Source organism: Grampus griseus (genome assembly GCF_964374135.1).
Source record: "Grampus griseus genome assembly, chromosome: 20".
NCBI lineage: Eukaryota > Metazoa > Chordata > Mammalia > Artiodactyla > Delphinidae > Grampus > Grampus griseus.
Window position 1 is genome coordinate 3,635,817 of NC_139014.1, and position 72,089 is coordinate 3,707,905.

The window sequence follows — 72,089 nt, forward strand, 5'->3', positions numbered from 1 at the left end:
AAGTGTAGGTTATGTTATGCAGAGAAATCGTTATTGCCACTGACGGATGATCCAGTGTGGTAGTTTGTCTTATTAAAATTTTGCTGTCTATATAAGTATGCATTTTAATTATAATTAAAAAAAAAAAAAGAGTGTGTCCAGTGTTTAACCAAGCAGATGTCTTTCTATATACCCAGACCTGTGAAGAAGCATGGGTGCACTGTGGCTTTTCTGATGCTGTGTGTGGTGGGTAAATTGATATTTTATGACTCTGCTCTCTGTTTTCTAAGCCAGATTCCTGAGGAACATGAAGATGAAGGCTGTCTGAGCTGAGAGGAGGGTCATTGTGATAAGATGTGAATCTTGGGGATCAAGGGGTGGGTTTCTCAATCTTGTTTCTTCGGATCTGAGTGGTTGTCAGAGAAAGTCTGTTAGTAAAGAGCAGAGGCACGATGAACTAACTACTTGACTAAGAAGAGATCCACCACGAGGGGAGAGGACGTCTACTTTTTAGTGAGGATTGATGTTTCTGTACATCCTCTATAGGAAGATGGTTTCCTAAAGCCTTTGCTACTTAAAGTGTGATCCATGGACCAGCAGAACCAGCATCTCCTGGGAGCTTTTAAAAAAATGCAAAAATCTCAGGGCTCTTCTTACTAAAGAAGAACCTGCAATCTAACAAGATTTTCCAGTGGTCCATCTGTATCTTACAATTTGAGAAGCACTGTTCTAAAAGAAAGCTCCACATGAAGATAAATGTTTTTCTTCCTCGAGGGTCTGAGGACTTTTGTGACAGCCCAAGGGTCCGTGGTCAAATCCATCTCCTGGGAGTGAAACGAATTATACTGTAATTTAAATTTTGCAAACCAGTTTTCATATGCATGAGACACCCATTGTGATTTTAAATGATTCAGATAAATTGAGGCTTTTTCTTTCTCTGTCTCCCTCTGTCTGTCCCTCCCCTTCCCTCCTTCCTTCTACAAACCTCTCCCTATCTCTTTCTCTTCCCTCCCCTTTCCTCCCCTCCCCTCCTAACCCCTCCCTTTCTCTGTCTCTCTCTCTCTGATATGGAAAATCAAATCTATTAGTCCATAAAACTTCAGTATTTCAGTGTGAAGACATAACTATTTTCTTTTACTGATTTAAGAACCTCTGTGGAGGCTGGGGGTTGAGAATCTGTATTCTCAGGCACGAATGTAGGATTTTGCTGGCAGAATGAGTGCCAAAGTGCTGTCTCTGATCCTTACCTGGACAGTGTCCTCAAATATCAGTTACCCAAAACTAAAGCAATAGGGTCTGTTATAGAAATAAAAATACTTTTTCACAATTAAAAATTTAACATTTTAATTTAGGTTGCACTAAGTTTTCCCTAAATGGGTGGACTTGCAAAAGCAAAACTGATTTTTCATCTTTTTTGGGGAATGTACTTAAGTAGGTACAAAGAACTTTGTGGCCAGATGGGAGTTTGTTTAACAAACCAAAAACTTGCTCTAAAAACCAGGTTCCTTTTTTCAGTGGATTTAAAATAAATTACTGAATAAACAAATATTTACCTTTAGCCAACTGCTATCCTAGGTGAGAGATATGATAGGTTTTTCTAGTAATAATTTTTGCATTTTCAGGTATACACTTAGATCTGCACTGTTTTCATTTCAAACTCAGGGAAAACATCTGTGATTATAGATATAAAGTGGTTTCCCTGTAGCTTTAAAAATATTTTCTTCCAAATTATTTTTCACATCCAAATTTAGAGTAAATGATCCAGTCTTTCCTTTTGATGGCAAAGGGGAAACAGTCAGTATAAAGGAATGCAAATTAGATATACTCAGAGTCAAATTGGATTTCCAAATAATAGTAAACAGTGATCATTACTAATGATAACAATGTTTAGATAAAGGAAATATTGTAACTTTGATGTGTTACTAATGTTGTGTTCTTTTGGGTTAGAATAACAACAGTATTCTTAGATGTAAAATAATCCTATAGATCCTAGAGATGATTGAATTAAAAAAAACTAGAAGGAATAAGCAGCCCATCTTTCAGTTTCTGATTTATATATGGCTCCATCTTATTTCATTTATGATTTCTCTATGACCAGTGTCACAGGAACAGATCTAGAATGAGACATCCCCATTTGTAGTGAAATGGCAATTCACATTATTCTTGTTTATGTCATGTCTCTAGGATGACTAGCTGGGTAGAAGGTAGGATTCATCTATCTATCTATCTATCTATCTATCTATCTATCTATCTATCTATCTATCTACTATCTATCTATCATCTGTTTATTTTTAGGAGCCACAATAGGTATTTTCTTGGTCTCCAGGAAACAAAATTGACTGTATTTGTGTGTGTGTGTGTGTACAAGTATATTGCCACAAAGGAAACTTGCTTCTTGATTGGTATTATGTTTTTAATAAACTAAGCTAGAAGAAAATAGTTCAATGAAGATACATTTATGATTATTAGGCTGCTCCTTCTACATAGAGTATTAATTTTGAAATCATTATGTATGTTAAATTGCACAGTCAACAAAGTTCATTAGAAAACATTCTATAACATGGTGTTGTATTCTCTAGGTTTAAAAGTATGGCTATAGGGATTTCCCTGGTGGCACAGTGGTTAAGAATCCGCCTGCCAATGCAGGGGACATGGGTTCGAGCCCTGGTCTGGGAAGATCCCACATGCCGCGGAGCAATGAAGCCCGTGTGCCACAACTACTGAACCTGTGTTCTAGAGCCCGTGAGCCATAACTACTGAAGCCTGTGTGCCTAGAGCCCGTGCTCCACAACAAGAGAAGCCACCGCAATGAGAAGCCCGGGCACTGCAACAAAGAGTAGCCCCCGCTCACCACAACTAGAGAAAGCCCGCACACAGCAACGAAGACCCAACGCAGCCAAAAATAAATAAATAAAAGTATAGTTATATAAATTATTGACTTTAGAAAGGGAGATAGAAAGAGAGAGAGGGAAGGAAGAGGCATGCATTTTTAGTGGAACAGATACCCATGGATCCAGTATTCCTGAATATCATCTAAGAGTTCACTTCTCCTCTTGATCCCCAAAGTTCTCTGTTGCTCCAAAATCTCACCAAGCCTTATCTTTAAATTTCTAACCAACAGTGTGCTTAAGGCGTTTTTCCCCAAGAAATTTTAATATGAAAACAGATATTAATACCTAAAAGTGACAAAAGTCCTTTCACAACTTAAAGGTATATGGTAGCAATCCCTCAGCAGAGGAAAAGCTTTGAGAATAAACAGAAATGGAATATTTAGATTTAAGATACTGGAACGAGGAGCGAGGACTTTGGAAAAGTCCAGAGCTTTGAATGTTACCAGGCAGCATGAATTCAGCTAGTAACCCAGAATTAGGTACCTAGGGCTAAAGGGAAGGCTTATAAGCTTCTCAGCATTGGGAAGCAGGGCACACCAGAGGCGAGCTTTGCCGTGTTCAGGACCGTGCCGTTGCTAACTCTGTCAGAAACACACAGGAAGAAAAGTGAAGTTGATGAAATGGTTTTGGAGCTTTTGAAATAGAGGATTCATGTGTCACCTTTTAGTCATTTCTGGCTGTTAAGTTCCTGGGCAAATCTGAATAATCCCACAGAGATTACACAGAGTACCAAATGTCATGAAGCACTATAGCTATAATCGTGGTTGGTCTAGCGATGTTTGCAACCCAGTGACCCCACCTGAAAGTGGTTCTAGAGCAGCTGCCCCTCCCTCTGCTGCATCCCCCCTGGGGCTGTGCCTGCTGCCCATGGCGCAGATGTTACAAGGACCAAGTCTTGCTCCAGAGGCCCTCTTGGCTGGTCTGGCAACTTCAGGAGGGTCAGCTCAAGACACAGTGGTCTTCTTAGTACCTTGACCTTCAGAGTCTCTTCTTCATGACAGGGTGTCTAACTTGCTTAAGAAAGTATATCCCAGAGGCAAGAGATATAACAGGAGTAAACTGTATGGTTTTTTGTTTCTTATTCTTTTATTTTGTTTCAATGCGATATCTGCAGTATGAAGTTGAACCCTGCAATGGAGAGTTCCATACCAGGTCTTGGGTTAAAAGGTTTCATGAGGAACACAGATCCACAGCTGGTCTTGAGTCCTATGTATGCCCACGTTTTCCTGAAAACCTACTTGTATAAAGCTGGGTACTCGTGCTCCTCGAGACCTATATAGGATTGCGCACGGGCTTCCTTGGTGGCGCAGTGGTTGAGGGTCCGCCTGCCGATGTAGGGGACGTGGGTTCGTGCCCCGGTCCGGGAAGATCCCACATGCCGCGGAGCGGCTGGGCCCGTGAGCCATGGCCACTGAGCCTGCACATCCGGAGCCTGTGTTCCGCAACGGGAGAGGCCACAACAGTGAGAGGCCCACGTACCGCAAGAAAAAAAAAAAAAAAAAAAAAAAAAAAGATTGGGCAGGAACTCAACTTCAAGCCCAGGGAAAGCAAAGACCTGCCCCAGTATTTTGTAACTTTTGAGCTCATAACCTCATTTTCCTTTCCAGGCCCACCGTTTCATATCTAAACTCATGAAAGGCACTCAGCAAAAATCTTTCCATTCAACAGCTTTCAATCTGGCAAGAAGATGGTGTTGCTGTAACCACTGCCCTTCTTTAAACTCATAGAAGCAAAAGTCCTGTCACTTCACAATATTCACACTTCTTAGATGAGAGTCGTTGCTTAAATAATTTTACTATTAAGTGTATAATTTTTCCCAAGATCATTAACATGTCTGAAGGGATGAAAAATATGTCTTTGCTTCCTCTGGCCTTTTACACCCCAGGTTTGCTCAGTCTTAAGATGGGAGGTGCTATATGGTCTGAATGGTTGTGTCCCCCACCCCAAAATTCATATATTGAAATCTTAACCCCCAAGGTGATGCTATTAGGAGGTAGGGAACTTAGGTAAACGATTAGGTCATATGGGGTGTAGCCCTCGTGATTGGGGTTAGTGTTTGCTCTTTCCTTCTTCCATATGAAGACACAGGGAAAAGACCACTATGAACCAGAAAGAGGCTCTCACCAAAACCTGAACATGCTGGCATCTTGATCTTGGACTTCCGGCCTTCAGACCGCGAGAAATACATCTCTGTTTATGATAAGCCCCCCAACTTATGGCATTTTATGATAGCAGCCCGAACGGACTAAGACAGCAGGGTAGGTAAGTACTTACTTAGTTTGAAGGAATTTTTAATTTGTTTATGATCTCATCAGAAATTTCTGCTCTGGAGACAATTTTTTAAAAGTTACAATTCTTATGGTGCCAAAAGCATCTCACAGTGCCTTAGAGATTTATCTGTTTAAAAAAAAATGAATAGGGGACTTCCCTGGTGGCACAGTGGTTAAGAATCCGCCTGCCAATGCAGCCGACATGGGTTCGAGCCCTGGTCCGGGAAGATCCCATATGCCGCAGAGCAACTAAGCCCCTGCAGCACAACTATTGAGACTGCACTCTAGAGCCCATGAGCCACAACTACTGAGCCCAAGTGCTGCAACTACTGAAGCCCGTGCGCCTAGAGCCTGTGCTCCGCAATGAGAGACCAACGCAATGAGAAGCCCGCGCACCACAAGGAAGAGTAGCCCCCGCTCGACGCAACTAGAGAAAGCCCGTGTGCAGCAACAAAGACCCAATGCAGCCAAAAATAAATAAATAGGTAGGTGGGTACACTAAAAGAAGACCACCATGGTGCCTTAAATTCATATAGACATGACAAACAAGTAAATGCTGGCTCTTAAGCCCATTGCCATAGAATGATGCAGGTGATTACATGTACTAGTTCTCCAAATTCCTTCTTTCATCATCTGTTGAGTGTATTATAGTTTGTGGGGTTCTTTTAGTATGACTTTTCCCCCTAGATTTATTTTTACAATTGTATCTTCCTTAGGCACTTACTCATTTTAAATTAGAATCAGAGGAAAGCCTTGCTTGGTATTTAGAATAAATGCACTGTTTAACAAACTGACCCAGAGATAATTGGACGATTGGAGTTGCAAAGACATAGATGAAGTAACACCATGGAAAATACCTGGACTCTTGGTAAGCTCTCTTCTCGTTGAACATGTGGTATCAAATCTCTGGTCCATGGCTTTGCCCAAAAACCCTGGGCAGCATCCGAAAAGAATGTACTGAAGTGACTTGTCTCTTCCTAATTATATCTTAAAAAAACAACCCTGGTTCAGATATTCTATTTAAATTTGAGAACAGTTTTGTCCAGAAATGTATAGCCCATGTTACACTTAACAAGAAAGTGTTTATCCAAAGAGTTAATACAGATGAGTCATCTCGCACTCAAATGCCAGTTCTCTGGAGGTGGGATTCCCGTAAACAGCCAGACACTTTGAACTTATGGTTTTCACTTTATGTCATCCTCCAGCCACTAAAACAACACAGCACCGTGGAGTTCTTCCCTGCTAAACCCAAACACACCCACCTCATGGAAACTTACTCTGGAAAACTGAGAAAGCAAAGTGTCTTCCTAGAGAAAACTCATGTTCATCTCCTGGGTATTGACTGATCTTTGCCTGTGAAATGGGAGTTGCCAGCATACTGGTTTTAGGTCAGGGTAACTGGTTCTGGAGAATAGTGAGCTGCTCTTCAAATGTCATCTGTCCCTGCAAGCTGGGGATACTCTTCCAAGAGTGACCTGCTTTCGAGATCTGAAAACCTTTCAGCTCGGCTTCAGGAACTGATTATTTTAAAGAAAAGACCACACAACTACTGAGCCTGCGCTCCGCAACAAGAGAGGCCGCGGCAGTGAGAGGCCCGCGCACCGCGATGAAGAGCGGCCCCCGCTCGCCGCAACTAGAGAAAGCCCTCGCACAGAAACGAAGACCCAACGCGGCCAAAAATAGGTAAATAAATGGATAAATAAATTTTAAAAAAGAAAAGACTTCAAAGCTCCCACTCAGATTTCTCACCTCACCTCGTCTAGACCTTCTGTTGCAATACATTAATTCTTCTTTCATCAGCGTCCCCTACATGACCATATGCTGCTTGAAGACAAGGGTCTTATTAGTTTTGAAGTCCCAATTCCTAACACAGTACTCCTAACACATAGTAAGCACTCAACGAGTGTTTTGTTGAATAAATGAATGAACGAATGAATATCATTTCAACTTATGAATTTAACATATAAGAATGGCAATGGTTTTATATTTGAGGACAGCTGATAAATTTAAGACTCCCCCTTAGCACTTGTGTAACTTAGAGCAATTTATACAAACTCTGGTCTCAGAGTTTGGTGTTTGTTGTTTGCTTTGGGTGCGTGTTTGTTTTTTCCTCTAGGGCACTGATAGTAACACTTTGTAAGAAATACTGGAAGAATTAAATTATGATGATGTCTTTACTCAGAACACAGTACATTGGAAGCATTCACTAAAATGTGGCTATTAAGGGGACTTTCCTGGTGGTCCAGTGGTTAAGGCTCCACCTTCCAATGCAGGGGGTGCGGGTTCGATCCCTGGTCAGGGAGCTAAGATCCCACATGCCTCACAGCCAAAAAACCAAAACATAATACAAAGCAATATTGTAACAAATTCAGTAAAGAATTTAAAAGTGGTCCACATCAAAAAAATAAAAAAACAGAACTTAAAAAAATGTGGCTATTCCTTTAAAATTGTTTTATTGTTATGAGTATTTGGGTATAAGTTATTCAGAGTGCTATCTCTACTCATCAAATATGCAAGGCAAATCTCCATGAAAATAGTTTGGTAAATGTGGAAATTTTTCATATCCTGAGGAGACAGTGTTAAAGTCTGAAGTAATTTTTGGCCTAAGATGAGTGATTGAGAACATCAGAATACAGTGTAGAATTTAATCCCTGCCGCAAGCATGGGACAACCCTGTGCACAGCTGAGATTGCATTTTATTTGTGTGCAATGATTTTATCTGTACGTTCCAAGTGATGAGTTAAAGCAGTTAATTGGATTTTTCAGACCTTCAGTCAAACTAAGGGAGGAGAGAGAAAAAGAAGAGAGACAGAGAAGGATTTTAAAGCTTGAATAATTGAGATTTATGGCTTCTCAACTGCCATGTCCTTGATGTGTTTTAATCACTTGTAGGATGTGTTGAAGGTAAACTGTTATGAAAAATAAAGAGTAGAAGTTTGTGAAGGATTTATCATGGAAATATATGAAGTAAGTAATCTTAAAAAGTTCTACTGAAGCATGTCTAAGAAGTGATTGTTCCCCTGCATTATTTTTTACAGATACAGAAAATTAAACCACTTTTTAAATTCAATTTCACTAGTCCTTCTCTGTATGTTGCATTCCAAAGCCCTGATTCTAGACAATAAGACAAATGTTTGGTTTTGGTAATACACTTTTTCTGCCTTGTTCTAACTTTGGATTTAGTTTAAGGAACTCTAAGATTCCATACTTACTAACTTGGGTGAGATTCAGTTCTACCGTATGTCAGACAGGCGTAATTATCCCTCTTCATGAGATTGTTAGGAGAATAAATTATTTACACACAACACTCATTCAATTGCTTCTAACTAAATTGCAGTTGGTATTTATAAAAGTGAATGGCTTGCAATACAGATCTTCCAAGGAAATGAACTCTAATCTATTCATGACCAGGTCTGTCATTATGGCCCCAGAACATTTCATAGCCATCCATCAATGGATGAATGGATAAACAAGATGCAGAACATGTAATGGAATATTACTCAGCCCTGCAAAAGAAGGAAATCCCGCCATTTGCAACAACATGAATGGACCTTGAGGGTACTACGCTAAGTGAGATAAGTCATACAAAGACAAATACAAGTGTTAATATCACTTATAGTAGAACTAAATAAGCTGAACTTATTAAAACAGAGAGTGGGTTGTTACCAGTGACTGGGGGGTGGGGGGAAGAATTTGGGAGTGTTGGCCAAAGGGAACAACATTGCAGTTAGAAGATGAATAAGTTCTGGAGAACTACTGTACAGCATTATGACTGTAGTCAACAATACTGTAGTATATATTTTAAATTTGCTAAGAGACTAGATCTTACATACTCTCACCATAAAAAAGAAATAAAAATTATTTGACCAGATAGAAGTGTTAGCTAATGCTATGGTGGTAATCATATTGCAATATATAAACGTGTCAAATAAACCTATTGTACACCTTAAGCTAACACAGTGTTATATGTCAATTATGTCTCAATTTATAAAAATGTTTATATTGGAAATGAATTCTCTCTAGATTTAAAAGTTCAAGTTGAAAGATTTTTTTCTTCTAGACTGTTTTCCATCACTCATTTTTAAAGACACTTAAAATAACCTGCATATCTCTCCTTTCTAGCAACAACTGCATTCTCTAAGAACAACCATTCTTTGAACCTTTTCTTCCCCACTTCCATTGGTGTGTTCATAGACTGAAAGTCTATTGAGGACTAAATTACAGTAAAGAAGGGGCTGACAGCAAGAGTTATTTGCATTATGTTGGCAAACAAAGATACCTGTCTTTTTGGCTCCTTTTTAATTACCTTGTTTATTTATTCAAAAAGGTAACTAAAGAGTATTTCATTTCCAAGTGTTCAATAAACACCTGACAACGTTACCAAGGATTAAGTTATAGTGCAAAAAAGAGACTAATGCTACACTGCACAGGTAACATAGCTGGTTAATGTAGACGTGGGTGGACGTTTATTGACATATCCCTCTCCTAGATTGAGAAGGGACTTGAGATGTCTGTGCGTACTCTTTTAATAAGTAGGCTGGTAGGCTGTACTACTTAAACCAACACATATTTTTCTAGCTGAAAATAATTTAATATCTCTCTTTAAATCTATATTGTTAATTATATAATATATATTGTTAACTGTCATTTTTAATCAAATGTTGCTACATATGCCTGATCAAAGAGCATTAGCAATAATTTAATCTTAAATACAGTTATCATAGAGTTTATGATTTCCGACGCTTCCGGTCCGATTTACAAACTCTAGGTAACTTAGATGAAATGGATAATTTCTTAGACAACACAAACTATTTTATTGACTCAAGAAGAAAATCTGAATATACCTACAAAAGTAAAGAGATTGAATTACTAATCAAAAATCTTCCCACAGAGAAATGCCCAGGTCCAGATAGCATCATAGGTGAATTCTACCAAATATGGAAAGAAGAATTAACACCAATACTGCACAAACTCTTCTAAAAACAGAATGAACAGAACACTTCTAAACTCATTCCAGCAGGCTGATTTTACCCTTACACCAAAACCAGACAAAGCATCATAAGAAAAGAAAACTACTGACCAATATATTTTATAAATTTAAACGTGAAATTCCTCAACAAAATTCTAGCAAACTGAATCTAGTACTGTATTAAAAAAACTATACACCATGAACCTGTCAGATTTACCCAGGAATGTGAGGTTGGGTCAACATAAGACTTTCAACCAATTAAATACAGCATACTAATAGAATAAAGAAAAAAGAACACATGATCATCTCAATAAACACAGAAAGAATATTTGACCAAATCCATCATCATTTTATGCAAAAAGCACTCAACAAATGCTGAATAAAAGGTAACTTCCTCAAACTGATAATCTATAAAAAGACCACAGCTAGCATCATGTTAATGGTGAAAGCATGAAAGCCTTCCTCCTAACTCTGGGATTATGATGAGGCTGTTTGCTCTCACCGCTTCTATTCAACATTATACTGGAAATTCAAGCCAGGGTAGTTAGGCAAGTAATTGAAATAAAGACCATTCAGATTGGAAAGGAAGAAGCAAAACTACCTCTATTTGCAGATGACATGAGCTTGGGTGTAGAAAATCCTAAGGAATCCATGAAAATACTATTGAAACTAATAAAGGAGCTCAGCAATTTGCAAGACATAAGATCAATATACAAGAATCTATTTTATTTTTATACACTAGCAATAAAAGTCTGAAATTAAATGAAGAAAATTCCATTTACAAAAGCACCCAAAAGAATAAAATATATAGGGATAAATTTAACAAAAGTACAAACTTATTCTGTGAAAACTAAAAAATATTGCTGAAAGAAATTAAAGAAAATCTAAATAAATGGGAAAACATCCCAAATTCATGAATCAAAAACCTTATTATTTTTATTTTGTTAAAATGACAATATGCTCCAAAGTGGTCTATAGATTCAATACAATTCTTATCAAAATCCCAAAAAGTTTTTTTTTTTTTTTGCAGAAAATGATAAGCTGATCCTAAAATTCATGTGGAAATTCAATGACCCAGGATAGCCAAAAATAACTAGGAAAAGAACAAAGTTGGAGGACTCATGGTTCCCAATGTCTAAACAATACAGAGCTAGAGTAATGAAAACTGTGTGGTGCCTATACCAGGACAGACACAGATCAATGGAAGAGAATCGAGGGTCCAGTGATACACTCTCACATTTATGGTCACTTGATTTTTAACAAGGGTGCCAAGACAATTCAATACAGAAAGAATAGTCTTCTCAGCAAATAGTGCTGGGACAATCGGGTAGTCACGTGCAAAAAACTGAAACTGAACACTTTCCTCGCATGATACACAAAAACTAACTCTACATGTAAGAGCTTAAATGTAAGAGCTAAGACCATAAAACTCCTAGAAGAAAGTACAGGAGTAAATCTTCATGACTCGGGTTTAATAAAGCTTTCTTAGATATGACAGCAAAACCACTGTATTGAAAGGAAATAAAGGATAAACTGCACTTCGTCAAAAGTGAATGTATGGGGGAGACCTTCAAGGTGGCAGAGGAGTAAGACCTGGAGATCACCTTCCTCCCCACAAATGCATCAGAAATACGTCTACATGTGGAACAGCTCCTACAGAACACCTACCGAACGCTGGCAGAAGACCTCAGACCTCCCAAAAGGCAAGAAACTCCCCACGTACCTGGGTAGGGCAAAATAAAAAGGAAAAAACAGAGACAAAAGAATAGGGACGGGACCTGCACCAGTGGGGGGGAGCCGTGAAGGAGAAAAACTTTCCACTCACTAAGGAGCCCCTTCACTGGCAGAGATGGGGTTGGCCAGGCGGGAAGCTATGGAGCCGCGGAGGAGAGCGCAGCAATAGGGATGCGGAGGACAAAGCGGACAGATTCCCACACAGAGGATCGGTGCTGACTGGCACTCACCAGCCCAAGCGGCTTGTCTGCTCCCCCACTGGGGCGGGCGGGGCTGGGAGCTGAGGCTCTGGCTTCGGTCGGAGCGCAGGGAGAGGACTGGGGTTGGCGGCGTGAACACAGCCTGCAGGGGGTTAGTGCGCCACGGCTGGCCGGGAGGGAGTCCGGGGAAAAGTCTGGAGCTGCCGAAGAGGCAAGAGGCTATTGTTTCCAGTGCACGAGGAGAGGGGAGTCAGAGCACCGCCTCAACGAGCTCCAGAGACGGGCGCGAGCCGTGGCTATGAGCGCGGACCCCAGAGACGAGCATGGGACACTAAGGCTGCTGCTGCAGCCACCAAGAAGCCTGTGTGCGAGCACAGGTCACTCTCTACACACCCCCTTCTGGGGAGCCTGTGCAGCCCGCCAACGCTAGGGTCCCGTGATCCAGGGACAACTTCCCCGGGAGAACGCAACTAGCAAGACAGGAACACAACCCCACCCATTAGCAGAGACGCTGCCTAAAATCAAAATAAGGTCACAGACACCCCAAAACACACCACCAGACGCAGTCCTGCCCACCAGAAAGACAAGATCCAGCCTCATCCACCAGAACACAGGCACTAGGTCCCCTCCACCAGGAAGCCTACATAACCCAATGAACCAACCTTACCCAATGGGGACAGACACCAAAAACAACGGGAACTACAAACCTGCAGCCTACGAAAAAGAGACCCCAAACACAGTAAGTTAAGAAAAATGAGAAGACAGAGAAACATGCAGCAGATGAAGGAGCAAGATAAAACCCACCAGACCAAACAAATGAAGAGGAAATAGGCAGTCTACCTGAAAAAGAATTCAGAATAATGAAAGTAAAGATGATCCAAAATCTTGGAAATAGAATGGAGAAAATGCAAGAAACATTTAACAATGACCTAGAAGAACTAAAGAGCAAACAAACAGTGATAAACAACACAATAAATGAAATTAAAAATTCCCTAGAAGGGATCAATAGCAGAATAACTGAGGCAGAAGAACGGATAAGTGACCTGGAAGATAAAATAGTGGAAATAACTACTGCAGAGCAGAATAAAGAAAAAAGAATGAAAAGAATTGAGGACAGTCTCAGAGACCGCTGGGACAACATTAAATGCACCAACATTCAAATTATAGGGGTCCCAGAAGATGAAGAGAAAAAGAAAGGGACTGAGAAAATATTCGAAGAGATTATACTTGAAAACTTCCCTAATATGGGAAAGGAAATAGTTAATCAGGTCCAGGAAGCACAGAGAGTCCCATACAGGATAAATCCAAAGAGAAACATGCCAAGACACATATTAATCAAACTATCAAAAATTAAATACAAAGAACAAATATTAAAAGCAGCAAGGGAAAAATAACACATAAGGGAATCCCCACAAGGTTAACAGCTGATCTTTCATCAGAAACTCTGCAAGCCAGAAGGGAGTGGCAGGACATATTTAAAGTGACTAAGGAGAAAAACCTACAAACAAGATTACTCTACCCAGCAAGGACCTCATTCAGATTTGACAGAGAAATTACAAGCTTTACAGACAAGCAAAAGCTAAGAGAATTCAGGACCACCAAACCAGCTTTACAACAAATGCTAAAGGAACTTCTCTAGGCAGGAAACACAACAGAAGGAAAAGACCTACAATAATAAACCCAAAACAATTAAGAAAATGGGAATAGGAACATACATATCGACAATTACCTTAAATGTAAATGGATTAAATGCTCCCACCAAAAGACACAGACTGGCTGAATGGATACAAAAACAAGACCCATATATATGCTGTCTACAAGAGACCCACTTCAGACCTAGGGACACATACAGACTGAAAGTGAGGGGATGGAAAAAGATATTCCATGCAAATGGAAATCAAAATAAAGCTGGAGTAGCAATTCTCATATCAGACAAAACAGACTTTAAAACAAAGACTATTACAAGAGACAAAGAAGGACACTACATAATGATCAAGGGATCAATCCAAGAAGAAGATATAACAATTGTAAATATTTATGCACCCAACATAGGAGCACCTCAATACACAAGGAAAATACTAACAGCCATAAAAGGGGAAATCGACAGTAACACAGTCATAGTAGGGGACTTTGACACCCCACTTTCGCCAATGGACAGACCATCCAAAATAAAAATAAATAAGGAAACACAAGCTTTAGATGATACATTAAACAAGATGGACTTAATTGATATTTATAGGACATTCCATCCAAAAGGAACAGAATACACTTTCTTCTCAAGTGCTCATGGAACATTCTCCAGGATAGATCATATCTTGGGTCACAAATCAAGCCTTGGTAAATTTAAGAAAACTAAAATCGTATCAAGTATCTTTTCTGACCATAATGTTATGAGAATAGATATCTATTAAAGGAAAAAACTGTAAAAAATACAAACACATGGAGGCTAAACAATACACTACTTAATAACCAAGAGATCACTGAAGAAATCGAAATTAAAAAATACCTAGAAACAAATGGCAATGAAAACATGATGACCCAAAACCTATGGGATGCAGCATAAGCAGTTCTAAGAGGGAAGTTTATAGCTATACAAGCCTAACTCAAGAAACAAGAAAAATCTCAAATAAACAACCTAACCTTACACCTAAAGTGATTAGAGAAAGAAGAACAAAAAAACCCCCAAAGTTAGCAGAAGGAAAGAAATCATAAAGACCAGATCAGAAATATATGAAAAAGAAATGAAGGAAACAATAGCAAAGATCAATAAAACTGAAAGATGGTTCTTTGAGAATATAAAAAAATTGATAAACCATTAGCCAGACTTATCAAGAAAAAAAGGGAGAAGACTCAAATCAATAGATGTAGAAATGAAAAAGGATAAGTAACAACTGACACTGCAGAAATACAAAGGATTATGAGAGATTACTACAAGCAACTATATGCCAATAAAATGGACAACCTGGAAGAAAGGGACAAATTCTTAGAAGAGCTCAACCTTCCAAGACTGAACCAGGAAGAAATAGAAAATATAAGCAGACCAATCACAAGCACTGAAATGGAGACTGTGATTAAAAATCTTCCAACAAACAAAAGCCCAGGACCAGATGGCTTCACAGGAGAATTCTATCAAACATTTAGAGAAGAGCTAACACCTATCCTTCTCAAACTATTCCAAAATATAGCAGAGGGAGGAACACTCTCAAACTCATTCTTCGAGGCCACCATCACCCTGATACCAAAACCAGACAAAGATGTCACAAAGAAAGAAAACTACAGGCCAATATCACTGATGAACATAGATGCAAAAATCCTCAACACAATACTAACAAACAGAATCCAACAGCACTTTCAAAGGATCATACACCATGATCAAGTGGGATTTATCCCAGGAATGCAAGGATTCTTCAATATATGCAAATCAATCAATGTGATACACCATATTAAGAAATTGAAGGAGAAAAACCATATGATCATCTCAATAGATGCAGAAAAAGCTTTTGATAAAATTCAACATATATTTATGATAAAAACCCTCCAGAAAGTAGGCATAGAGGGAACTTACCTCAACATAATAAAGGCCGTATATGACAAACCCACAGTCAACATCGTCCTCAATGGTGAAAAACTAAAACCACTTTCTCTAAGATCAGGAACAAGACAAGGTTGCCCACTCTCACCAGTATTATTCAACATTGTTTTGGAACATTTAGCCACAGCAATCAGAGAAGAAAAAGAAATAAAAGGAATACAAACTGGAAGAGAAGAAGCCAAGCTGTCACTGTTTGCAGATGACATGATACTATACATAGAGAATCCTAAAGATGCTATCAGAAAACTACTAGAGCTAATCAATGAATTTGATAAAGTAGCAGAATACAAAATTAATGCACAGAAATCTCTTGCATTCCTATACACTAATGATGAAAAAGCTGAAAGAGAAATTAAGGAAACACTCCCATTTACTACTGCAACAAAAAGAATAAAATACCTAGGAATAAACCTACCTAAGGAGACAAAAAACCTGTATGCAGCAAACTATGACACTGAGGAAAGAAATTAAAGATGATACAAACGGAGAGATATATCATGTTCTCGGATTGGAAGAATCAACATTTTGAAAATGACTCTACTACCCAAAGCAATCTACAGATTCAGTGCAATCCCTATCAAACTACCAATGGCATTTTTCACAGAACTAGAAAAAAAATTCACAATTTGTATGGAAACACAAAAGACCTCGAATAGACAAAGCAATCTTGAGAAAGAAAACTGGGGCTGGAGGAATCAGGCTCCCAGACTTCAGACTATACTACAAAGATACAGTAATCAAGACAGTATGGTACTGGCACAAAAACAGAAATATAGATCAATGGAACAGGATAGAAAGCCCAGAGATAAACCCACGCACATATGGTCACCTTATCTTTGATAAAGGAGACAAGAATATACAATGGGGAAAAGACAGCCTCAACAAGTGGTGCTGGGAAAACTGGACAGCTACATGCAAAAGAATGAAATTAGAACACTCCTTAACACCATACATAAAAATAAACTCAAAATAGATTAAAGACCTAAATGTAAGGCCAGACACTATAAAACTCTTAGAGAAAAACATAGGCAGACCACTCTATGACATAAATCAAAGCAAGATCCTTTTTGACTCACCTCCTAGAGAAATGGAAATAAAAACAAAAATAAACAAATGGGACCTCATGAAACTTAAAAGCTTTTGCACAACAAAGAAAAACATAAACAAGACGGAAAGACAACCCTCAGAATGGGAGAAAATATTTGCAAATGAAGCAACTGACAAAGGATTAATCTCCAAAATTTACAAGCATCTCATGCAGCTCAATATCAAAAAACAAACATCCCAATCCAAAAATGGGCAGAAGACCTAAATAGACATTTCTCCAAAGAAGATATACAGATTGCCAACAAACACATGAAAGGATACTCGACATCACTAATCATTAGAGAAATGCAAATCAAAACTACAATGAGGTATCACCTCACACCAGTCAGAATGGCCATCACCAAAAAATCTACAAACAATAAATGATGGAGAGGGTGTGGAGAAAAGGGAACCCTCTTGCACTGTTGGTGGGAATGTAAATTGATACAGCCACTATGGAGAACAGTATGGATGTTCCTTAAAAAACTTAAAGTAGAACTACCGTACGACCCAGCAATCCCACTACTAGGCACACACCCTGAGCAAATCATAATTCAAAAAGAGTCATGTACCCCAATGTTCATTGCAGCTCTATTTACAATAGCCAGGACATGGAAGCAACCTAAGTGTCTGTTGACAGATGACTGGATAAAGAAGATGTGGTACATATATACAATGGAATATTACTCAGCCATAAAAAGAAACGAAATTGAGTTATTTGTAGTGAGGTCGGTGGACCTAGAGTCTGTCATACAGAGTGAAGTACGTCAGAAAGAGAAAAAGAAATACCGTATGCTAACACATATATATGGAATCTAAAAAAAAAAGAAGTGGTCTGAAGAACCTAGGGGCAGGACAGGAATAAAGACACAGATGTAGAGAATGGACTTGAGGACACGGGGAGAGGGAAGCGTAAGCTGGGATGAAGTGAGAGAGTGGCATGTATTTATATATTCTTCCAAATGTAAAATAGATAGCTAGTGGGAAGCTGCTGCATAGCACAGGGAGATCAGCTCGATGCTTTGTTACCACCTAGAGAGATGGGATAGGGAAGGTGGGAGGGAGACCCAAGAGGGAGGAGATATGGGGATATATATATATATTTATAGCTGATTCACTTTGTTATACAGCAGAAACTAACACACCATTGTAAAGCAATTATACTCCAATAAAGATGCTAAAAAAAAAAGTGAACATATGTTCCAAAGGATACCATCAAGAAATTAAAAGACAATTCACAGAATGGGAGATAATATTTGCAAACCATGTCTCTGATAAGGTAATTCTATCTAGAATATATAAAGAATTCTTACAACCCAATAATAAAAAATTACACGATTTTAAAATGGGCAAAGTATCTGAATAGACATCTCTCCCGAAAAATATACAAAAGTCCAAAAAGCGTATGAAAAGATACTCAGTATCATTATAGGTAAAGGATCTTGATAGACATTTATCCAAAGAAGATGTGCAAATGGCCAATAATCACATGAAAAGATTCTCAATGTCATTAACCATTAGTGAAATGCAAATCAAAACTACAATTATACATCACAATTTGATAAGATTTTACACATATAAGGGTGGCTGCAAAGAAAACAACAGAAAAATAACAAGTGTTTGGGATGGTGTAAAGAAATCAGAATGCTTATATACTTCTAGAAAGAACGTAAAATGGTAAAGCCACTTTGTGAAATGTTTGACGGATCCTCTAAAGTTTAAACATAGAGTTACCATATGACCCAGCAATTCCATTACTAGGTATGTACCCAAGAGAAAGGAAACCTCATGCCCACATAAAAACTTGTACATGAATTTTTATATTCATGTATTTATATTCATGTATTTATATAAATACATGTATTCATGTATTTATATAAATGTATGTATATAAATTCATGTATTTATATTCATGTATTTATATAAATACATGTATTCATGTATTTATATTCAGCTGTATTTATAATAGCCAGAAAGTGGAAATAACTCAAATATCCATCAACTGATGAGTGGACAAATACAAGGTAGCACACTGATGCCATGGAATATTATTCGGCACTATAAATGAACGAAAAGTCGATACATGCTATAACATAGGTAAACCTGCAAAACTCTTATGCTAAGTCACGAAGACCACAGATTGTATGATTCCATTTATTTTTAAAGCAAAAGCAAAGATAAACTTCAGTCTGACCTATGCTGGAGTTATCGCACATTCTGACATTTAAATGTATAGTGTTTCACTGTATGCACCTAGGAGTAACAGAATGAAAGACATACTAAATTCTATTGCCACTATTTCAGTGGCTAAACTAAAGTGTTGTTTTATGGTAAAAGTATTCACTTACGTGAGAGACAAAGCTAGGGTTAATCTATTTTCCTAGGTGGTGCAATTAAAGCCTGCATCCTGTATTTTGTAGAATGCTTAACCATTCTTTAAAAATTCTCTGAGCATCTGGCGTGAAACAGAAATATATCTCTTTTTGAAACCCACAAAAATCTTATTGCTTCTGGGAAGGGTTCATAGCAGCTTCCAGGGTGAGTGATGAAAGTGCTCTTTACCTTGGGTTGTAAATTCCTCCCAGACTTTATTCCTATATGACTAGACAAACCAGCCATAACATATTTCACTGAACATATTATTTCCTCCACCAATATTTGGAAACTGCTATGAGTCACTGTCTGAACTTGGTACTACAGATAGAACATTTGATAGATACAGAGCTAAAAGAATGAACAGGGAGGTAGGGCAGCTAGATAAGTAGATTGAAGTTTATTCCGGAACGTGTATGTGCTATAAGAGGTGAGATGTAAGAAGTTCTGGGACCTCAAAGAAAGGAAGCTAACCCAATCCGGGTGCTCAGGGAACGCTTCTCACAGATTTTAAATCTTTACCTTAACGAATAATTAGACTCTAAGCAGGATGAAGAGGGGAGTATAATAAAGAAAGGGCATTCTGGACAGAGTAAATTACAAGGTACAAAGACAGGATGATGGGAGAACATGCATGTGTGGCTACCTGCAGACACATGAGAATATTGGGGCACACAGTGGGCAGGGCTGCTGTGAGCTGAAGCAAAAGAGTGGCAACTCTGATGGACTTTTTCCGAGGTGTTCTGAGTTTAGGCCAAGGGCACATGTTAATTTGGGAAAGACCACCTTGGCTACAGCAGTGGAAGGTAGAGTATAGGAACATAAAGGTGAAGCCAGGAAGAAAAGTGAAGTCTATTGGTTTATTCAAGAGAAGCTTGAGCCTGAACTAAAGCAGAAATACAAGAGACATAGAGCAATGAATGGATTTTAAAGCATTTAATACACATAACCAACCAAAGGGTAATTTGGATAAGGGGATGAGTGGAATGGAAGATTTAGGGGGACCCCTGGGTTTCTATTTTGTGCAGCTGAAAACAGGATGGTATAGTTTATTGAGAATGTGGGATCGGAGAAGCAGTGCCTGTTTGCTACGCGAAACATGCGGAGATGTGCTTTGAAGGTTTTAGTTTGTGGCGTCCATCAAACGTGAAGAAGGCTGTTGGGCACAGAACTCTGTAGTGCAGGATACTCAGCTGCTCTCAGCAGGACATCGGAGAGTAGTTACCTTTCAGCAGATGAGTGGGGAAGAGCTGTGCATGGAAAAGACTAAGAATAACCAGACAGGTTTGAAATAAGCATCAGTGAGTGCCAGAGAATTCAAGGGGTGATGGCTTTTTAAGAATGGAGGGGTCAAAAGTATCAAATCATGGAGGAAGGTCACCTTAAAATAGAACTGAAAAATGCCCATTAGATTTTTTGGCAAAAAGCACACTCTAGAATTTGGTGAGAGCCATTTCGTGGCGGCTCCAGGATCAGGCTGGATGGCTGGGTGTGGAGTGAGACTGGCAGGCAAATCAATGCACAGAGTGAATAACCATCATTCAAAGGGTTTTGCGAGACAGAGAGATGGTGACAGGTGGGAGCAGTTGCAGACACGATTTCCTTCATTTTTAAAAAGAATTTTAGGGACTTCCCTGGCGTCCAGTTGTTAGGACTTAGTGCTCTCACTGCTGAGGGCCGGGGTTTGATCCCTGGTCTGGGATCTTAGCTCCCAGACAAGCCATGGGGCACGGCCAAAGAAAAAACGTAAAAAAATCCCCAATTTTCATGGGATATGTGTTTTTGTTTAGATGAAGGAAATGGTCTGAGAAGGAAGTGGGCACTGTTGTTTCAAGACTGAGAAGACATAGCAGAGAGAGGTGTGAGGAGAGAAATGTCCCAGAGCACAGCAAGAAGAATTAAACTGGGGCAGAAGAGGAACTCTTAGAAAAGGAGGATAGAGGGAAAGACAGATAACTAAGACCGTTCCTTATTTCCTTTGGAAATCCCAAACAGTCAAGAAACAATCTCACCGACCGATAATTGATGATGCGATGTCGAAGTGTCTCCTTCTGGCAGGAAAAGCGTATGATTTATAGGATGGAGAATCTGCATCCCTCTCTGCTTGGGGACCATTAGTTGGGGAAAAAAAATAGGCTTGGTGAGTCCAAGAGGTAGAGGGGGCAAATGAACTCGCCCTGGGTCCAATCTCACTATATTTTGATTCTCTATGGAAAAGAACAGATGTTCTCTTTTTCGTTGAGAAAGCACCATGCTTCCTCCTCAAGTACATTTTAAACAGGAGGTTTCAAGAGAGGCCACCCACAGCTCTGATGTTCCCACTGAGAGGAAAAATAAATGCCAAGCCCATGTGCACTAAGCAAGGAGGAAGAGCTGAAAAAAAAAAAAAATCCAACTCTATAGCCAGTCCTGCTTGGCTGGGCTAGTGGCAAAGATTAAGGTTACCAAGTTTTATTATTATTTTTACCCAATAATAGTTCATTGCCATTGACAGTAGGCACCCTAACAACCTAACAACTAGTTAGTAATAGTCCAGTTTACTAAGCCCAGAAAGTCTGGAAAGTTCTTAGAAAAGTATAACATGAATGATATTGAATGTGTGATATACAATATGAATAGTATGAATGATATTATAACATTCATATCATATCAGATTAATAGGATGATGGGGATGGTATAGAAATAATCAAAAATTATGAGCATTAACAGAGGTGACCAGAGGTTTTCCTCATAAGGAAATAGGTGGCTCTGAGGGTCTCTGGAGTGAGAAAAAACATTTAGGTTATAGTACCGGCTACTGACGTTGCCAAATAGAGCCTAGTGTGACTTTTGGAAAATTATTTAACATTTCTATGTATCAGTTTTCTTGACCCTAAAATGCTGGCTCTAAAAGCACATTCTTTATAGGGTTAAATACATATGCATACTGAATATACTTATATTTAATATTATTTTTATTATTATACGTTTTTATACTATGTTTATTGTTATATGTTCTAATCCATCAAGATCCTCCCAGGAAGAAAACTTCACAGATGGTTCACTCACAGAGACACTTGAAAGAAAAAACTACTTACAGAGATAAAGGGGGGATAAGGACACATAAAGGGATAGTAAAGTGTGAAGATAACTGCAGATAACTGTAACTGCAGATAGAGCAAATAAGTATTCAAACAGTATTTAGTGTGTAACTTTTATACTTATCACTAGACACATTTCCACTGACATTTAAAAACATGCTTGAACTTATATTTAAAGATGTCTGCAATTTAAATAATAGAGACAAAACTATAACCAGAGGTCAATTAATACAATTTCTTCCTTTTAGTGACAGAGGAAACGGGACACAAGGAAGCCAAGTACCCAGTGTCATATAAATATCTGGAGGGATATCTTGAAGCCAGGTTTCATAATTCTTACGTCCATGGTGAAATACAGAAGGAATAATTTTCCTTTGATACATCTCCAACTCTCTTATACATTATTTCTCAGTGTTTTCTTGTTGGAAAGCCCTGGCTTATCCCTTTAGTTCCTGGAAGTTCTGGTACATCTGCATGGTCGATTAATTCCATCCCTGGATCTTCCGGATTCTTTTCCTCTGCCTCGTCAAGGCTGTACTCGCTCCCACTGGCATGGAGAAAGCAGAGTGCCTGAAGCACGGAAGCCATTGAATAGTGGTCCTGTCTCTTTAGGTGGCAGCTTTGCTGAAACTGGCTCTTCCTCAGGGCGTGTTTCTTGGATGTGAATGGCCAACAGAGTGTATGCGTACTTGCAGGGTAATTTACGGAGGAAAAAAAAGTCGATGTGACACTAAAGTTAAAACACTTGTTAGGCATAGATGGAAAATGAGACACCAAAAGGAGTCTTAGTGTATTAGATCACCCTTTGGGGGGCGGGGGTTCTGGAGAGTAGAGAGAATAGTTTGGGATATGAGTTCAATCTTGAGATTCTGATAAATGATGTGTCAGGCGTTCCAAGGGAGAATGGATGACAGACAAAGCCCAAACTCTTACATCCTGCTGCATATTAACAACGTTAACGCACAGCTGATATTAACAACGTTCCTTGTTTTCACATCATCCTTGTCTTGTATTTGAGTAGCGGTCAAGTCTTCCATACCAAAGTTTAATGCAGATGCAGGCAGATTGCTGTCACTTGAAAAATAATTGAATAAATAGTCACAAGTAACCTTCAGCTGGTCATGAAGTTATAACCCACTCTGAGCACTATATATTTTGAAAGATAAACTTAATTCATGGGTAGACAGAATGACCTACTTAAAAATTCACAGTAGTATACTTTTAATGTAACCCAGTCCCTTTTAAGGTTAAATGTGTTTCAATTTATAAAACTATGATTAACCCACAATCTTTATGTTTATAAATTCAAAAATCCCTATATTGTCTCCGTCTGTCTCTCCCAGCCCAATTCCCCCCATTCCAAAACTTAAAATTAAATGAATAACCCAAGCCTGTAATGGTTTTTTTAATGGTTTAGTTTCTTTGAGTATGATATTTAAATAAAATGTATTATGAAACATTTAATATGTATGTCTGTGTATGCATATATATGATATACTTATTGTTATAATAAATTTAATGTACTATCAGAATTGGAATATGTTTACGAAAAAATCTTTAAAATAAAACAAATCCATCCAGAAGTAAAATTAGAATGGGAATTGGCTTTAGATACTGAACCTTGGTTTATTTATCTAAGACACAATTGATAAGTGCATGCAATTTTTATCATATATTTTCTAAAATTTTAAACATAAAAGTATGTTTCACATGTAGAACAATTCTTGCATGATATTTTCATGGATTCTTGGATAAAACTGAAATAGAAGATAGTAATGACAGGATGAGGTTAGCATTTTATTTATAAGAACTTCTTCTATAGCTTTAATTTAAAAATGTAACTTCTTTGAACTCTATTAGTACCCCCATCCTCTACCAAATGGACCAAAGGAGAAGGTGGCCTCTGTCTAAGAATTTAGTAATGCAGGACTGGATTTCATGTAGTTTAAAGACCTTGCCAGGTCACTGCTTATATTGACCATAGTCAAACATCTTGGAGAGGTTAAGATGGTCCATGTGAGGACCTGGAAATTGCTTCGCTGTTATTGTTGTTCTTACTTTGCCTCTAAAAGGACCAAAGGACAAGGAGAGGAATGGAGAAGGGAGGAGGGGAAAGGAGGGCTGAACGATAGGGCAGGGGGCTGAAGCCTCAGTTGTACTAACAGCCAATCCTCTTTGCTCAGCGATGTGTTCCCCCAATTCATCTCTGCTTCTTCCAGTTCACCTGTCTCATCATCTCTACCCTTATCCCAGCCAATGATTTCTCTCCCTACTTCACTGAAGAAATAGAAGCCACCAGGTGGGACCAGCCTCAAATTGCCATTCACCTCTCTGTAAAAACATGACTTATATCAGATGAAATGTCTCCTCTCCAAGTGTAACTTCTCTTTCTCTGTTACGGATCCAAACCCCTCAAACACCTGGCCTATAGATCCTCTTCCTTTCTAGAGGGTCCTTCCCCTGCCATTTAAGCATGTCTCAAAACAGCATCAAAACTTGTTGAACTTTTAATCGTGTTTCCCTCACATCAATGGGTCTTGAAAGAATAGTCTCCACTGGTTACCAATTTCTCACCTCCAATTCGTTTCTCAACGCTTCTATCTTGGGTTCATCCACTACAAGCGAGTTAAATTTTCTCTTTTCGATTCAACAATGACCTATTGTTTTACTCCAATGAACATTTTCCTTTCCCTTGGCACTTGAGCCCTTTTCGGAACTAGACAATTTTGAGCTTTTTCTCCCTTCCTCCTACCTGGTTAAAGTCTCCTGTTTTATTCTGTCTGCCTTTCTAGAATGATTACTACACCCATGCTGCCCACGCTCTCATCTCAAGCTTTAAACGACTGTATATATTCTCTACTAACATGGCTGATTGAAAGCCCCCAAAGTCACCCAAATTCAAACTGTCTAAAATTCAACCTTTCTTACTTCCCCTCCCTCTTCAAATCGAACTCTTTTTTAATTCCTGATCTTGAGGAAATGGCATTCCTCCTACCCAGCAAGTCTCCTAAGACAGAAATCTGAGACACTTTCCTCCTATCAGCATTTCATGTACCATCAGGCCCTAAGGTCTGTGGCTTCTACTTCTAAATGGCTCTCATATCTAGTTCCTTCTCTGCATCAATGTTTTATTTCAGGTCTTCACCATTTCTTCCCTGGAACAATGCGATCGTCTCCCGCCTCTAATTTAAATCTGATTAAGGTGTCACTCCATCCTACTGTTATAAACTGTAAAGGTGATCCTGTTATCTTCTCACTTGCAATCTTTTTGTTGTTCCCCAGGCATGACAGAGCTGAAGCGAGTAGGTGGGACCTCCACATACGCCCATCATTTGGTATCTGCGTACTTCTAGGAGCTCATCTCCTCCTCCTCCCTTATAAAACATTCAATGTTTGAGCCATACTGAATTAACTGAAGTTTCTTGAATGAACCCCACTCTAAGGGGCCTTTCAGCATTTTGTGCCTCCACTGCCTCCTTCTGGAATCTCCTGCTACTTTCTCTGCTTCATTTCTACCAGTTTACTGGATTCAAATGCAGAAGCATCTTCTCCAGAATGCCCTCCTGGGACTTCCACGCTGAATTCAATTTCTCTTTTCTGTTTTTTTATTTTTTATACTACCTTTTGCATCACTATCATTTATAACACTGCATTTCCATTAGTGAATTAATCATGTGCCTTTTCCACTAAAATGTGAAATCCTCCAAGTCCTTGCCTACGCCTTTCACACGTGTATGTTAAACACTTAGCGGAGAGTCTGGCATGAAGCAAATGTTCTGTGTATATTTATTGACTAAACCAGACTACTATAATCCCAGATAAAATGGACAGGTGTGTTACAATTACAGACTACACTGAGGTTCAAGTCGGCAGCCGGAGAAACCCAGTCAATTCACTAACAGGTCTTATTTATTATCATGCTGCCAAAGTTAATTTTCTATGTTTGCTTACATCCAAGTTATTGTGCTTGGGATAAAATGGTGACCTCCCGTTTGAATTTCACATATTTTGCTTTTCACAGCAGGGAACTGTACTAAGTCAGCATTTTTATGTCCTAAACTACCTTCAAGACATAAGGTCTTACTTAAAATAATAAATGATCATCCTTCAAGAGTCAATTAGAATCAGAATCATAACGATTTCTTTCTGGAAAGGACAGTCTTGAGAGACATGTATTTCAACTGCAGTTGAACCGACTCATGAATTTGATAATTTTCCTCCTGCTGTGAATGTTAGCTTCCATTCTGCTTTTAGCCCCACATCTATAGTCCTCTGCAACTGCAGAGTCTGCTGCAATCGCCAGAATTGTTATATAAAAACACATCTTTGTTTAGTGACTGTTGCAGTCATTCAGAAACGGTCTGGAAACTATAAAGTTTAGCCAAATGAAAATTTCAAGGATGGAAGTCATGTTATTGTTTTTCCTCAAACATATTGTTTTTAGCCTAGAGCAAAAGTAAACTTTAAGTGGTCCCTGCGGGGAGATCTGACATGAAGTGTTCCTTAAGCTGGAGACAAATCCACCAAATGTAAAAGGGTAAGTGGGGCTCTCCGTGGTACAGAAACTTCTTCACAGACATGTATGCAATGCCTTTGATGGACCAGTTAGTAGGCCCTGCGGATGTAAATGCTAGGTCCTGGGAAATGGCTCCCCTTTGAGAAGATTACTGTATCATGATGAGATTTCATATATGTGTGTATATATATAGTAGTATATATATTCTACTGGGTTGGCCAACCCAATGTGTATATTATACACACATATATATATATAACATACATACATATATACACATCTGCTAATTTTAATCCGATGTGTTTGATGCTATGATAAATTATAGACAGTGTCCTATGGAAGCACAGATGAGTGACAGTCAGCTCCAGCGTCAGAAAATATTTGCTGAGGGAGCTGGCTAACCATCACGATTTTAATGGAGAGGTTGAGAAAGGAGAGGTTGATGGCTTTATTACATTCCAGAGAATTTGAAGCAGAAGACACACATGGCATGGCATGAAGAATGGAAAAGAATGGGGCACATATCTGGGCAATTTACAAGTGACTTGCTATTACTCAAAAAGAACTGTAGGCAGGGAGAAGCAAGATGGCAGAAGGATGCCAAAGTGAGAAGAGGCCAGGTCACAAGGAGTCTGGGTTCTGTTCCTTCTGGTAACAGGATGCCCTTGGAGGGTTTTCGAGCAGCGGCAAGTCATGGCCAGAGTTTCGTCTGAGGAGAATACTCTAACAGCCACGTGGAAGATGGATTGGATGGAGGAAGCTGGAAGCCAGACTAGAGACGGCTGCAGTACTCAAAGTGACTGATGTTGGGACGTGTTCTAGGACTTGGAAAGTGGCATGAAAAGAAAGACACGCATTTGAGAAATATTTGAGCTGTAAGGTCCAGAAATTGTTTTAAATGAAATCTATAGTCTGTGACATTTATCTGACATTAAATACATTAAAATAATTTATTTCACACCACACCCAATGCTGTTATCATTCACATTCCTACAGTTTCCCATCCCAAGTTGTTTGACTCCACCATTGCCCCAGCAGGCATGCTCACACACACGCACACTCATACACACACACACACCCTGGCTGCATATCCTTCATAATGCTCTGCTCAAAGGGTGCAGAGCCGCTCATAATCACATCACAGATGAAGTTGAGAAATTCAAGTTAAGGCCCAGGCACAGCTCTCATGAAGGTCACCTCAACTGGGGAAGTTTTAAAAAAAATGTCGGAGCAGAGATGGAAGAGGGAAAAAGGCACAGGGGAGCTGCGTTATTCTGGATTCTTCATCCCACTTTGAAAGCAAACGCACTTCCCTGGAGCGCTACACTGCAAAGGGAATCAAGGGCTATCACTCAGGTCACATGATCACTGTGGACAGTGAAACCAGGTAACAGGGCTGCACTCCTCCTACCCACCCCCTTCCCAAGTGCACGGGGTTTTGTCTACACAGACTTCTCCAAATATAGCCCAGGTATGTTGTTTCAGGAGTTAAGCAACCACTACAGTTTGAGGTTTGTCTTTTGGTCCAATTTTGCAGAGTACAGTGTCTCAGTAAATACCAAATATAAGTGTCTTCTGTTACATGGAGGCTGTCCAACACCAGAGGGAGTTAAGGCTCTCCATCAGCAGCGATGACCCACGTGTTTGGTTTTTAAAAGGCTCCCATGAAAAACTGAAATGGGGAAATCAATATGTTCATTTAAAAAAATTTTAAGGTATATTTTGAATATACAAAGCTGTTCATTTGGGAAAATTCCTATGGTATTTCATTGTTCTTTCTTTCTTTTTTAATTCCTCTGTGAAAATGAAGAATGCAGTTGATGTAAAAACGATTTCTCCCTGTTTTGAAGGAAATTTCTAATGTGCGGAAGTCCCGTCTTTCTTACTGCAAGTTAGTTTGTTTTCAGATTTAGGCAGAGAGAAGAAATTCCTCTCTTCCCTCTTAAATTTAAGCAGACTGTTCTTAAGTGTGTTTTAAAAAAGGCTACAGAGGTAAAACTAGGCCACGGTGGTGATATTAGCTCCAGCAAAAATAGTCTGATTTACACTCGAATGCAGTTATTTCAACTTTTCAAGTAATGTAATCTTAGGGAGACCTTGGTTCCAAAAATATGACAATGTCTTAAGTAGAAAATCAAACTTCACAGGATCATTTCGTTTCCATTAAATTCCACTCCGAATGTTGCAGAAGGCAATTTCTGGTTTTATTATTGTTAATTCCAAATATAATAAATATTCGTCTCAATCTGAGTTGATTTATTATCATTTAAAATAGGAGACTATTTGAAGCTTTCACTATATAGAAGGTATCATAGGATCTGCTCCAAACTACTGTGTTTTTTAAAACTTTTTCTTTTGCTAAAAGTAGCATGGACTAAATTCTTAGAAAGCATACATTATAGGCATAACATTTTTTGAGGGAACAAGAATAATTTGACTTGCAGTTATTAAAGACTATATCATCAAAATTATAGTTTTGTGGAAAACAATAATAAAAATACATGTGCGGTTATTAGAGAATATTGTCATTACCTACTATCCGTATTACCATTTTATATTTTGTTACTAATATTGAGCTGTTCTCTTCCTAGCTTGTAATTTCCCCATGATTAGGACTTTTTAAATTTGATATAACATCTCCCAGTCAGGTACTGACCTGTGCTATCAAAACTAAACTTAAAAATACCTTTGAGTCTAGTCTATGAAGCCTAATATCCTGTTATTCCTAAAGTAATCTGTCAGTTTCTTCAAGAATGCAGCGGTGATTATCTCTAACGTACTTAGAAAAGGATAGCAAAGTATCTGAACTCCGTTATCACCAGGAGGGAAGCAGAACCTAGTGTTAGCATCATGGATGGTGAAGACCAAGGGTCTGGATTCAAATTTTCACTCTCCTGCTTGTAACCTCTTTGACTTTGGCCAAGCTCCTTGACAAGTCACGTCTCATTATCTGTACCAAATTATCTGGACCTCTCTCATTTTTATCAACTGTTTACAACAGCGTGAGATTGTAGAAATGTGAGGATTATTGGAATTCATGATAGGAAATTCTTTGACATGTGTCTCCCATATAATGTTATAAAAGTCTGCCATTTTTATTTTTGTATATTGGCTAATTCACATCACTGTTGGTATTTTTTGAGTGGGGGGAGAGGAAAAGGGGTTGTGGGACGCAGGGAGCTGAGACAGTGGTGTTTACTAGCCTTATTTTAAATACTAAGTAGTATAAAAAGGTCAATATCAGCCTCATTTTAATTAGATTATCTTAACTCGGCTGATGTGTGGAACTGGGGATGAGAAATAACGTTCGATCAAAAACCGACCAAGAAGGTACTGGCCCTTTCTCATTCTATATGCTGAATATGAAGGCAAATGAGTAAAGTCTCTCGAAAGTTAGAAAAAAAATCTTGATACAAAGAACATCTTAGATTTAAGTACTTCATGTGTCATCCCTGATATCAGATCAGTATTTATCATGCATCCAATTTTAAATATCTGCACTATTCCTCTCAACGCCTTTCTGAATTTGGTAGAGTTTACATTCAGAAAACATCTTTGCATTCAGATTCAGCAACCTTTCAACACTTGCAAAAAAGGAGAAATGAACACAGAATGGAAGCGGAAATGAAATGTGTCACCATTCTTGCACATGTAGACAACAGGACCCTTTGCAGAAAGTGCTTCATAAGAACTTTAGTGTTTCAGATGTAGTAACCTCAATTCAAATCAGAGTCTATTACAGCAGTGAGTAAACATATCACTGCTCCTTACTCTGGGGGGAGAAAAAGACATCTCTGCCAATGCTCTAGTCTTAAGGGTTAGTAAGCCTGCCATTTGATTGTCTTCAATCTGCTGTACGAATTGCCTACAAGACTCTTTATCTTCCGCAGACATGATTGATGTAAGCATACATCAACACCAGGGGCTCTGCCTTCTCTACCAAGCTTCCCTTAAGAGGATCACCTACCATGGGGAACAATAAAAGACAGCTGGGACTTTTAAAAAAAATGGGTAAGGGTGGGGAGAAAATCCATCTATTTCACTACTAAACCTCAAATAAATAGATGAGCTCGCTAGCAGTGCCCTTGGGGCTCTAATGTGATACAAATTGATCGACAAATGTTCTCCCTGTAGAGAACTGTGAACAATTCAGCTCAAAAGAGCCAAAGACCGAGTTCAATCTCTTAAAATAGCACACCCTTGGTGCTTCAACCATTTTCCTTTGTTGCTCTTTAATTTGAGACATTTGTCAAGGAAAGAAAATATAAGTCTTCTGGGAATTCCCTTGTGGCGTTACAAAGGATGCAAATCTGGCCTGAGATGTGGCGAGCTTTCCAAGAAAGTCAAAACTCACACTGTTGCTTTTCTCATTTATTGCCCAGTTTTTCAGCTGGAGCTGGAAAATGGTCCCTGACTCCATCTGACAATGCTTTCCATAATGAATATGTATCTAATATGAAGAAAACTTGGACCATATGCTTTAGGCACCCTTAGGATTGCTGCTGAAACCAAAAGACTAATTTTTAATCTCCAAAATTATTTAAAAAGTGTGGATGGGGTGGTATGGAGAAGAAAACAAAAAGGATCTTGGGCATGTCATCAGGAAGAAGGAAGCTGCTGAATCTTGTGGTTTGTTTTGCTTGCTTATCCAGAAGAATGAGATCCTTTGCTGGGATTTCTTATCCAGCTTTATGTTGTTTGGAGCAAACCAATTTCTATTCCATAACCTCAATATCCCCCTCTGTCATATGAAAAGATCAGAGTATATAACTTCCAAGGTCTATTTGGGAGCTGTGATTTTTATTATTTAATTTTGTTTGGAGACATTTCAGCCCGGAAAATTAGCAAACAAATTGCCAAATGCAAAAAATCTATGAAAAATATAATTTTCTTAATGACTTACAAGAAAACAAAAATACCAGGCAATATAAGAAGCCAAAAGCTCATTATGGTTTTCGTAATACATTTTAATTACATTTCTTCATTCCGGCAATCTTTACCTAAAGAAATCTGTGCCTAGATAACAGAATCTCAAGTTGCAGATGGATCCTTTGGTCCTACTTCCCTATTTTGTAGAAGAGGAAGATGTTGGCTGAATTTCAGAGCTCCCAAATTATAGGAGATAGCAAGAGGTGAAGAATAATTGTGAAAAAAGAGGGGCTACAGTACTTCCAAGGCATGTGTGTTCACACATACACTCAGTGCAAAGAGTAATTACTAAAATGCTACTGAGTGAAAGCTGAGTTGAAAAACACTTATATCCTTTCCCTTCAAGGGACTTTGATATGAGGGCTATGATATATACATGTAAATCCAATACATGGTATTATGTCATTAGAGCAGATAGAATGGTGTAAAGGAGGGAAAGCCATTTCTCACGGGGAGAGTCCAGGAAGGCTCTGTAGAGGATGTCATTTGAGATGGGCCATAAAACATGGGCAGTGTTTATATTTTAAAGACATTTTGGGAGGAAGAAACAGAATCCATCCATTTATTCATTCATTCATTTATTTACTCATTCACCCAACATCTGCTGAGCAATGACAATGGAGGAGGCACTGAGTTTGATCCCAGACCACGAGATCAAAGAAAACAAGGTCTTTACCCTCAGGAGGTGGTACTTACTTGAGAAACAGCTAGGTGATCAGTTCACCTATGTCACAAAATATGTGTGAGGAATGGAGGACACGAGACAGGGAAGGTGGGTTGGGATCTAATCATGGAAGTACTTGAATCCCAGCTTGACAGACAATGAGAAGGTCACAGAGGTTTCTGAGCAGATTTCAGATATAGCCTGACCAACAGGGTGCCTTAAGGAAGAGGCCAAGCGGCCATAAGCAGCACTGACAGGTGAAGCTAAAGTCGACAGAACTCAAGATGGAAAAAGGAAAGAAAAATGAACAAACACAGGTTAACAGTGACTTAGTACCTCTATTTGGAAAGCCTGACTCAGATAATTGCCTTGAATTCCAGAACCAATATTTCTTCTGAAACGGTTCTCCTGAAGGGTTTAAATACTTTACAAATGCAAATGCTTGAAGTCTCAGGGAGACCAGAAGGACTAGATGGTGGGGGGACAGTGAAGCCCAGAGTGGTAGAGGGACTTGTCCAAGGTCACGAAGTGAGTCAGAGCAGAGTCAGGGAAAGGCTCTGTGAGTCATGGCGCCCAGCTTCTGCTCTGACCACGAGATGAAGCTCCTCTCTAGCAACAGAGGGAGGACTCACCCTTGATGTAGCCAAACTGGTTCTCTCTCTACATCTCTGGCCTCTGCTGATGGCAGGACCCTGTCTTGTTATGTTTTGTTCCACAGCCCAGAATAAGTTCCAAAGAATAATTCTGGGCTAGGTGGAGAAGTGGTAGCAAGGAGCTGGTTCGCCTTATAATAACTGTACCCGGCCACCCAGTGCAGGCAGCAGGGCCGGAGTCGGAAATGGACAGAGCAGATTCCCACAAGTTTGAAAATGGGGACCATTATTTACACAGTTGAGAAAAGAAGACCATGGATCTCATGGGTCAAGTGAGATGTTGGGAGTGTCTTCTCTTTGTTAATAAACCACTTCTGCTCGGGGATAGTATATCGGGATGAGGAACGAACATGTTAAGATCCACATGGCCTGAAGAGCTGGTTGACATTGTCATGGACGCTCACTGTTTGTTTGTTAAAATATATACGCTTGCTACCATCTCCCTATCTCTGAAACTCTAATTTACCCTCTCTGGTGAAAAGGATGCTTTTTACTGGGATTATTTTGAAACCTCCAAAGTCAATCAACTCTGATACTCGCCCTGGATAGAAACCACTGTTCGAAAATGCCAGATTTGTAGTACGGGCCCAAATACTAAATTTTCTTTCTTTTCTAAAGGTGACTTGTCCTTGCTATCATTCTTCCTTCGGGTCTTAGAATCTTCTTTTCCTGTTAGTCATGAATGATCACTGAAATTACTGTGAAAATCACATTTTAATATACTTTTTAGCTCACGATATTAAAAACATACTTTGGTCATTAATTGTATAGGAATACAAGTACTCCTTGTACAGACCTGTAGGTGTTACGTGCGGTTCCAAGGTAAACGTATATTTACAAGCGTCTGGGAGAAATGAGTAATAATACATTTTTCTTATGAAAATATCAATTTGGGAAAGCCAGCGTACTCAATAATTCTTTATAGTGGAGGGTGTATTAATACAGTTTTTGTACTTGTACAGGCAAAATATTGCATTTAAAAATTTAAATTTCATTTAAGTGGATTATATACATATTCAAAAATTCAAACAGTCAAAACCACGAAAAGCTAAACTATATTGTTGAGGGATGCATGCATAAGTGATACAAATATAAATAAATGCAAAATCTATTACCACAAAAGTCAGGAGAGCGTTACCTGTTGGGGTCGGGTTGGGAGGAGGTTTTGCTCAGAGAGGGCATGTTGGGGGGGGTGTCCTAGGGGCTGGCACTGTTCTATTTTTCCATCTAGGTAGGGTCACGCAGATGTTTGCTTTATTCTAGTGTTAAACCGTCCAAATACGTTTTACGCAGTCTTTTGTATGTATGTGATAATCCACAATAAAACGTTTCTAGGAAGTTGCATAGTCCTAGATGACTTCATAATGAAAGACAGCTGTTTCTTACTCCACTGGTCCTCACGGGTAATTCCTTCTCACTGGAGAAAGCCACTGTTGCTGTTTCTAATGGTACTGATCTTCATATTTCTAAGGCACATGCCTATATATCTATCTTTAATATTAAAAAATCTTGGGCTTCCCTGGTGGCGCAGTGGTTGGGAGTCCGCCTGCCGATGCAGGGGACACGGGTTCGTGCCCCGGTCCGGGAGGATCCCACATGCCGCGGAGCGGCTGGGCCCGTGAGCCATGGCCGCTGAGCCTGCGCGTCCGGAGCCTGTGCTCCGCAAGGGGAGAGGCCACAACAGTGAGAGGCCCGCGTACCGCAAAAAAAAAAAAATCTTACACATTGTATTTTCACTTTGCTCTATAGCTGATGGGGAATTAATTCGCGTGCTCATTACTCAACACACACAGGCGTGGGCGGGCCCTTCTCCATCCCCCCTTCTGCTCCCCCGATTTTTTGGTTAAATTAATATTCAGTGCACCTCTTTTTGTGAGTAGGCATATTTTGTTTATAGCTGAGCCACCCAGTACTTTAAGATTGCGTGTCATTCTGTTTTGTACATTTTTATGTTCTCATGATAGTTGCGTCTGTTTTGTTTTCCTTTGCTTTTTGTCTTACGGAACCATAACTTACTTGGCTTCAAAGATTTCCAAAAAAGAACCATAAAACTTCTCTCAGTATATGAGCCACATTAGATAGTCTATGAGTTCGGGATGTGTGTATGTGTATATGTTTGTGTATTTTTGGGCGTCTTTTTCCCACTGTCTCAGCCTGAGGGAGGTATTGTTTAGGTCTGATACGCTGACTATCTTCCTAAGAACTCCTCTTCCCCAACCGCATGGGAGTTGTCCTCACTTCTTCCCTACCATAAATCCTACAAGTTCCTCTTTTATGGATTACTCCCTTGGAGAATGATGCCAGGAGCTTCCTGAAAAAAAAGATGTATGGCAGGTAATTTTTTGCAAGTTGGCAGGTCTGAAAATATCTCGATTCTACTATTACACCTCCTGATGGTTTGGCTAGGATTATATAGTTTGGGATTTTTTTGTTTAACTTTGAAGACATGTTTCCTCTGTACTCTTGCTCCCCATAATCCCATTCATGGCTTATTTTTGCCTGTGCCTTATCTGTGTTTTTTTTTTTTTTTCTAAAACTTTTAAGATGTTTTCTTTTTTTTCTTTCACTCTCTCTCTTTTTTTTTTTTTTTGGTGTCCTAAAATTTTATTATGAGGCACCTTGATATGGATCTATTTTCTTTCAGTTAATGCTGGACACAAGGTAGCAGTTTGAAAAGGAAATTGAGTCAGGAAAAATTCAAGACAGCAAGATAAATGAAAAGACCACTGAAAAATTTCAGTCTGAAGTTGATGATGAAGCTATGAATTAAATAAATGGAAAGGAGCAGATAGTAGAGCCACTACGAAGTCAAAATGGATAGCAGAGGAACAGGCTGAATGTTTTATGGGAGGTCATGGATTTTTTTAATTAGAACTGGTGTTTCGACCTGGTGATTCCAGCTCCACAGGTCCCTGCTTTGACCATTCAACCATGATGCAAAGGAACATCTTGCCAGGGACAGGCTGACTACATGGTGGGGCCCCCTGGAAAGTGAAAACGTGGACCTCTTGTCCAAAACTTATCATGAATTTCAAGATGGCCACAGCAGAACATTAAACCAAACATGGGACCCTTCTAAGCACGGGGCTCTGCACTTCATAGAATGGATAAAGCGATTATAATTGTTTCATATACTCAGTGCTTACAATGTTCCATGGACTATTTTAACTTCCCTACATGTATTCACTCATATAACCATCACAAAACCCTAATGAGTTTGCCCCTATTGTTATATCTCTTTCAAAGGGCAGGAAAATTGAGGTTAAGTGGAATTAAGTGACAGCTATTGATCTGAACCTAGATGTTCTGGTTTTCCAGGCCCTTCCTTTGTAACCCCTCAGAATGAATAGGTGAATGAGTGTAGGCAATCACTTATCCAACCTTTCAGAAGGTCAAATAATTTTCAAATGATTATACAAGATTAATTCCCTTTTCCAGAATAAAGGCCCACATTTCCGTGTCTGTGCCCATTCTGTTCTTTGTCTAGAATGCTCTTTTCTGATGCATCTGCAGATTGCAATTCTTGTTCATTGTATCAAATGGGAGTCCTTTAGTTATAGATGAAAAAAAATCAACCCAATCTTGATGAAGAGGAAAGGAGGAAATTACTATTCAGTAATAATGAAAAGTCTATAGATAGCTCCTTGTTTCAAGTATGGCTGAATTCAGGACACAGAAGGTTACTGGCACCGATAATCCCAGCACTTAACAGCACCTCTTCTGTGCTGGTCCATTTTCAAGCTACTTGTGACCTCAGCAGCCCTAAGCTCATGTCACTACAGAAGCAGATCCTGAGAGCCACAGACCCTGCTTCGTTAATAGTGACAACAAATGCCTAGGTTTTATAATATTTACTGACCCTGAAATTGATTAGCATGGGGTTTTATAATTGATTTTGCCTATGTTCATGTCCTCCATCCTGAATACCGGAGTATTCTATTTTTCACACCTCCACCCAATGTGGGTGTTTTTCTTCCTACCTGAATCATGTAGATCAAAGTCAAGGAGCTGGATCCCCACTTCACTCTTACAGTACTTTTATCACGAGAAGAGGCAGTTGACACTGAGATGTGCTAACATATTGAAACACTCCCCATACTCGTTGATAAAGAGCCCCTTCTCCAAGTTCCTGGAAATCTAGCCACTCTCTTAGGATCACCTTGCCCTCTCCAAGATCTATCAATCAGAGGGTTAATGACTAGCACAGCAGAGGGTTTCCAGGACTTTGCTCCAACTGCAAGGTCAGTGTTCATTCAGCTTGGTTGGTAACTGACTTACTGGTTCTATTATATTTTTATATGACATTTGAGAGAAGAGGTTTCATCTTTAGGAAAACTGGAACTTTTAGTGAGAGTGTTGTAGGATTCAATTTGATAGCAGGGCTTCCCTGGTGGCGCAGTGGTTGAGAGTCCGCCCGCCGATGCAGGGGACACGGGTTTGTGCCCTGGTCCGGGAAGATCCCACGTGCCGTGGAGCGGCTGGGCCCGTGAGCCATGGCCGCTGAGCCTGCGCGTCCGGAGCCTGTGCTCTGCAACGGGAGAGGCCACAGCAGTGAGAGGCCCGCGTACCGCAAAAAAAAAAAAAAAAAAAAAAAAAAAAAGTGATAGCAGACGGCAGAAAACCCAACTCTCAGTGGGTTAAACAACATAGAGGCTTCTTTCTTGTTCACGTAAAAGCACAGGTGAACAGCCTGGGGCTGGTGTGCCAGCGTCTGAGCTATTGAAGACTTGAGCTTTTTCTATCGTATGGTTCTGCCATTCTTCATAACTAACTATCAGCTTGTGATCCAAGATACTTCTCAAGCCCCAGACATCATTTTGCATTCCATACAGCATGAAGATAAAAAAGGAAGCAGAAGGGCACCCCCTTCTACCCCTTAATGATGCCTCCTGGACACCATTATTTCTCCTAGAAGTCACACATACTATTGCCCTTATATTCCATTGGTTAGGACTTAATCACTGCATCTAGTTCCAAGGGAGAATGTAATTGTAGTAATTATTTCAGAGAACTATACGCCTAGCCAAAGAGTAAGATGCTATTATTGTAGAAGGGAAAAAATCCCAGGTATGAATAGATAAACAGAAGTCCCAACCCCAGCTAATCACTTCATAGTCTTTGACTTACCATGGGAAAAGGACCTTAGGAAGGAAAATAATTCTTCAAGAAAAGTTTGATGGGAGATTGGAATCATAGACCATCCCCTGCAAAAACGGGAAGGAAAGGTCCTTATTTTATACCCCAAGCTGCTGATGAGGGACCATCTAGAAACCATGACTTTTATTCTGAAGGGAGAAAGTGTCTCTTCTAAACTCTGTTTTCCATACCTCCATCCAATGTGGGTGTTTTTCTTTCTGCTTGATCTCAACCACATATGGCACATGAAATACAAGCAGGAGTTGTGTATGTTCAGACTTCTAACTCCCCTGGCTTATACTTGTCTCTCTCTTCTCCAGACTCTTAAAACGCTTGTAGTTTACATGAAGCAATACAATTAATTCATTGAACAAATATATCATGAACATCTGCTATATGTAGAACACTCTTCTCAGAGCCGGTGAAACGTTCGTAAACAAAACAGACACATTTCTTCAAGTATAAAAAGATTAAAATTGCATTAGTAAATGATAGTGTGTTATACTAAGTGTTAGGGGACAAAATAGAATAAGGAATGGGAGACTGGGAGTGCTGGAAGTGGGGACTTGCAATTTTAAAATAAGGTGCCTCACTGAGAAGTTGACATTTAAACAAAGGAGGCAAGGAAATCAGCCACTCAGAAATGTGCGAGAAGAGTATTTTCAGGCCAGGGAGGAAGAAGTTCAAAGGTCCTGAGGTGGGAGCGTGCCCATCCCACGAGCAGTAGTGAGGTCTATATCTGTATGGCTCTACTTGAGTGAGGAAGTGGGAAGTGAGGTTAGAGACTAGACCACAGAGTACTTAGTAGGCTGCTTAAGATTTTGTCTCCTGAATGAAACGTGAAGCCATGGGAAGGTTTCAGGCAGAGGGGGGGCACCATCGGTTTTAAGTTTTAGAAACATCCTACAGGTTGCAGTATTGAGATTAGACTTTCAAGGAGTCTAAGAAGAAGCAAGGAGAGCCATTAGGAATCTACTTCAATAATCTAAGAAAATATTAGAGAGAGAGAGTAATAATGCAAACAGGATAGAGTGACAGATTGGACATGGAGTGTGAAACAAAGTGGGGACTCAGGAACAACAGCAAGATATTTGGAAACTGTATCTGTTATTTGCCTGAGACGGAAAATGGGTAGCTATTGGAGAAATCTCACTAGTTCAGTCTATTAGACATCCAAATGCAGATGTTGAGCAGCTGTCTGAGGTTCAGTGGAACATCCTGGGCTAGAAATGTAAATGTGGGCATTCATAGCATATGGGTGGCATTTAAAATCACAAATGTGCACGGACAGAAGAATGGATAAAGAAGTTGTGGTACATATATACAATGGAGTATTACTCAACCATAAAAAAGAATGAAGTAATGCCATTTGCAGCAAGATGGATGGATCTAGAGATTATCATACTAAGTAAAATAAGTCAGAAAAAGACAAATATCATACGATATCACTTATATGTGGAATCTAAAAAAACGATACAAACGAATTTATTTACAAAACAGAAACAGACTCACAAGCACAGAATCCTAACCACTGGACCGCCAGGGAATTCCTAAAACAGTTACTTTTTTTAAAAGTTCTATTCTTCCTGGTTTAAATGTGGTTTTTTTTTTTTCATTTTATTGTGAAATGTACTATCCACAGAAAAATGAATCAAATGTGCAATAACGTAAATCACATCTAACTAAATAAATATAATAAAGAAAAAGAATGTCATCTTCAACTCATCCTGGCTTGTGTAATAATTATTTCCCTTTTTTCTTCATTGTTTTATCACCTATGTATGTTTCTGTAAGCAACAGAATTTAGTTTCATCTGTCTTTGAAATTTACATGAACACAGTCATATTGTCATCCCTTTGTGTGTATTTTACTGTGTGTTTGTGTGTGTGTGTGTGTGTGTATGTGTGTGTGAAAATGTTAACATTTACAGAATCTGGGTGAAGGCTATTTGGGAAAATACTTAATATTGCAATATTTCTGAAATTCTGAAATTGAAAATAAAAAAGAATAATATAATTAATAAAGTATTTTAAATGTGTACTTTCTATCCTAATTGTGCAGTGTTACCTCTGTCATATATTAAGTGTGTGTGTGTGTGTGTGTATACACACACACACACACATATATGGTCTACTGAGCTATCAAATACTTCTGCATTTATCTATATATTATTTATCTCTGTGCAAATTCCACATTGATGAATTACTATAGCTTTGTAGTATGGTCTGATATCAGGAAGAGAAAGTTCTCCCACATTGTCCTTTATTAGAATTCTTGTCTATTTATGATTTGTGCACTTTCATGTAAATTCTAAAATCTACTTGTCAAGGTCTATCAAAAGGAAAAAAATTGGAATTTTTGTTGGGATTGCACTAAATGTAGAGATCAGTTTGAGGAGTTGAAGTCTTTACAGTATTAAGATTTCAATCCATGAACGTTATTTATCACTATGTTCGTTTATTTAGGTTTTCTTAAAATTTCTCCGTAACATTTTATATTTTTTTCTCAGAGATATTGCTCCCTTTTTTAGATTTATTCCTTAGTATTCCAATTGTTTATGTAATTGTAAGCAATATTTTAATAATGTATACATTAATGTATATATTATAATATACATTCAGAAAAATAAATGTTTATCATGATGCATTTGCACAAACTCAATACACCCATGAGACCGAGACGCAAATGAAAAACAAGAACATTATCAGTTTCCTAGAATCACCCCTCTTTCTGCCAGTTACCACCCCACAAAAAGAATCACTGTTCTAACAGAATATTTTCGTTTTGCCTGTTTTTGAGCTTTCTATAAATAAATCATACAGAATGGACTCTTTGAGTCTTTTTTCACTTCTTTCATTATGCTTGTGAAATTCATCATATTGTTATGCACAGTTGTAAACTGCTTCCATTTAATGAATTTACACCAATTTATTTATTCATTCAACTGCATTTTAATAGTTCCCGGTTTTTGGTCGTTATCAATAATGACACTAAGGGCATGCTGATATATGTTTGTTTGTTTTTTAATACATGTGCACAGTTCTGTGGAGTGTACATCCAGGAGTGCAATTTGGGGGTATATAGAACATGCATACATTCAGCTTTACTAGCTGCACCAAATCATTTTCCAAAATAGTTGTACTGATTTACACCTCCACCAGTGCCTGTGAGACTATAGTTCCCTCCACATCCTTGCAATATACTTGGTATTTTCTCTCTTTTCCATTTTAGCCATTCCTTCAGGTGGATAGTTTCATCTCCTTGTGGTTGAGTTTTACGGTACCCTGAGGACTAGTGAGCACCTTTCCATATGTTTATTGGCCATGTGAATGATTTCTTTAGTGAGCTGTCTATTCAATTCTTCTGGCCCATTTTTTTATGGAGCTGTCTATCTCTTTTTCTTATTGATTTATATGAATTTTTACATATTCTGTATATAAATCCTTTGTCAACTCTATGTATTACAAATATCTTCTCTAACTCTGTGGATTTCCTGTTCCCTATTTTAATGGGGTTATCTGATGAATAGAAACTATTTTAATACAGTCCTACCAATTCCAAGGTAATATCTTTTAGTCAATATTTACGATTGATTCTTGGGTGCTGAAAAATAATTCTCCAGTTATTTACTGCTGTAGTCTACATGTGTTTATCAAGTCAGATTTGTATATTGTATTGTTCATATCTCACCCTGTTCTTTCTGATATTATTGTCTTCATGAGCTAGCTGTTACCAGGAGAGAGATGCAGTCACCTCCCATTATAGTCAGGAATTTGTCCTTTCTCTTTAGCTAGTTTTATTTTGGCTTAATGTATCTCAAAGCCATGTCATTTAGTCCATATACATTTAGAATTGTTACTTTTTTCTGGTGACTTGAAACTTTTATCACTATAACGTGATTCTCTTTAACACAAAAAGTATTAGTAGTATAAAAGCTATTCATTCTACATCTGCTTTTAGCAAGGGCTTTGGTCTCAACAACGTAGCCTATTGTTACTGGAATGGAAGTCTACATTTAGATCTTTAATCCTTCTGCAACTACTTTTTATATATGGTGTAAAATAGTTTCATTATTTTCCGATGGCAAACCAATTGCTTAGTGCTATTTATTGCTAATTCCTCCTTTTCCCAGCAATTGGTCAGGTCATCTTGTCATATTTCAAGATTCCATATACGAGTGGGCATGTTTCTGGACTCTACTTGCTCCACTGCTGAAACATATGTCAGTGTGTATTAAGGAGCGAAAATTTATGGGAAAGCTGCAACGAAGTTACCTGTAAACAAAGCACCATGATTACAGCGTTGATGGCTTTTACCTGGACTGGCAAACCTGGTCTCTAACTTTGGCAGCCACAAGGGGGCAGGGAAGGGTATTAATTGGGTCAGAAGTCAAGTCCCAAAGCTGTCCCAGGCCCACATCAATCTAGGATTCCAAAAGTCTTCAAAACAGTAATATTGGTATGAAGCAGGAAGATGATATAGAAACATATATGAAATTAAAGGCTCATTTGAATGTTGCTAAATATTATCAATGTACAGTCAGGATACACCTTTTCTATTTTATAAAGACTTTTATACTATCAACACTTAAATATTTTATCTCTGTCATTTTGAGCTATCAAAAAGTATACCCTGGGTTTCCCTGGTGGTGCAGTGGTTGAGAGTCTGCCTGCTAAGCAGGGGACACAGGTTCGAGCCCTGGTCTGGGAAGATCCCACATGCCGCGGAGCAACTGGGCCCGTGAGCCACAACTACTGAGCCTGCGCGTCTGGAGCCTGTGCTCTGCAACAAGAGAGGCCGCGACAGTGAGAGGCCCGCGTACCGCGATGAAGAGCGGCCCCCGCTCGCCACAACTAGAGAAAGCCCTCGCACAGAAACGAAGACCCAACACAGCCAAAATAAATAAATTAATTAATAAACTCCTATCCCCAACATCTTCTAAAAAAAAAAAAAGTATACCCTCTTTTCCACCAAGCAATTGTATGTATCATATATATGATACATTTGTCATATATATAATACGTTTCTGTTTGTAGATACTCACATATATTTCATGATATAAATTATTCATTGTGTAGATAAGTGGGTTTTTGTTTAAATATTTTCATGTAGAGGTTTTCATCTCATATATATATATATATATATATATATATGAGATGTAGTTGAGGGTAAAGAGTATAGGTTTTTAATATCTCTTGTTTTAAATATTTTAGAAGTCTTTAGAAACTTTCATCCTGGTATATCACAGATCTGAATTTGTATAACTCTTTAATCTTTCTGTAACCCCAACTCCAACAGAATCTCCAGTTCAGGAAGACTTGTATTTTAATCAAGTCCAATTAATATTATGAGCTCTAAATAAGCCACCGCAGAGTGCCAATTGTAACAATATACTATTTTCACTTCTTAGCTGAGGGGAAAGAGTTAGTGGCAGAACCTTGGAAATATTTTTTTTTCTGTACATTGAAAGCATATAAGTGAAATGGAATATGATTATTTCAGCCATAAAATTAGCCATGCAGTTCCTGAATGCTTGGGTCATGGGACAAAACACACAATTTCTTGAAAGGAGGCTAAAACATCGTACTGATTATATCAACCTCAAAACAAAGTTTTGATAAATCATTGTCATAGTCATACTAACTCCCAAAGCTGCTGTTTTCTCTACTGAGATTCCACAGAAAACACTTAAAAATCATAGATATTTTAGGTTGTATATGAAATTAAACTCGCTATTGCTTTTCTACCCAAACATTCATTGAAAACTGTGCTCTAGAGCTAAAATTTTAGGAGGAAAATAGCAAACTTGATGATCAAGTCCTTGACCAAGTTACCATCCCAATGAAATGTCATTTTTCTTTCCCCACATCATGTGCAAGAGGTTTTTTGCCTATCTGGATTTATTTTCTGCGTCATTTTTCCTGTGTTCCTTTTCAGTCGGAATGCAAACTAATATTGTTTTAAGACTTTTTTCTTCTTTCTTTATTTGTTTACGATGTTCAGCTAGTGGTGGAGGAGAGTGAAAAAAAATGTATGAAAGGTCTAATCACAAGGCTATCTTTTAAATGATACCTTCAAACATCCTGAAATTCTACATTTCCCAGCTCATTCCCTTATTCTTGACGAATATTTCCCTCTTTTTTATGATTCTCAATATGAACAGCACCTGCATGAACATTTCTGTTTGTACATACTCCCATATATTTCATTATATAAATTACATATTGTGTAGATAAGTGGGTATTTTGTTTTTGCTTAAGTGTTTTCATGTAGAGATTTTCATGGAATAAGACAGAAAGGAAATCGATTCTAAACTTGGCTTGTTGCCTAATTTATTTTATTACTACCTTATTTTACACCCAGACACAAGTTTGTTTTCATGGCTAAGATAAAGAAACTGGACAAGCGGTTCCCTTCTGTGGGAATTTGGCCTCATTTATGTGACACCAGATTCCCTCCACCCCTTCCTCACCACCACTAGACTCACCTCTAAAGTGAGCTAAAATATTTATTGGGTTATGAGGGTGAGGATTCTTTTTTCTAAAATTTCGTATAAAATAACGGTGCAGTATTGGTCTTGACCAACAGAGTCTAAGGCTCCTTTGTGACCACTAAATGTAGGAAAAACCACAAATTACTGTTGGAGAGGGGCTGGCCTTGGGTTCTGGCTTCAATGACCCCCTCCCCCTAAATTCAAATACCCTGCATCTGTGTAAATAAACATCTCTAGGTGTATGGTAAGGGAATATTTAGCACGAATACGTTTCATACAAAATTAGCAGCAAAGAAAAACTTTAGACTTGTAATTATATGAAAAAAATGTAAGGCATTAGTGTAATTAAGGTGTTTCTTCCTTTTCCCTTAACCAGGTAGAATACGATCCATAGTCTTTTTCACGGAGACTCTCATTGACTGAGTTTCCGAAGCGCTGTTTTTCTTCTTCCTCCCGTGAAGACTTATAATGACACTTTTATTCTGTCAAGTCTAACATGAAAAGTGTATTGGTTATAGATTTAGCATAGTGTTTCTGCCAATGGGATCTAGGGAGCTAATAGATAAGCTTCTTACTTAGGAGATATTGGCTAGAGGTCTCATAGTTAATCCATAAATAGAAAGGAAATGAATTCAGACAAGATAAAGGCTGAGTTATTTGGCTCTAGAGAGGGTGTCTGTAGCTTTCGCCCTCGTTTTCCCCGCTATTGGCTGTTCTTTTCCTCTTTCCAGGTTTTGGTGTGAAAACTAGTTTTTTGAAAGAAGCATCGAAAATTCTAGCTCGAAGTCTCATTCAGTGAGGTCGTAACTCATAAAAGTGTGCCTTCAGAATTTCTTACTTTTCTTTATCTTGTGCTAGAGTGACCGACCATCCCAGTTTGTCCTGGTTTTAGCACTGAAAGTCGTGCATCCCGGGGACCTCCTCAGTTCCAAACAACCATGCTTAGTTGGTCACTCCACTGCATACACTACGTCGGAACCATTGCCTTACGTCTTCCTGTCTGCGATTTTCTTCCTCCGCATCTAGATCTTCCTGATGATGAAAGCAAGGTCACACCCCATTTCCTGCAAGTAGTCTTCAATCCTCATTCCCTAACTTTCTGTGGTTCTTAAATTGTGCTTCACACAATCAAGCTTTTCATTAAAGGCTGTCTTGCCTTGCCTGAGAATTATTTTGGACACATTCTCTACCTTTCACCAAGTAGACTCTAACTTACTATGGAATAGAGTCAAGGAGGTAAAAGGGAGCTCGTCTCTGAATCACTGCTGTGAATCAGGCACTGTACTAGGTATCTGGTCTCATTCACAGCACCATACCCTATGAGGCTGGGATCATTACATCTATTTTACAGAAATCAGTGAAGTTCAGACCGACAGGGTAGTCACTGACCATGCAAACTGAAATCCAGACCTAGCCAGCTCCTTCTGATACACCATACTTAGTGCACAGCAAACACGTCTAATGTTTTTGAAGTTTTCACAGCTCTGAACAAAGTGTGGAGGCCAAAGCACATTCTCAAGTAATACCTGTCATTGTGTCTACACTGCTCTTCCATTTAGATCTACAAACCCATGCTAATGATGGCAGGGAAGAGAATTCTTTTAAAGAATAGTAAATCATAGAAAAATGTGTCTTTTATCCAATTTAAGAAAAGTTGTATTTCATAGATTAGTGTTCTAATATCATAAATGTATTCGCTCTGTGTCTTGTTCTTTTAGACTTAAAAATAAGGTCATAAATGTGTCCTATATCCATAATCTATCTATCTATCTATCTATCTATCTATCTATCTATCACCTATCATCATCTATCTTTAGGTCTTGTCATCATTTGACTCTTCCCCTGGCTTTCTTATTTTTTCCTTTTTTAAAAATTCTTTAGATCTCCACTACCCAATACAGGAGCCGCTAGCCAAGTGTGGTCATTAAGCACCTGAAACTTGGCGAGTCCAAAGTGAGCCATTCTGTAAAATACACTCCAGATTTTGAAGACATGATAAAAAAATAAGAATGTAATATCATTCATTAGCGACTTTTTATATTGGTTAAATGTTTAAGTGATAACCTTTTGAATATATTGGGTTAAATAAAACATTATTAAACTTAATTTTGCCTGTTTCTTTTTACTTTTTTTAAAATGTGGCTACCAGAACACTTAAAAATGACATATGTGGCTTGCACTGTATATCTATTGACTAGCACTGCTTTGGATAATTTCTAGAGACATCAGGCGATCAATACTTTTTATTCATTTTCCTTTGGGATAATCCCATATTTTAATATAGTCTTACAGAATTTCCCCCAATAAAATGATATATTTAAATATTACATATTAGGTATTTAAATTAATAAAATATCAACATATGTCCCTACTCATGGTCAGACAATGATTTTTTTTTTCTTGATAAAATAACTCATGGTAAAAGGCAAGTTATACAGGTCCCACGAACATAAGCGTGACAGCGAAATTCCAGTATTGTTTTTGAGGCATGAGGTATGATATTCAAAGAAATACATTTAATAAGCCTCTTCTTATTGTGGATTGCTATATGTTTGCCATGGAACTTAACTTTAATCAAATTGACAGTAACTAAAAATAAAGCACAACAAAGTAGTTACTAGGAAGACATAAAACATTTCGGGGGGCAGGGAGAATATTGCACAGTTCAACTACTTTTAAAAACCTTCTTAGATCTGGAATCTGTGACATTCAGACCTGACAAAGTTGTACAGTCTGTAAAACATACTCTTATCAAAGGATGGCAGTAAGTTGCTTTGTTAAAGCTCTAACGGGAAGCAAAGTGCTGCACTGACTTGTAGCTGGTGTGAAAATTTAGAAATTACAAGCAAATGTATGTTATTTCTAAATGATATAGCTTTCTACAGTTCCATTGCCAAATCCTAGCCAATAGGTTGATAAAAAACCATAGGAGAGGAAGCGGGTGGGGATGGGTTCATTGTGTGTGTGTGTGTGTGTGTGGGATTTCCCACTCCAGGCAACCCAGCAGGCTCTCTGTTTCAGTAGCTGAGGCGTTCTGGAGTTACACAGCGTAGGTAGCAGCCTTTTTTAGAAGTCTGTCCATTTTTATTATTCTAATTTCTTATTCAGGAGCCTCTGGGAAAAGCAAGGTTTCCTGATTTAAAGAAAAGAGACAAAAACCTGAGTGTGACAGGTGTAGACTTCAGTCACTAAAGAAACAATGATTATCAGGGTCATCAAATAATTCTTGGACACCTCAAAATGTTTCTTGTCAACAGAGAGCTGGAGCAGGCATTCAGAGAGGAACTCAGGTGTAAGGCACCTGCAGCAACCTTATCAGCAAGGTGGCGTTTGGCACTATCTCTAGGGATGTGGTCACATCACTCAGGCTCTTTGATCTCAGAACCTTCATCTTTGAACAGCGGAGAAGCATTCCTATTTACTTTTCTCTTGCTCTGCACCTGAAAATGACTCTCAGTACACTCATAAAATCATTGATGATGATAGCTTCCTGAGGATCAAACACTCAGAGTATTTTAACAAATAAACGTAATATTGATAATAGAGTCATTTTTTAAATCTCTTTCAGGAAATGGCTGATACAGCAATCGAGCTTTACAATGAGAATTAATCATGTAGAATTTCTGACTAAAGTGTGGAGGGGCATTTGGTATCTGCAACTCTCTACTGGGTAAGTAGCGTCTCTTGCAGGAGTAATAATTAGCACAGGCATTTATTAAGCACTTACTGTGTGACAGGCATGCTGCCTGGCCCTTTACATGCACTATCCTCCTAATAGATCTATGATAAGGTGCTATTATTATCTCCTTTTTAGAGCTGAGAGAATTGGATTCAGTAAGAAATTGGCCTAAGGTCAACATTCAGTAACTGGGGAAGGGGTCTGGGCCAGGAAGACGTATTCAGTGTTTCTTTCACCTTGGGCATAAATGCATCTGTTCCCTGGGGCAGCTTAGGAAGTCACAGCTCTGCGTTCCAGCACTGGAGGCTCTGATACAGTGTCTGGGATAGGGTCTGGTGATCTGATAAATTCAGAAGGTCCTTGAGGGAATCTGATGTGAATGAAAACATCAGAACCACTGATCCGATACCATGGTGCTTAGAGGTCAATTTCTCTGCCACTGTCCCTTGTGACTCTGCATCTGCGACTCTGCTCTTGGATCTCGTTTAGTCTTTTGAAAGCTTTAGTGATTAATTGGAAGCCTCCCCCTTTGGCAATGTATTCGGCAGTTGCCTGGTTTATGTGCTTCTTCCTCTTGGCAGAAGTCAGGATTTGCATTGTTTACCAGCCTCCCTGCGTGGAGAGATTAGTTATTTATTTCTTAGCCTTGGCTTCAGTGATTCTGCCGATAGGAATCATGCCAGAGAATGAGTGCAGACCTTCATTCTCAAATTAGAGGCTTGGGCTGCTCTATACAAATGATACTCTAGCTCAGCCCTCAAAGTGCACAGAAAGCCTTTTCAACAGTTTGTATACACCTAATTCCAGCCCCCCACTTCCTTTTCCATTCTGAAGGAATGGAAAGGATAAAATTCTTAAACCACCTGGTAGGGTGGGGAAGATTAGACATGGGGGTTACAATACAGGATGAGGGAATAAAGTTGGTCCCTTCTGGCCTCTCTCCAGCTTCCTCTGCCCTCTGGTTTTTGAGATGTAGAAGTGTAGTGGGTTAGATTAATGTATTCTTGGGGTTATTTCCTGTTTCAAAGAAAAAGAAGGGATGTCAGTGGTGTCTGATATCAAATAATTTAACCAGAAGGGGAGGTGAGCTAAAGCAGAGGAAGGTCTGGGCTTATTTTTCAACAGGCTACAATGAAGAAAAGGAAAGCTTCAGGTATCACTCATTTTGATCCAAGGCTTGTTGACCAAACACGCACGAGGTACTTTGAAACGTACTTGCTATAGCGTGGGCTGGAAATAGACGGGTATTGAACCGACTTAACACCAAAGGCACTGCACTGTGGACAAACGGGGGTGAAAGCTGGTGCCTGCCTTTAAGAGTTTTAATCAATTGTAGGAGGGAGGTAAAAATTTTGTGAAACTTGCTTCAACGGAGTATAACAGAGGCGGGTATAACAGAGGCAGAGGGTGCTGTAAAGTTATTGATACAACGGGCAGAAAACTTGTGTTCTGCCCAGAGGGATTAGATGATAAAGGAGTTGGCTTTTGATGTCCCAACTGAATCTCACAAAAGCTTCAGATACACATTCCCCCTTGAAGAGTTTGGGGGTCATGCTGACAGAGGAGAGAAGAGTCCTGTGGGGAGATGGTGGGGGGCAGGGTGGAGCGGGCAGGAAAGGCGTCTGTCACAAAGGAGACATGGCTGTGACTTTCTGGGATGTAGCAGGAACTATTGAAGAGAAGAACCCAAACAAAGGTGCAGAAGATGTATGCTGATCTAAGCTAGATGGCAGCTTTCTGATCCCAAGGGTTGACTCAATGGACTAGTTTCCTAGGGCTGCTGTAACAGAATACTGCAAACTGGGTGGTTCAAAGACAACAAAAATTTATTCCCTCAGTTCTGGAGGCTAAAAGTCTGAAATCGAGTTGTCAGCAGGAAGAATCTCCTCCATGCCTCTCTCTCCTAGCTTCTGGTATCAACTCTTAGTGTTCCCTGGCGTTTAGACTTCCCACTCAGATCTCCGCCTCTGTCTTCACATGGCATGCTTTTGTGTGTGTCTGTGTCTCACGTGGCCTTCCTCTAAGGACACCAGCCATTGGAATTAGGGCCCACTGCAAACCAGTATGACCTCATCTCAACAAATCACATCTGCAAAGACCTCATTTTCAAGTCAGGTCACATTCTAGAGTTCCAGGTGGACATGAATTTTGGGAGACAACACTGTTGGCCCCAGTCCACTGGGTCACGTTTTTGAGAATGCTGTTTAAAGACCAAAACATTATTAACTGTTTTGGATAATTTCCAGAATTCCGTAAAACCTCAGTGGAGGGGAACAAGGATGAGGTCAAAATCTTAGAACTGAAAGCTCTTTGTAATCCAAGAGATGAAAGCTCTTATCAGGGGCTGGGGAATCAGAAAGTCTTTTGGCAATAATAAGCGCACTACGGGAAGATGGAGAACTGTGTGTTTCACAAGACCTGGTAAAGGGGAAAGATTGCTTTCAGGTAGGTAGCTGCCCTTGTCTTCTAAATGGAAATGCTTGTCCTTTCTATCCTCAAACAGGTTATATGTACCGATTCCCAAACTGCAATGGTTCTGAGGCACATTGATAGTCCTAGAATCAATTTTTTTGTATCTGTGAGAGAAGGGTCAAGCAGTCCTCAGTCCTGGTTATTTTTAGTAGCATTGAAGTTAGAAGTAGTATAAAAACGAGTATTGAGTGGGTGGGGAGGATTTTATAAGTGGAGATGAAGAGCTCCCGAGCTGAAGTATCAGCAGAATTCCAGAAGTGAGCAAGCGAATGTTTTTGTTCAGCATTTCAAATGGTCTAGTTTGGCAAAAGTGCACTCACATAGTAAGATCTAATGGGACATGATTCTAAAAAGTTATGGTGTGGTCAGATAGAATGACAGGTTAGGAAAGGAATGTGATCTCGTGTATATAAATCATAGATAGTATCCAAGATATTTAAACAGAGAGGTGGCAAGATCAGGTCATGTGACAGATTCTTCTGGGGGTGGGGAAAGGGATGAATGCAAAGCCATTTTTCAGTAAGGGTCTGAATAACCTGTATAAGGAGTAATGTGTACCTGCACTAGGACGGTGGTCATATGAGTAGAAATAAGACATTCTAGAAAAACTTCAGAATTGGAAATCTGGAAATCATAGGTTTTGAGAATAAGGCATTGAGAGAAAGGAAAGTTCAAGATGACTTGGACTTCCAGTGGGATAGACTGAATGATAAAATAAATAATAATATAGTTAACCAAGAAAAAGGAGCCTAGGGGAAAAGTACACTTTTGTTCATTTCTGTTGTTTGTTCGTAGGCGAGATCATGCATTTGATTGTAGACATATTGAAGTTATGGTGCCAGTAAAGCCATCCACAGAGAGATGCTTAGGTGGGAGCTGAGATATTGATATAAAATCTGGACCTTGTTAGAGATGCCAGGGCTCAAAATGTCATTTGGGAGAGGGCCACAGGAAAGTGTTAGCAATATGCATAGATATGTTTCTCAGGTAGCAGGTGTGAAGGGAGGAGGAGAGAGAACCAGGTACTGAAACTTCAGTAGAAACCTACATAGAAATGTAAATTGAAGGAGCCAATTAATGTAATAGAGACGATGACCTGTGGAGGATGACCCAAAAATATTGTGTCGTAGGAAATACAGGAGGATTTCCAGTTGCTTCATATGCCAGTGGGATCAAAAGAACAGGCTTGAGACAAGCTTTGTCAAGCTTATTATCATGTGGTACTTGTGCAAATCATTTTACATCTTGGAGCCACAGTTTCTTCGTTTATAAAATGGGAGCAATACCAATGTGAGAATTAAATGCAGTAGTGGGTATGAATGTAGAACATCATGAAATGCATTAAATATTACTATTATAGAACGTTTGGGATGCTTGAGAACTGATTAGAGAGCACTGAGATTGTGGCACATTGGACGTCCTTGTGTCTGCTCAGAGAATGCTTTCTCCAAAGTGGTCAAAACAGGTTGGAGCAGGTTATGGACAAAGGTAACATGTGAAAGAGCAGAAAAAGTGAGTGTAAGCTACACTTCTCAGATTTTTAGCAATGGAGGGAGGGAAGAGCATGAGATGGTGGTTTGAGAAGGAAGCAAGCTTGGAGGAGGTTTGTTTTGTGTTTTCTCTTCAGGATTTGGTTGCATGAGAACACATGTATATACTGAGCAGAAGTCTGGAGACTAATTATAAAACAAAAGAGACAAGTATGTGGAAATTCTAATACTAGGTAATAGAATGAAGTGTGATGTGGAATTAACAGAACAAGAAGAAATAAGCCCAGGTTAAAAGTTGGTTTTGAAAAACAGTAAGGGTCTACGTATGTGTGTATATATATAAATATATATATATATATATTTTTTTTAAATAACAAGAAAAACAAACAAGAAAAAGAACTAGAAAAGGCTGCTTGGTCTAAGAAAGAAATTCTGAGATGGAGAGGTGAAATACAGAAAGGTTTTATAATGGAGGGATTCTGTTTTGTCAGCAAATTGAAATAGGAGACTCGAGGAAGTGAGGGATGAAATAAATGGAGGCTTCTGGGGATAGCGTGTTTGAAATGCCTGTCACTGGTCCACAGCTGGGAGCACAGCCAAACTAACTAAGCTTCGGGGGTGGGGGGGGCGGTCAGAAGGACTGGGGAAAGGAGGATAAAGTTAAATAACTAGACGTTTCCACCGTGATTTTGAATAGGTTCAGTTGGAGTGGAAAAGTGGGAAAGGTGAATGGAGAGAAAAATCCCATCAGGCACGTGAAATGTTTAGAGCAGCAGCATCTGATTCTTTTTCTTATTTTTTAATTTTTATGTTTTATAGAAAAGATATCAGGCCTTTTGTTATTAAATTTGCCTTTTTCAATTGCACAGGACTGGCTACTGGCCATACCAAGAAAAGAGTCATCTGGCCCCAGGAGAGTCCAGGAGACAGTCCCACTGTAAAGGAGAACTGACCAAATGGGGAATGGTAAGCAGGGAAAACAGGAAGGTTAGCCTTTTCTGTGATTTGGTTAGAAGAGACGGAAATGATCAGCCCGTTGCTATTAAGAGGAAGAAGGGGTAGGCCCACCAGCAGGGACTGAGATATGAGACAGAAGAATCATCCCGCCGTGAGAAGAGATGGCCAGTTGCCTCTGTAGTTCTGGTTCATGTGTGTCCTTAAATAAATCCTATCTTTTAAGGAGCCTAATTAAGAAGCCAACCTTGCATAACAGGGTTAAAAATAAAGCCGCAAGGAGCAGGGACCACACAAGTCTGATGAGTTCTGCGAACGGCTGCGCTGTGAACCTAGTTCTCCATGCGGGTTCACCTCCTGTGGGAACTTGGACCATCTTTCATCACCTTTGCGGCAATCTGCTGCAACTCCTAGGCCGTATGCAAACCTAACACACCTGACCTGAGTTTTGAATACACAGCAACAGTGAGGCAGTGTCTCCTTTAGATAATTGTTTCCGATCTTTGAAGAGTACGTAGCGAAGCTGCTGAGTGCTTATCTCAAATCGTTGTCTTTCACATTAGATACAAAAGTATTTGGAAAATAGCACCACAGAAAAGCCCTCCTTCCTTCAGCACGACACAGATTTGGGCTGTTGTTAGCTAAACTCTGATGCGGGTGTACACAGTCCACTGAACTGACAGCCCTGGCAAGGCTAACAGGGACCTGGAGCCTTTGGGCTTTGCCTGCAAAGTGATACATCCGTAGTATCCCAAAGAGAGGTGAAGAAACGTAGAGGCTCTCAGATTTCTTTCTTCTTTGTTCCTTTCTCCTTCCTGTTGGATGTTGGGAGGGGCCGACCAGCCCCCAGGGATTAAGACATTCAAAGTAGCCAGTAATTTCCATAATAGGATTCAGTGATCAGACTCAAAAGCAAAGAACGACTAATAGGAAAGGATAAGAAGGATGGATGGTTGTGACAGAGTTGGGCTCTGTGAGCTGGGAAGTAGTTCTGAAGAGAGCATTCTGTGAGCCCTTAAGATGTACACAGATACTAGATATTATTTAAAAGTGAGGAAGTCTCCATGGGTTAATGTCTTCAGGGGATAATTTCTAAACCATGATGGGCTACAAGATTAAAGAACAAAAAGACATTTCAAAAGTGAGAAAAATGGAAGTGAGATAAAAATTCAGCGTTCAGCTGTTGGAAGAAATTTTCGGAAGAGCAAATGGAGCTCTGAGAACAGGCAGGAAGAACCTGAGGCCAGGTTCGTTGCTAAGCTTGACTTTAAATGAATCAGTGTTGTGCAGGGTCATGTTTACAATTTTTTCTGAAAAAGGTATTAGCTTACTCCTTTCATGGAAGAAATACTAAATAAGGAGTTTGGGTTGAAAATCAATCTCTGTCTTCCTCTGTCTCTGTCTGTCTGTCTTCCTTCCTAATATATATCTTAATCCATCTCAGACTCACTGCATGTCCTCTTAACCATATTTCTATATGTATTTTTATGTTTTAGGTAGTGATGTAATAACACTAATGATTCCAGTGTGGAGGTTAAAAACAGGTTAGGGCGTCAAACCAACCAAGTTTCAATTCTCCATCTGTTGATCTCTGTTAAGTCACTTAAACTTTTGAGCCTGGGTTCTTTTTTTTTTTTTTTTTTTTGCGGTACGCGGGCCTCTCACTGTTGTGGCTTCTCCCGTTGCGGAGCACAGGCTCCGGACGCGCAGGCTCAGTGGCCATGGCTCACGGGCCCAGCCGCTCCGTGGCATGTGGGATCCTCCCGGACCCGGGCATGAACCTGTGTCTCCTGCATCGGCAGGCGGACTCTCAACCACTGCGCCACCAGGGAAGCCCGGTTCTTTTTCTTTTAAGACAATTTTTTTAGAGCATTTTTGTTTACAACAAAATTAAGAAGGAGGCACAGAGATTTTCCATATACACTGCCCCACACATGCTTAACATCTCCGTTATCAATATCACTCATCAGGATAGGGTATATTTTTTTGCCAAGGATGAACCTGCATTGACATATCATAATCACTCAAAGCCCAGAGCTTACATTACAGTTCACGCTTGGCGTTGTACATTCTGTGAGTATGGACAAAATTGGAATGACCTATATACATCACTATAATCATAGCGAATAGTTTCACTGCCCTGAAAGTCCCCTGTGCTCTATCTATTCATTTCCCCTTCCCTAGCTCCTGGTAACCACCAATCTTTTTGTCACCAAAATTTTGACTTCCCCAGAATGTCATACAAGTTGGAAACATACAGTATGTAGCCTTTTCCGATTGGCTTCGTTCCCTAAGTATAATATGCATTTAAGGTTCCTCCATGTCTTTGAATGGCTGGATACCTCATTTCTTATTAGTGCTGAATGATATTCCATTGTCTGTGTATACTGTACTTTATTCATCCAATCATCTACTGAAGGACTTCTTGGTTCCTTCCAAGTTTTGGCAAATATGAATAAAGCCGCTATAAACATCTTTGCGCAGGTTTTTGTGTGGACATAACTTGGGAGGATTACCATAATATAACATATACACATATTCACACATACACACATATTCACACATACATACATATACACACAAATGTGTGTGTAGCGTAGTGTGTGTGTATGTGTGTGTGTGTTTGTAGATAGGTAAGAAATAGTGCCGATGAGGTGAAGTAGAAAAGAAAAGCAAGGTTACTTTTTAATAGAAGTGCCTAAGCATTCTAATGTGATCTTATGTATATATTTTAAAGAAAAACTAAAAACGAAAACAAAAAATAGAGAAATGTACAGAAATATTATGACACACCAGCTTACACCTAAATCTCACTACTCAGATTTAGAAAGTTTTTTTTTTCTTTTCTAAATTGGCTTTAGATTTAAAATATATGTGTGTGCGCGCGTGCACGCATCAATACCAGAAATAAAACATTTGAAAATAGTGGATATTAGTAGTAGTACCCTTTTTAAACTGACTTATCGGTCTTTATACTGAGTACTAATCTCTTACTGGTTCTAGATTATGGTTTAATGTGGTTATACCATCTCTTGTTTGTTTTGAAATAACCACATTTATTAAGCTTTTTTTTTAATGCTTTAAGCCTTTGATTAAAATTGTGTTTGGTATAGTTTATGCAATTCCAGTGGCTCTCAAAATTTAGCATGCGTAATAATCATTTAGGGAGTTACTTAAAAGTACAGATTTCCTGGCCTCTCTTAAAGATTCAGGGGTTCTAAGGTAGGACATGAGCAAAGTAAGTTCTTTAAAGAAAAGATTCTCATGCAAGGGGACTGACAAATACACTTTGGGAGATACTCCAGTGCCCCGTATAGGAATTATCCTTGGTCAGAAAACCAGAAGACTGTCCTCCACAGAATCATTTTTGTTTTTTTATTCTTTTGGAAATTCTTGTCTGAAGCAGCTGTGAATCTGGGGACACGCATAGAGATGCATGTTCAGAGTCACTCTGCTAGTGATACGGGACCCCTGTCTCTTTTCAGTCCTTCCCAGTGTTCCTGAAGCAGCTGTGAATCTGGGGACATGCACAGAGATGCATGTAGAGAGTCACTCTGCTAGTGGAACGGGAACTCTGTCTCTTTTCAGTCCTTCCCAGAGTTCCTGGAATAACCAGGCTAACACCCTCGGTGGAAGTACAATCCACGCTGAAACCAAAAGTGTAGACCATGAAAAAAATTCCTGCTAAGGTATATTTCCATTTTTCATTCCTGAGTTCTAGTGATTGTTTTAAAACAATTCCTCCAAACAACTATTGTGAAATGAAAGTAAGTAGAGCATGGTGTGTTTAAAATATAGGTTTTTAATGAAAATAAGGTAAGGGATAAAGAAAAGTTGTAGAACACTGTGAAAATCTGAGGCATCAGGAAAGATTTCTTTTTTTCTAACTTTAAGGAATTTAAGAGAGATTGGACCTAGGCATTTTTCTTGTTCTCAGCCAGATTTATTTCCCTTTCGTATTTATGAGCGATATCAAGTGTTTTAATGTTGTGGATTTGTCCTGAATCCATTAATAAAGTGGCTTCCTGTCTCAGCTTAGGTAAGCTATTCACCTAATTTAGGAAATAACTGATCCATGTTTTGAGACAAAGCTCTTTTGTTTAAAGGACCTTAGGATTAGAATGACAACCAAGGGACATTTGACCCAGATCCCAGAAAGTCCTGAGAATGGATTTTCTCTGTTTAGCACATGGCTGCAGTTGAAAACATTAAAGCAGAAGAGAAATGTCCAGGAGGAAAGCTCTCACGGACCATAGCAGAAGTAGCAGAACTGATATATTCTTTCCAACAGGTTTTGTTGATACTCCTCAAAGGAATAGATGAATTCTAGTTATGTGTTTTGGTGAGTTTCATTAGGAAGTTGACTCAGGTCTGTATTGCTTGTAGAAGCCAGACAGAGGGCAGGAGTCCTACTCACAAATCTTTAGCAAGTGTTGAAAGCTGAGTCATGTCAGACGTGTAAACCCTGTTGCAACAAACAGCACGCGTTTGCTTCTTTTGGACAGATACAGACAGAAAAATTTAGACGTAAACTGAATATCAAAACGGAGGCTGAATGAAATGAATGAAAAGCATGGTGTGGGACACTTAACATCTCCCTTTCTGCCCTTTAGGGGTCCCACTCTACCTGAAAGATTCCCTGTTCTTCCCCTCGCCACACCCCACCAGCCTCACTCTCATCCATCAGAAGGAATCAACAGGAAACATCAGGACCACATCCGAACTCAAAGGGTAAATTATATGATGTATACTCCTTGGAGAAAGGTGTACCCTAAACTCTAAGACGAGCGTTACCTTTGTACTGAGAATGGTGAAAATGGTCTAAAAATGAGCAATGTTTAAAGAGCTATCACCTATCTTTGCTGAATTTCAAGCTGCTCTTAAAGATAATATGAATGTGTTTTGGAAAGTCAGTGTGATTCAAGTGAGTAACAAAAGTAGCTTTCCAAATGAACAATATCATAGCATCTCAAGGGCCTCAAAAATACATGCATAGGTTTGTCAAGAGCCTTTATAAAACATATAATTTCTGTTTAATAACTCATTGGTTGGCAGAAAATTCTTCAGTGATTGTTTTTTTCCACGAACACAGAGAGCCAGGGTGTTAAATGAAGAGTAAAATTTAGGGGCGGAGACTTCGATCTGGCCAGCCTGGACCATACACCATCACGAATGGCACGTGTCTCATCTCGCTCCTGACCTCTGTCAGTAAACATCTGACTGGTGGAACTGGTGAGGACCTGAATGGTAAATATTTTACAAGGGGAAATGGGAACTCCTCTTTGCTCTGTCCTTCCCTTACATTAAACATAATAATTTATATTAACTGGGAACCAGTAATTCTCTATTTACCCCGTCAATAATTAGTCATCAGTTTGAATCCTAAATCCTGCTTATATCACAAATAGGACACACTTTTCTTTCTTTCTCTCTCTTTTTTTTTTTTTTCTTTTTTTGGCCAGATTGGGATAAATTTACAAATTGGCTAATGGAGGATTCAGCCCTCAACTGAGAAAAATTGGAAGCCTTAGGTTATATATGGTGCACATGGATAATTCATTCTCTGATAACAAGGGCATCGACAGAGTAATCTTTTTTCCTCTGCTCCTTCCCATCAAACTCCATCTTTCTTTAAGTGACGGAACAAGCGAGACCCCAGGCTGGGCTGTGGATTCCCTGCTACCCAGCTTTTAGAGTACTTGGTGGCTTGCCTCTGAGGGGCAACAGCTGGTTTTCATTATGCGTCAGATTATGATACACACCAAAAAGAAAATGGCCAAAATGAATATAAAAAGGAGCTCTGGTAATACTGCGGTTTGTTCCTGGGGGTGTCAAGGTGAAGAATCCATCCTGTCCTTCAGACCACTGTAAACTTAACCCGTTTCATCATACACAGGAGTGAAATTCAGCAGTGTTTTCTTAAGAATCTCTGTCGCTTTTATTTACTGTGGGAGAGGCCCCTTGGTCTTTCTTTCTTCTTCCTTTGCTGTAACACTAATGCACTTTATATGTCCTTTAATCTCAGTTCCAGTTCTGTCAATATTTGAGCTTATCTTAAAACGAAGAGCTCCAAAGGAGGGTCAAAGAAAGTAAATTCTCACTCCGGAAGGCAAATAACAATTATTTCATTAAACATCCAAATCACAAAGCACCCCTTGGACCACATTTTGACATAAACAAGAGGGTGCAGTTTCCCCCAAATCCCTCCTTTTTTGATGAACATTTAAAAAGTCCCAAGTTTTCTAATAGGGGGCTAATTTTCTGAAAATGTATCGTTCTACTAACAAATTCAGTGACAAATAACTGTAAGATCTCTGTGTGTGTCTCTATCTTTGGAATGTCTATTCCTGATGATGAGAGATGGGTAGTAGGGACCCAGGTATTGATCCCAGGTTGGCCCTCTGTGCTTCCCTAATAAAACACCCCTGGAAAGAGAAGCTCATCAATTCACATCTTTCACAGAAGCCAAGCAATTCGTATCGCCCTTTGGTCCTTCTCACTGTGATGCAGACAGAAATACAGACTCAAGTTTAGTCCACGATTATGCATTCCACCAGAGCCGTCATTGTTGTTCAGCCTGTTTAAACAGCTATTTTTTTTCCCCATGAGCTTCTACTTTCATAAACTCTGAAGACTGTGTTCTCGTAATAAAAGTGAACTCAACCTCAACCAAAGCGTTGGATTAAGACACACTTTTGGTTCACCTACTGTAGCTTTTCAAACAATAGGCGGGTGACCAGGTATGGCAGGTAGGTGTTTGCTGTTAAGTGGGGCTTTCACACCCTCTGTAGGGCAGGAAAATACACACACACACACACACACACACACACACACACACACACACAAACATGTACACAAACATATACTATTAAAAATGGAGGTGCCAGAAGGTTTTCCACACTCTCCCTGCCTTCTGGGTTCCAGCAGGAGAGTGAAGAGATGCAAACATTCTTTTAGCATAATAACTTAGGGGATTGTTCATACAGACAGTGTGAAAATTCAGTTGGTTTGCAGATTCCACACTTTGAGGGCAGATTCCACACACTGTCTCTTTTCTTTTTTCCTTCTTTTGACTTTTACGCCATTGGTGACTCTGGCTCCATCCTGCTGGGAAGCAATTAGTGCTGAAGGCATGACAACCAGCACAGAAGTGGCAAAAGGGCCATAAGAGTGGGGAGCAAAAAGGAAAAGGAAAAAGAAGGAGGGGTCCATGGGGAGCTAAATAACGGAACCTGGAAGTAGGGGCAGCTTCCTCTGGGTGATGCTAATGGGATAGCTCTATGGGGACACCAAAGGTCAAGAACTACTAAGAGCTTGAATTTGCAAAGAAACTAAAAATGTCAAATCTAGTGGAAAAGGAGAGAGTACCGTCCAGTAGAACTTTCTGCAATGGGCAATATCCTATAATCCACACTGTCCCAAGTAGTGGCCATTAGCCACCAGTGGCTGGTGAGCACATTCAATGTGGCTGAGCAATTTTGGGGTGAAACCGAGTGTTTTATTTAATTAATTTCATGTAACTTGAGTAGCCATATGTGGCCAGTGACCACCACACTGGGCAGTGCAAGGGTAGAACTATCACTCAAGGGACCCATCTCTTCTTGTGAACCTTCTAGCAAGTTGATACCAAGACATGAATCCCAAAGAAAGGATTGTTTTATATATTATTATGGAGACTTTGTAAGCACCTGGCTAATATAAAGAGCATTTGTGAGATGGGTTTCCCTTCTAGTCTATAGTAGGCCTGGATATATTAATAAATGTAGGTATGCAAACAAAATGGTATCAGAGCTATCCCAGCAGAAGGCATGGTGAGCAAAGGGTACGGAATCAGATGTAACTGACCTTCCATCCTAATCTCAACACTTTTTGTTCTGTGACCTTGGGCAAGACACTGAATCTATATCATCCTTTCATTTTTCATTTGCCAAGACAGAATTAATATGCCCCTATTCCTCTGAGTGTTATGATGATTAAATGAAGTGAGTTTACCGAACATTATAATAGCTATTTTTCCCCTTTTGGCTACTTTTGGTGTTTAATCATAGACAATTTATCCCAGGGTCATTAGAGACTTAATATAATAATAATAATGATAATTACAATAACTAGAACAACAATGACAGTAAATTCAGTTAGCAATTCATTTTATTATATTTTGTTTGCACCAGCTAATTAGCTTTGCTGTAACAAAACCCTCAAAATATAACGGTTTAAAGAAGAAATTTATTTCTTTCCCATATTCCTGCCCTGAGTTGAGCAATTCAGGTTGCTGGGGTAGCTCAGCTGCATGACACCCTTCAAGCTCTCCATTTGCTTCCTGTCTTGTTCCCCACGATCCCCTAGAGCAGGCAAACTGCAACTCAAAGCTCAAACACAACCTACTGTCTGTTTCTGTATATAAAGTTTCACTGGAACACAAACACATCCATTTGTGTCTGTGTTATCTATGGCTGTTTTGAGGCTGCAAGGGCAGAGCTGAGTATTTCAGCGACCTCATGACTACCGAGTCTGAAATATTTATTATCTGACCCCTTAGAGAAAAAGTTGGCAAGCCCTTGCCCTAGAGTTCTGTGGTCATCGGCGTGCCCAAAGCTGGAGCACAGACTCGCCCACGTGCCAGGGAGGGCACAAGGCAGCTGTCTTTTTAGGAGAGGCAGAAGTTACACACGTAACTTATTTTTCCCTATTTCATTCGTTTTTTTAAATTCATTCAACAAATATTGGAACACCAATTTGTGCCAGCCGCAACTTCAGCTACTTGAAAATCTCATTGGTGAAAATTAGGTCACATGGCAACCTCCAACCACTAGAAGGTTCAGGAAAAAAAAAAAAAGTGACTCCAGGTGAGGCTATGCGGCCAGCTTAAGTTCATTATTATTATTTTTTCTATGTTTTGGACACACTGCATAGCACGTGGGATCTTAGTTCCCCAACCAGGGATGGAACGCATGCCCCTTAAAGTGGAAGAGCGGTGTCTTAACCACTGGACAGTCAGGGAAGTCCCTTAAGTTCATTATTATTAACTGTCCACTTTGCAACTATAAAGTGTTACCTGGCAATAAGATCATGTGATTAAGGAAAAAAATAGGGAATAGCTAGCCCTGGAGAAGAACGAGGATAGAAAACAAGACATCAAAAAGAATATTTTCATGGGATTAAGGTTCCATAATAGAAGACTGGGCTTCTTAAGTAATAAGTGTTTATCAAGCGTCTGCTATATTCCCAGCTTTGGGAATATAGTGACGAAAAAGCCATGTGGCCTCTATGGATTTTAAAATACAGCAACCTAGTTAATATCTGAGAATATAGTGTGATGTCCGTGTTTTTTCTAAGACGCTTACTTCATACAGGGAAGAGCACTTACTGTTCCTTCCCCAGCTGAGCAGTAAGTTCCCTCCTGAGGAAGAGCCTGATTTTCTATGAAGACAAACTAACATCTGCTTCATCAGCTGCTTTTCTCTTAGGTCTGAACTATACATTTATTCTTTCAAAGGCAAGAAATAAAATCCCAAACACAGATAATGGCCTACATGTGATTTCCCACAAAGAACTTATCAACTAATTAGTATTTTGGAAACAATATGTCTTATATACTTTCCAGAGAAGCAGCCCACTGAATTTATAATGTTGTAAGGATGTGGCCATTGACTGACTAGTTTGTGGCTAATATTGTTATAATTACAGTAGAAACAGAATACACCAAAACAACTGACATGGACCAAGTGTTTTCATTTACAAGTCAATTTTATAAAAAGTATCTGATTTGATCCTCACAGGAACCACAGATATAGATATGATTTAATAGATTAAGGAGATAGGAAATGAAGACGGAAATCTGAAATCTGATCTCTTAATTCTGCCCTTGACATGCATCTAATTTGTTTGAAAAATGAAAACTAACAAGGATGAAGCCTAAGAAGGGGATTGGGTATAAATTTAGATCTGGCTACAATGGAATTTGTTACAATTTGGATAGAAGTCTACAATATAGGACTTCCCTGGTGGCGCAGAGGTTAAGAATCCTCCTGCCACTGCAGGGGACACGGGTTCAAGTCCTGGTCCAGGAAGATCCCACATGCCGCAGAGCAACGAAGCCCGTGCGCCACAACTACTGAGCCTGCGCTCTAGAGCCTGCGAGCCACAACTACTGAGCCCGCATGCTGCAACTACTGAAGCCCATGTGCCTAGAGCCCATGCTCCACAACAAGAGAAGCCACTGCAATGAGAAGCCCACGCACCACAACGAAGACCCAACACAGCCACAAATAAATAAATAAATAAATTTATAAAAAAGAAAGAAGTCTATAATATATAATAAAATAGAACAGAAGAGAATGAGGAAAGCCAGGACTCTGAATGAAGCGTGTGCTCATTTAACTTCTGGGTGTCGAGTGAATCATGATATCTGGAAATGGGACCCAAGACACTGGCCATTTAATGAACCACCAAGGTGATTTTGATCAATAGTCAAATTGCAGGGCTATAATCTAAGAGGCTTCTGGAGTCCTGGGTTAAAGTAAAAAGGATATGACACGGATCCTGGCACTTGGAATGGAAAAGAGAAAGGTTTGTGAACATTATTTCATTTATTTATGAACAAATATTTACTAAACGTGTATGATATGCCAGGCCCTGTGCTAGGTGCTGGGAGACAATGGGGAACAAAAGAATTGAAGCTTTTCTACTCCTGAAGTTTACACTCAAGATAAACATGTCGAAAGATGCAAAGAGAGCCATGATGACAGACTGGACCAGAACAGTAAAACAGCGGAATTGTTTCTGAATGGCTCTAAAATGTCTAATACTGAATACTAGGGAAAGCATGCTTTCCTTTAAAAGGAGGAATCAAGAAATGTAATTATGATGTTAAGAAATATGTTCCTTTCAATTTTGTCCAGAGTGGGTTTCAGCTGATATAAGGAGATGTTAGATTTAGGATAATCTCTGAGAAAGTAAGAAAGTAAGACAAGGGCATGGGTTGGGTACAGGCCTGGGAAGGCAGATGCTCTGAAGAACAACAGTTGAAGCCATGCAAGTGAATGAATGGATCTGGAAAGTGATGCTGTAAAGAGAAGAAGACTGATGATATAATTGTTGGCTTTCATACTCAGAGATAAGAAGAGAGAAAGAAAGAAAGAGAGAGAGAAAGAAAGAAAGAAAGAAAGAAAGAAAGAAAGAAAGAAAGAAAGAAAGAAAGAAAGAAAGAAAGAAAGAAAGAAAGAAAGAAAGAAAGAAAGAAAGGAAGGAAGGAAGGAAGGAAGGAAGGAAGGAAGGAAGAAAGAAAGAAAGAAAGAAAGAAAGAAAGAAAGAAAGAAAGAAAGAAAAGAAAGAAAGAAAGAAAGAAAGAAAGAAAGAAAGAAAGAAAGAAAGAAAGAAAGGAAGGAAAGAAAGAAAGAAAGAGAGAAAAAGAAAGAAAGAAAGAAAGAAAGAAAGGAAGGAAGGAAGGAAGAGAGAGAGGGAGGGAGGGAGGGAGGGAGGGAGGAAAGAGAGAGAGAAAGAGAGAAAGAAAGGAAGAAAGAAAGAAGAAAGAAAGAAAGAAAGAAAGAAAGAAAGAAAGAAAGAAAGAAAGAAAGAAAGAAAGAAAGAAAGAAAGAAAGAAAGGAAGGAAGGAAGGAAAAGCGGTAATATTATGCAAAGACAGAAACAAGGATAATAGCAGAATGAGAGCAGAAAGGGCAGAATTAGGAAACTGCATAGCTGGAAACCATGAAGGAAGAATTGCAAGGATGGAGTTGAGGTCATAGAGAGCCAACAAGCATAAGGACTGGGGAGGGTCATTTGAGTAAGTCAAACTTAACATGTTTGATTGCAGATCTAGGAATGTGATGGGAAATGGAAGGGAGATTTCAGTGAATAGGCAGATAAAATTTAGGGGCAGCAGATCCAGGCTGGCCAGTGAAGAATAAAAAGTAAAAGTTGCTCAAAGACCTATTAGGTTCAAGTTAAGAGGCTGTAGAAGACCTGAGCATTACTGAAAAATAGAAACAAAAAAAAGTCCATTTAGAGGAAGTAATAGAAAATTATAGAAAAAGAGTGGACAATTCTATAAATGGGGAAGAAATGGGTCCAGTGGAGCCTTAACAATTAGGAATATCATGGCATTTCAAGTCATTTTATTCTAAAAATAGATCACCTAGATCTATTCAAACACAATTGTTAACAGTTTTACTTTCATTTACTTGTTTTAGCTTCTGAACTGGGAAGGAGGTCAGCTTTCAGACCACTAGGCATTGCAATGACATCACCAAGGTAAAATCTTCCAGGCTATGTAAATATGCTTATCTGTGGTTTCCCCAGGTGGCCATCTAACCCCCTCAGTATTTTTTTCCACCAGGTGGCAATGCCCCCTTACTGTTGAAGAACTGAAAACAGCATGATGTTCTCAGTGAATAATCTGGATTTCTGAAAGGACGTTCTGACAACTGTCTTTGTTTAGAAAGGTGACATTTTCATCAGAGTTGCCTCCTGGAAGATCCATTACAGATTCCCAGACTGCTGGTTATATACAACCTGAACATAGAGGGAGGAGGACAGAGTGCTTCATGTCAAAAGAAGGTCACCTAATGTCTTGAGCTAACAGTGAGTTCATCTAGAAGGAAGGAAAAAAACTTTTCATCATCTGGAATCTGGGGAGCATTTGGGCAAAATAATAGAATTTCTGAGATAGTCTTCAGAAAGAAAGAATGGCTGAAATAAGAAAGAACACGAAATGAGGGGGGAAGGGAAAGATCAAGGGATTCATAAACATTTCTAAATTAGTAAAATCAATATATGTTTAATAAATGGATGAAAGGAGAGTGAAAAGAGACCCATATACAACCTGTTAGTATCCAGTCCTCCAGAAGTTGCTGAAAGCATGAAAGGAAACATTATTTAAAACTCAAGTTTAGAGTACAGAGCAGGACAAGGGTCCGCAACTACGGTCCATGGCCCAAATCTGGCCTCCTACTCATTTTCTCAAAGTTTTGTTGGACCAGCCGCTCTTATTCATTTGCATACTGTCTCTGACAGCTTCTATGCCTTATAACAGCAGAAGCATGCATTTGCAACAGAGACCATCTAACCGGCAAACCCTAAAATACTATTTGGCCCTCTACAGTAAAGTTTGCCGATCCCTGGAGTAGTGTTTAAAAGCATGAGTTTTGGAACCAGAGAAATCTCAGTCCCAGTTTTAATCCTTAAGAGCTGCCTGACCCTGAACAAATTTTAAGGATTAAAGCAAGTTCTGAAAACACTTTGTACACCGCTTGTACCTAGAAATCACGTTAGCCATCACTGTCTTTCCCTCATAAACTAAATGAGAAGCTGAGATAATTTCCTCAACCCCACCAGCCTTTAAACACCAAAACCAAAATCCTTTGTCATTTACAGAGCCATGAAACAAACTACCTCTCTTTCATTCTCATGAGAGTGTTTTCTCCAAGTAACTCCTCTCTGTTTAAAGGCCTGGGGCCTGAATCTTCAAAACGCAACAGTAATGAAAAGTTGAGAGGCTGCGGGGCATGTGTCTGGACGGGACCCTGCGTGCTTCTGACACTGGCTATCCCAGGTCTAACTCTTGCTTACAGAGCCTGTAAAGACGGTCTGGATGTTTCTCATTCTAGCGTCTAACGAATCCAGTGCTTAGCTGCCAGTCAAGGCCTTTGGCAAACGCCTGTAGGAGAAACGTCTGAATGTAAACTGTGAATCACTGGAAATGGGAACTCTGTCAAAATAAGGGAATTAAGTTTTCATTAAAGGTGTGGTAGCTTAATTTTCTGTGCCAGCCCATAATGATCAGGGCTGGCACTAAATGCTCAACTAGTGCAAACCCACCCAAACTTGGCAGAATAAATGACCCCAACCAACCCAGCCACTTGGCTTTCTCCCTGGGTTAAATGCGCTTAAATTAGTAAAAATTGCGTTTGGACGGTGGGCCTTTCTTGTCTTCTAGATTGGAGCTGTGTTGTATCAACACCATAAGGACAAAAAGCGGAGAAGACTCTGCTCGTGGGCTGGTGTGCTTGACCTCTTCGGGTGAGAAAAGTTGCCACCAGAGTTGCAGGGTCTTTGGGACCACATTGGCCATGGCACAGAGTCAGTGGGAGTGGGCAGAATGTGACAGTGGCCCACCCTCAGACACACAGACCTTAAAAGTGAAGTGAGGTTCTCGTGGGCACGTGGCAATGCATCAAAACACAACGTAGGGCTTCCCTGGTGGCGCAGTGGTTAAGAATCCGCCTGCCAATGCAGGAAACACGTGTTCGAGCCCTGGTCTGGGAAGATCCCACATGCCACAGAGCAACTAAGCCCGTGCGCCACAACTCCTGAGCCTGCGCTCTAGAGCCCGCGAGCCACAACTACTGAAGCCCGCGCGCCTAGAGCCCGTGCTCTGCAACAAGAGAAGCCACCGCAATGAGAAGCCTGCGCACCACAACAAAGAGTAGCCCCTGCTCACCGCAGCTAGAGAGAGCTCGCGCACAGCAACAAAGACCCAATGCTGCCAAAAATAAATTTAAAATTTATTTAAAAAATCCCACAATGTATTTGCTACTTTCTGTGAGGAGCAGAGATGTTCCTAGTAATAGCAAGGGAAGCTGTATCTGGTTCAACTGATACTTTCTTAAATCATTCAATATGTCTGAAGCCTATTCTACACATATGATGTACACAGATGAATTTATTCACCCGAGATTCACCGAGAGCTTTTCTAAGTGCCCTGGGTAGAAGATAAGTTCTATGAGTTCTGCCCTCACAGAACTTAGGTTCAGGTACAAGAGATAGGCTTCAGTACAAAGAGTTATAATATTGTTCAAATAATGGTAACTGCAGGATGAAGGCTGGGTACTAGGTAAGCAGAGAAAGGAGTTAAAGCAATTAAGTAATGCTTCACCAAATAGTGATGTTGGATCTGGACCATGAAAGGTATAGCAATGGTGAAATGTAGTATTACTCCCATGTCCTCTGTCCTCCTTTATATTTTACAAGAAGAGAACTGAAGAGTTACTAAAAAATAATAACATCTACAGATACATATTCTTCTCTCCTTTTCTTAGCCCTGTTGGATATCCTTAAAATCCAGATGAAACAAGTGGACTTTTGGAAAAGAACTTTTCAGGAAAATGGTGTACCTATGTTTTCACGACATGCAAATTATTTCTTTGAAATTTCTGTCTGTCAGGCATAAATGGACAAGAGGAAACATGATGTAAATCCTCTGATACCAATCATCTTTACAGTTACACTGGGGTATTAGCAGACCTGGCAGCCCTTTTATTAAAAGAAAAAGGGATTGGGAAGTGACCACTGACCACACTTAGTTAGGAAAAAAAGGCATAATTGGGATTAATTTTTTCAACGTATGTTTTATTGTTTGCTTATTTATTTTTTGTCATAAAATCTTCATGGTTAAATTAATTGAGGTATCTATAGCAACTGATGGTCATTTTGTCTTTCACAACAGAGCTGGCCTAAATAATATTTCCTAACCATTATTAAGTCAGAATGAGTTGTAAAAGGTTATGTTTTAGGTAATCTAATAAACATTTATTGAGCACCTGTAATGTGTAATGTAACAGGCAATGGATACAAGAGAAACAATTATGATCACGACAGACACAAACCATTACCTTCTTCATCTGATGCAAGAAACAGACATTTTATGGTCAGAGTGATGATTTTTAAAAAGTAAAAGCCAAAAAGATTTTCAACTAGGATGTGAAAGAGGAAGAAAATTACAATTGAATGGAAAGTGGGAATGTGGCTGAGAATGGAAAGAGCAGAAAGGATATCTAATTAATAGAGAATTGGCTTAAATTTTATTGGCAGGGAGAATTTTTCATGCTTTTACTATAGCCTTTGGGCTTTGGCTTAACTAAAGGATTCACACCAAAGTACTTGCATTTTAAGAGGAAAAAATATATAACAAAATGAGTTAATATGGGAAATATTAACTGTTATTAATATTAAATATGAATATGGTGAGAGGAGGCTAAAAAAAAACAACCCTTAATCATAAAAAATGGGAAAAGAAAAAGGATGATTGTTTTAAAAATATAAAAAGTTAAAAAATCCTTTCTATAAAGTTTTCCCTACCATAGAAATTTCAGCCTCACATAATGGGAGCCTACTTTCCCCCAACTCCGTTCACGCCTCCCCCCAACATCTTCTGTCGCCTGAGTTCTGCACTGGACTCTCATTCTTTGGATACAGCAGAAAATGTTGACTACTTCCACTTTTGGAGGTGTTAATGCATTTTCTTGGATAATATTTATAGAGAAAACTCAAGGAGAAAAATTTGTTAATCAAAATACGAAAGCTATTTCTGGAGTTAATTCTTAGTAGCCTTTCTAGTTGTAACCTGTGGCTATTTAAGGGGAAAAACTGTGCCCTTTTCCAGCTTCTACATTCACAGTGGGAGATGCCAGGCCCTGCATACATGGGAGTAGATGTGAGAAGTCTCGCATAGGCTCTGATTCCTACAAAGGTCAGAGGTTTGCTGTAAAGTAGAATTTAGGAAGCATTTTTTAAAAGTGTAATAATGTTAAAATCCTGCGAACGGTGTAATATTTAGACTCCATAGAGGTCTTCCTTCAAGGTTTACCCACTTAAGATTTATGTCATTATGTGGCAAATAGGAAACGGAGTTGTCGCTTTTTTGGTTGGTTGTTTCTCCTTCAGTGTTATTGCCAGGCAAACTTTATGGCATTGGAGATAGTAATAATATCAACAAATAACAATACGTATTTTGTGTTTCTTTACTAATTATCCATTGAGAAAATCAAAACCTTTACCAAATTTTCTCAGAGAAACTTCCAAACCTTCAGTGAGAGGAATATCGGGTATTCTTATCTTCTACGGGTCATAAAAAGAATTGCATTTGCTGAATATGGGCAAGATGTGGTTCTAAGACCTTTACAGCAGCTCAGGTTCCAGGAACACCACACGGGGTCATTGTGCCTGATTATCTCTACAGACAGAAGCAGAAGCTAAGATGAGAAGCAGTTAAATAATGCGGTCCAAGTGCCCAGCTGGTTAGTACTGGAGCCCAAATCCCAGCCCAGGCAGTTTAATTCTTGTGCATTGAAGCATAAGAACACGCTGTAGAAATAGGTCAACACACACTTAACAGTGACATCATGACCTGGGGTCCTGTGCTTCTTCTTTCTTTTCCTTTTTCCTTAGTATAAGAGGAAAATAACACTCAGTGCAAAACCCCAGAAAACTTAAGAAAATCATAGGAGTACACATCGGCACTACCTAAATGACCAGTGATTGTACAGCCTCTTAACATGTTAGACTGCTGGGTGTCATTTAGTTTTTTAATATATAAATGTATTAACGATATTACCATCTTATTGTAGCCTTCCTTTTTATTTATCAACATATTCTCAACACAGTCTTATGACTATAAATGTTCTTCTAAATCAGAGATAGGCAATCTCTTGTCCACAGGCCACATATGGCCTGTCATCTTTTCTGTAAATACGGTTTTATTGCAACGCAGCCATGCCTCTCTGTTTACATGTTGTCTGTGGCTGCTTTCACGAACTACATTGGCAGAGTTCATAATTGCAACAGAGACTCTGTGACCCACAGACACCAAAATATTTACTATCTTGCCAACTCCTGATCTATTTCTTGATTTCCAATAGCTATTCTAATATGGTTATAACAAAATTCCACAGTAGTATTTAAGTAAATAGGGGTGTGGCATACTTTTAATGTTTTCATGGAATAACAAAACTTCCTGCTGTTTGGGAGAAGAAAAAAAATTGGGCCAACAACTCCTATAACTTAATAAAAATGCATTAAAACACTTATCATGGGTTTCCTAAGAAAAACAATGTATAGGGTGAGAATATGATCTATCAACTCATTTATAAGCCAGACAGGATAACAATAGTTATACCTGGACTGTCCATAGCAAACTGAGTTCTATGGTCACGTCCTATCGTTTAACAATCCAATCATCATTTTCCCATGTCAACTAAGTCTCCAACTACATTGTTTTCTGGCAATTGCCTTCCAATCTTCTCTTTTCTCACCACTAGCTTCTCCTTCTTTCTTTCTCTGAATATTCCTCTAGAAGAAAGTAACCTTCATCCCAGGTAACTGGGCACCCATCCTGCCCCTGCCCTTCCTTCAAATGCTCTCCCTGTGCTGCAAGTAGAGAAATCGCATGTGTTTTTACAACTAATCCCTAAGATCTTCATGCCTTCTCTCTTGATTCTTGACAATGTTCTCTGCACAGTTTGTTCACTAGAGAGTACGTGAGTTTTATGTGGTGCTAGAGCTATTAAAGTGAACGTTCTGAGAAAGAAGGGGGGAAAAAAGTTAAAGAAACAAGGAGTTTCTTTCCCCAAAATGCTCCATGGTGGCTCCAAAAGGGCCCCTGCTCGGAAATGCTGAATCTTGTGTATGAACCCTTCAATGGCAAAGAAAAACAGGCCACCCTTATTAGAAATTTTCTACAGCTAGAGATGTAACATCATAGCTAAATTCAGTCGGAGACAGGTCGAGCAACAAAAACCAGGAGCCCAAGCAGTCTAGTCGGCTCTGAAATTTGATTCAGGCACCAGATTATGAATAGATTTAACTAGTTCGCCAAATGAAAATGTAGATTTTGGCACCGTCTGAATTTTTTTGCGGGGGAGGGGGTATTCTATATGTGGAGTCCCAGTACACGCTGAAGGGATATGAAAAGGAGCTTTTTATATTCTATAACTACTCAGTGTATGTTAAGGGAAAAAAAAATCAGTTAACCCAATAAATGCCAAAAAAAAAAAAAAAAATCCAGCCTCTTTTTACTACCTAGAGCATCCAAGCTCTTCTATTCACCTTACTATATAATGCAAGCTTTTCCATTGTTCAGAATGACAGAGCACCAACCATGAATAGCCAAGTAGCTACCCCTGTAAACTCATGACTAAACTGCTTACATCTGA